The sequence below is a fragment of the Archocentrus centrarchus genome, chromosome 11 (assembly GCF_007364275.1).
Source record: "Archocentrus centrarchus isolate MPI-CPG fArcCen1 chromosome 11, fArcCen1, whole genome shotgun sequence".
In the NCBI taxonomy this organism is placed as follows: Eukaryota; Metazoa; Chordata; class Actinopteri; order Cichliformes; family Cichlidae; genus Archocentrus; species Archocentrus centrarchus.
The window spans coordinates 6,193,363-6,265,451 of NC_044356.1; the positions used below are offsets into that span (position 1 = coordinate 6,193,363).

Here is a 72,089-nt window from a genome sequence, read left to right on the forward strand (position 1 = left end):
GGTACCAGCAGTACCCCAGTCCAGCAGTTTAAATGAACACAGGTGAGTGAGTTTCTTTACAGGTACAGAGGACCGCTGTGACCAGAGGCCGGGGAGGGGGGTAAACAAACAGCAACAACTCGGACTGGTGTGACTGTATAAAACAGGAACTGTGAGGGGGGGTAGGAAACCATTTGATAGAGAGGGACAAACCTTCAGTATGAACTGAAACCAGGTCATGAGGAAAATGTTAACTGAGGTCACAGAGAAAAGTAGCAGAGGGCTATTTTTACAAAGGCTTCTACACAACTGCAAGTTTAGATGAGGTGCCCCCTGCTGGCCATTAGAGAGAATTCAGAATTCAGGTCTAAGGCTCTCATGCAGACGCTCCCTTTATCTTTGATACTGTCTGTGATTAGGAGACGTGGCTGTCCTGTAACAGCGTCATGTCCCTCCCCTCTCTATCCTCCTTTCCTCGGGATGTGGTGACAACACTGGAGAACTGGAATCCAACAGGAGTGGGTGAGAGTGGGTCAGGCAGGTGTTCCAGGAGGCTCCAGGTGAGCAGAGAAACCGAATACAATGATTTCAGCCTGAGCAGTGCTACCACAAGTTCAGTTCAATCCAATTCAGTTGGTTACACACACACAGACACACACACTCTGACTCAGTGATGGGGGAGGAGTGATCTCTTTCACTCTGCGGGGGGGTACCATCTGCTGCAGTGCTCTCAGCTCTTTTGGCTGATGATTTCATTATAACATGCATGTTCGGGGACACTGTGCTGCTGCAGAGCATATTTACGACAGACACCCCCCCACCCCCCAGTGATGAATAAGGATCTTCAGCAGGAACTCACGTCAAACCAAGATGTCTAATTTCTGTATGATGATGTTGAGACTCCACAAACAGGCAGATCAACAGCGCAGAGAGACCCCGCACCTGAACGCAGACACGGGAGCTGAGATAAATCAGCACCTTGGACAGCAGCAACAGAGAGGACAGGAAGCTGAGATCACTGAGACCACCGAGACACTGAGACCACAGACCAGCAGCTCCACAGCGAGAAGACTGAACACCTCACTAATTCACACCCAACACGCTTTTCTTGTTGAGTCAGTGGTATAAAAAACGGCTCAGTCAATCCACTTTTTGCATCCATTGTAAGATAAGATCAATTTTATTGATCCACCCCCCCATTAAAGCAACTACAATAAAAACTCAACAGAAATAAATAAAATAGAATAGCTCAGTAAATTAGACGATGAAAAAAACCCCACCTCAGTAAGGTAAATTATTTTAAAGGCCTGACAGAAATGAAATGCGATCGAGTGTGTCAGTAATAAATAAATAAAGAAATAAAACGAACAATTTTTATTCTGTAAAAGAGTGAATATAATACAACAATTTCCCCTTTGAAATAAAATAAAATAAAAACACGATAAAACTAAATAAATGAGACAACAAATCTGTTTAATCTAATGAACTGTGATAAAAATAAAAACGTGTAGCAGCGTGTGGGTGAGCTCCGGGCTGTATGTGTGACGGTCGCCTGAGGTTAAACTGCAGAGCGACTTCCTGTGGCTCCGAGCCAGAATCGACGCTTTTTACCGAAGCTTTCCGAGCAAAGCCGAACTCTCATGGTCCACAAACCCGACATCAACCGAAAGTGTTCAGCCCACTCCCGATTCGGCCCCACGGAAGTCTCTTGTTGTTGGGTTGGGGGTGACGGGGGTGGACCAGATTGATGAAATAAAGAGGAAAATATTCCTGCCGCTCCTGCGCCCCTCCCTGTCCGGGGATTTTCGGATCCGAGGCTTGACAAAGGTAATTACCCTCATCCTTTAATAATTTCATGTTATATATTGGTCTTTCCCCTCAGTCAGGGAGGCAGTGGGTTAAATTCTGCAGTTTTTCTTCGCTGTTTGGACTGTTTGGCTGTGGTGAGCGGTCCCACACCGGTGATGTAGGGCGTGGAAGCAGCAGCGGCGGCGGCGGTGATGGCATCCCCTTCCCGCTATAATAAAGCAATTAGAGCCACAGAAGGAGCAAACTTTCTGAATTTCCCGGGAAAATTGCTAATTTCGCAGCATTCCGGCAGAAATGGAAGCGCTGCGTTAGTTTGGAGGGGATGGGGGCGCACGGTGGCCTCCTCCCTCCGTCTCTAATTTTGGCTTCATTCTATAAATTCACTCACGTTTCAAAAGCAGATTATTTACACTGATGCTGACCATCGGATCACCCAGTGGTCTAACGCATACATGCTGTAGCACATGTTGTCATGCATGCTGCCCGGGCTGTGGTGCATTGTGCGCTGTGCTCGGGATATACCCTCTGAAATGGGGTGTTTTCTGGCAGAAACGGTTACGCAACGCTCTGTGGTCCACAGCGTCTCCCTGCAGGACTCAAGTATTGGTCACAGAGAAAAGTCATTTACATTTTATTGAATGAGTGCGGCTCAGGAGATGGATACTTTATGGTGACTACATAAACCACCGATTTATACTTCTGATTTCTGAAAAATATCCCTAATAAGCCTTTTGTTTAGTCTCAAAGTTACGCTAAAGTATTTGGTCAGTCTCTACTTTAAAATGATGGCTCACTGTCGTCCATCTGACACACTGTATATGAATTAATGAACCCGCAGAGACAGAAAGCATCTCCATTCATGTTTATTACCCCCATCTTTTATCTGGACACCTACACACTGGGACAGGCCCCATTCATGCCGGGTGAGGGTGTGACACACCCTTGGCTGCACCACCAGCTGCTCCTGGCACTATGGGCTGCATAAGGGGGAGTAAAGGGGGAATGGGTGGAGGTGCAGAGAGAGGAGCCACTCTTGGGTTTGAAGTTCCTCTGCTGAGAACATTCAGTCTGACTATTTAAATGCTAAAATGAGGAACTGGACTTTGGATTAGCACGTGGAACATCAGGACACTGTCAGGATTGTGAGGTAGTGCAGAACCAAGACCAGAACCAAACAGCACTCGGCTGTAGCAGATGGAAATCAGAAAATGCTATTAGAAAAAATACCACTTTAAAATTGGTTGATTAAAATGGGCCTCCTGCCCGCACGAACATGTAGGCAGTATAAAAGATGCATGTAGCCACCACGAAGCCTCAAGTTAAACATTTTCACTGCTGCTGTCTTTAAAGTGGAGTGAGGGGCTCTCTGACTGAGACACTGCAGACATGCTCGATATTCCCCCTTTCTCCCTCTGATAATAACAGAATAATTTATTTACAGATCATTTCAGTATGAACTGAAACCAGGTTATGAGGTCATGAGGAAAATGTTAACTGAGGTCGTAGAGAAAGGTAGCTTTTACACACTTCTACACAACTGCAAGTCTAGATGAGGTGCCCCCTGCTGGCCATTACAGAGAATTTAGGTCTAAGGCTCTCATGCAGAAGCTCCCATTATCTTTTATGCTGTCTGTGATTAATTTTTATTTATATACCACCAAATCACCAGTCACCTCAAATAGTCTCCTTTATATTGTAAAGACCCAACAATGAGCACTTGGTGACAGTGGGAAGGGAAAACTCCCTTTAACAGGAAGAAACCTCCAGCAGAACCAGGCTCAGGGAGGGGGGGTCATCTGCTGAGGGGAGAGAGACAGGACAAAAGACACACTGTGATGCTGTCTGTGTGTCTGTGATATTGTCTGGACTAATTTGGTGGCACTGGGTTCTGGTGCAGTGTGAGCTGGCTGGCAGGTGAAGGCGGGGCCTGGGCATAATTACATACCTGTATTTAAGCTGATGCATTGAGGACATTTCCACCTGTGGTTGCATTAGTGTGACATCATTTTGGAGGGTTGAGGTGCCCCCGGCCCCGCCCTCCCCTGCTGGTAATGAGAAGCTTAGAGTGATAACTCAGTGCAGGAAGAAGATATTTGACATTAGGGCACTCCCACCACAGTTTATGAGTCAGATGGAGCTTTAAAGGAATCAGAAGGATAATTAATGAGAGAACACAGAAGATAAAGAGGGAAAGTGTTTGAGGAGAAGATAAGATAGAGACACAGGAAACCAGAATCAGGGTGAAGCTGGAAGATGAGAGCACAGAGACTGAAACAGGAGGAGGATGAAGGCGTGATGCTGCTGCCCTCCTGTCTCGTGTGGGAGAGCAGCGATGAGGTGGAAAAGGCTTAAATCCGTCAGTCACGATTGATGTCAGACTCATGAGATCAGCCAGAGAGATGTACCCTCAGAGCTTCTCACCGCAGGGGGGGGGCTGCTGGATGTGTCTCACACACTTCAGTAAAGGCTGTGCCTCGTACAGTTTGATTGATCCTTTCAGTTATAATAGGAGACATGAGAGCTACGACCCCATTTAGAATCAGCCCTATAAATGTACCTGAGAGTCTCAGCCAGAGGACGATGATCTGTGTCCTCCCCTCTGATGCAGCCATACGATGTTCAGAAAAGCAGAAACTGGAAAATGCCTCCTCGTACCCGCATCAGGATTAAATCAGCCTCGGGTCTGAGTTTCATTTGGTTCACACTTCTCATGTTGGAACTGGCCTTTTTCTTCCTCGGCCTGTGCAGCATTCAGCTGTTACAGCCACTACTCCCTCTGCACTTCACTGAATACATATTTCATGTTTTTAAAGTGGATGTGTACGTTTATGTAGTCAGCTGCAGCCTGTCATTTCCTCGTCAGACGTGTACTTCCTCTCAATCAAACCTGTGATTTATGTCTTTGCTGCAGCCCAGCAGGAGCACTCACACATGCAGTAAACTAATGCTGCTGTAGAACATCACAGTGAGATGATTTAAAGGGGAGCGATTAGCAAATATACCATGACTACTGTGTTTCTGCAAAGGACTCAGAGCCTCGGGAAGAGATTCTCTTCCCACGTTAATGCTTAAATGTCTTCATGTGTGTTGACGTGCAGAAGGGCACTCTAATCCCTCAGCAGAAGGAGCTGGCACGAAGGCACTGGCACGTTATTGTTCTCTTTCAGTGAAGATGCATCCTGAACTGGATACAAACAGGAAAGTGAACACATCCTAATGAAACCTGCTTTAATTTAGTAACTTTTGCAGGCTGGACTCTGGAATCAGCAGGAAGAGCTGCTTTGATCTGAGCAGAGACGGAATTCTCAGCAGGAATTCCTCTGTTTGCTGTTCAGGTTCAGGAAGTTTCAAATTAAAAGCACTGAGCCCCTCCTATTTGTATGTTTTATTTTGCTGAACAGGACTTTGATGTTGGCTGTGTCAGCAATAATCCTGAGGATGGAAGCATGTGGATTGATGACTGGCAGCCTGATTGCAGGTGATCTGTACTTTGTACTGTAGGTGAATGCAGGACTTTGATTTTACACCCACAGCTTGTATACCAGTGTGTGTGACACAGACACACACAGCTATGATGCCTGTTATATTGGAAGCTAGCCTGAATAGTGCATGTGCAGCTGGTGCATCATAGTGTCTTCATAGATGAGTCCACACAGCAGGCATGTAATATGGTCTCCTCAGGTATTCAGCTTTAGAAGCCCCCACCTACCTGCTGTTCAAATCTTTTGTTTGCAAAGGGCAGCCAATCAGAAGAAAGCTGGTGTAAAAGAAGGTTGGCTGGTTTCAGACTGAGAAAATTGATATGAGGTGCTGGAAATGAGCACTAACGTTTCCTTTAATGCATCGGTCTGTCTCTGATATCTCACATTTATTCAATTACAACAGCAGAAGCTGCTCAGATGCTTGTTAGTGCTTGAACTACAAACTGAAACCAGAGAGCTTCCATTAATCCAGTGGTTCTCAAATCCAGGCCTCGAGGGCCAGTGTTCTGCAGGTTTTAGATGTGTCCCTGATCCAACACACCTGAATCAAATGGCTGAATTACCTCCTCAATATGCAGTCAAGGTTCTCCTGCTAATGACTTCTATATTTGACTCAGGTGTGTTGAAGTAGAGACACATCTAAAACCTGCAGGACACTGGGCCACGAGGCCTGGATTTGAGAACCACTGCACTAATCTCACCCTCTACATGTTCATGTGCAGAATCTGTTTATAGAGATTCAACAAAGACCTGCATATAAACTCAGTGCCCACTTCATTAGGCACACCTTGTTGGTGACTTTTACCTTCAGAGCTGCCTCCATAGATTCAATAATAATAATAATGCATTAGACTAGAATAAGGTGATTTTGGTCCATGTTGTTATGATAACACAGCTGCTGCAGACCTGCTGGCTGCACATCCATGAAGTGGACCTCCTGCTCCACCACATCCCAGAGGCCCTCTGTTGGACTGAGATCTGGTGACTGTGGAGGTCGTTTGACTGAACTGACTGTTAACCAGTCTGAGATGATCTGAGCTCTGAGCCATCAGAAGATGCTGCACTGCAGTCATAAAGGACGGACACGGCATCCACACAGCTGGGCTGTGAGCTTTAAATGATACTCAACTGGTACTAAAAGCTTAAATTATGTCAAACAAATATCCTCCACACCATCACATCATCATCACCATCAGGCTGAACTGTTGAACTGATAGATGGATCCACACTTTCATGCTGTTCACACCAGATTCTGACCCGATCCCACTGTTACACTTCTTCTTCGTTCTGATGCTCGGTTTGAACTTCAGCAGGTCGTCTGCATGCCTGAAATTTGTGCTAACGAGCAGCTGAACAGGTGTACCTAACAACGTGGCTGCTGAGTGTATATGTTAAACTTTCCGGTCCTCCTGTTTCATTATGTCTCCTAATATCTCTTCATGTAACAATCCCACCTGAGTAACGATGCTGCTGCTCAGCCTGCAGCAGGTCAGCCTCCTCGTGCCAGCTGGCTCTCATCCAGCTCATCATCCCAAAGCAGAGGCTCTGCTGTATTTAAACTTCTCCTACTTTGTCTTCCTTCACTCTTCATCGTTTTTTTTTCCCTCTCCTCTTTCTCTGTTGCAGTTTGTGGTCCTGTGTCGTGAATGGAAAGCTGATTATCTCCACGGGGGGGCATGAAGAGCTGCTGTTCAGCTCACAGCATCATGTCTTTGTCTTTATCTATGAAACGTGGCTTAATAATATATTTGTCTTTGCAGCAGCACTATAGATTTTCCTGCTGTGGAGCATTGGCAGCAGTCTCCTCTTAGTTAACGAGCTAATTCGCCCAAAGCTCTTTACGAGATTTTGGGTGAGGGTGGCTCTCCTCAGTTTGAGGAGAGAAATTGAAGATGGCGTGCTCCCACCTTCCCGAGGTGTTTTTAAATTAAACACGAGGCTAACAAATATATCTTGTCAAATAAAATTATGGCAGATGCTTCTTCTGAAAGTCTGTGGATTCAGGATCCTGCCATAAAAATCTTTTTAATTTGCTCTGTTTTTCTGTGGCTTTTTCTTTTGTGCAGAGATCAAGTGTTCGAGATGAAAGTAATCAGCACTGCAGTGCTGAGCGCCCTGTTCTTCACAGGTAAGCAGGAACATAATCAGTCACTGGGGAGGGACTTTAGATAGATGAATATTTGAAACAGTTTTAGCTCAGTGATTAGCGTGGATACAGCGAGAGCCTCAGCAAAGGAGCTAAAACACAGTTTCCACTTAATTCCTTTCATTTCTGCTGTGATGAAGAAGCTGGCTCTTTGTTTCTGCATGCGGTCTATTGTTAGCTGTCATTATGGGAGGATTTACATTTCAAATGTTTCTGTTTTTCTCTCATTTAAAAGTCTTTGTGTAAATCAGACCAAAAAAAGACGCACTTTAAAATAAATTAGTTTTTTTTCCCCACAGTTGTGTCAGCATCTGTGAAAGGTAAAAACTTGGATTTTAATGCATGACTGAGAATACTCAAATATTACATGCATGACAAAGATGCAGTAATCTGAATGTTTTATTAATATAATAAAAACATCTCGATTGCTGTGACCAGTAAAAAAGGAACAGAGGATCGCCTTCTTTGGCGAGGACATCCACATCGAGGTCCCACCTGGGAACAGCAGCGAGGTCATCTTCATACCTGCGACCAATCAGTCCTTTCCGGTGCCGCTGATGAAAGCGGGTCGAGTGGTGAACCACAACATCTCCTACTCCAACACCTCGGGGTACCTGGTGCTGGAGGACGTACAGGAGCAGAATGAGGGCACGTACATCATCAACAACACCAACAACCCCGACACAGTCAGGCACTTCATCCTCAGCGTCAGGGGTGAGCCCCTCTGCTCCTGTGGTGCTCTGAAGTTGTGTGTCTGAAGTTGTGTTTGTGTCATAAATGAGGGAAAACGCTGCACACAAGTTTCTGTGGATGAAAGTCAGATTCATCAGAACCGCGATGGAAGAATGAAAACCCTCCATCAGGCTTGTTTCTAATGCTGTGTGCCACAGAGAACACACACACACACACGAGTGCAGGGAGCCAATAAAGAACACACACAACTCTATATTAGAATATCAGACCCAGATTTGATGACTGGAAAATATTTTGAACCATCTTTTTTTTTTATGTGCCTAATTTCAGTGTGTAAATTAAAATAACAAGTATTATAAATACACTTTAAATACACTTTTGTACACTGAGCTGTAGGAGAGTAAACACGTGGAGTGTGTAGCAGGACTTTGGAAGCAAAGACAGGTTTGAATAACATGAAGTCCTCACCTTTGACCTTTCTCCTTCTGTGTTGATGGTCAGACTGCGCTTTGGAGCAAATGGTAAAATATGGAGAAACCTACACCATCCACCTGATGAGCATCAAAGGACCCATCAGCCTGGAGTTCAGGTACGGCCAGCAGAGTGAAAACAATGAAAACTGGAATCCTGTTTATCACAAAGAGCTAACCAAGCCCAGGGTCACAGGGTGGGAGGGCCAAGGTGCAGGCTGGACTTTGTAGGCAAAAGCAAAAGTCTAACATAAAGAACAGGAGGGTGTGACAAAGGGCTGTAAATGCAGAGGAAGGATCACACAGTGAGAAACAGGTGGGACAGTTAGAGCAAAGCAGTTTCCAACATGAATCCAAACACACAGACAGGAAACAGCAGGAAAACGAGAGGAGAGGTGACCAGGTGAACAGAATTACAAAATAAAACAGGAAGTGACCTGACGTAACAAACACACAAACATGCCAACACCGAGACTCGACAAAGGAGGGAGGAATACTGAGGGATATAACATGACCCCAACCAAGAACCCATAACAGCCATGACACCCCTACAGAAGTCAAAGGTCAGAAACCTCAGAGCACTGGGCACTAACACAGGACCATGTCAGACCTGACTTCCTGTTTCAGCTTTTTCTGCATCACATCTTTTGTGTCTTTAATAAACCATAAAATAAATGAATAAGCAGAATCATGAACAGACTGTGTAGCATCTGTTTTCTGGTGTTTTCACTGACTGCGAGCACAGTTTACTCTGCCTCTGCTGCTTTGTCATCTTTATTAGTCTAACTGATGGTTTTTCTCATTTTCAGGCCCTCTCCGCCTCAGGTTAATCAGTCAGAGATGCAGCACACGACCGATCCTCCGCCCGTGGTGCTGTACAACCAGCTGAAGGTGGTGGGAGAAGAATACGTGAATCGCCTCAGGGTGTTGGAGAAGCTGGTGGTGCTGCACTCGGTCAGGATGACGGATGAAGGCAGCTTCACCGTAAAGGACGGCGAGGGCAAAGTGAGGATCAGGAACTGTCTGAACGTCAGAGGTGAGCGAAGATCTGAGCGTGATGGACCTGCTTTGTTCCCTAAAATAACCTGATTCAGTACATTTCATGTGTTTTTATCGCCTGTTCACCTGCAGTGACTCTGAGCCCCCTACTGGGGTCTGCCCCACAGTTTGAGAACCACTGCTGTGAGTTAATGTGAGTGTTAAACTCCACAAGCTGCTGCTTCATAATGTGCCTAAAAAAAATCTAATTTAATCAAGAAAATAATGTGAGGTGGAATAAATACCTGAGTCTGAATACAGTGATGTAAAAAACTCCATCAAATATTTGAAATATTTTAATCAGCAGACAGAAAAGAGTCGGTGGTTTTATTGAAGCTGGAGTTAATAAATCTGAACTGCAGCAGAAATAAAGAGCAACAAATCCTCTGTTCATTGTTCATCCACAGCAGCAGCAGAGCAGTAGGTTAAATAGGTGTCAGGTTATTAATATAAGCTGATATAGTTTTAAATTAATTACTGTGCTGATTACTGATTACTGTGCTTTTGATGTTTCCCAAGATTTTCCCCAAATGCTCTTGTTTAGTGTCCTAAAACCTTTAACCTCAGAAAGGTCACAGGTCTTTATTAAAGTCAGGTTTGAGCCACCTACAGGGATCCAGGCTGTTTGGTTTACTTTAATGAGGGTCACGGAGCAGAAATATGACTGATAAATAAATATGACTGAAATTAAAACAACACGAGAGCCTCTGTGAGGCTCTGAGCTGAATACCAACATTTGCCTTCTTTCATGCAGTCAGTTTATATATTTATGTATATATATATGATCATTTTTACCAACTTTCTGTTTATATCAAATTATTTTGCTGTACTGTGGGTGTTGAGGACACCCGGGGTCCTTATATAGATTATATAATATTATATATTTCCAGATAATTACAAGTTAAATGTGTTAAAGTATAAAACATGTTTTATGCTGTAATGAGATCATTAGTTTTATATGATCTGCATTTAGATGAATGAGGATTCCAACAGGTTTAACTCAAAGGCACCTTTGAAATGTGTCTTCATGAGGACACTTTGTTACTTTATTACTTTGTTTCTTTGTTACTTTGTTGCTTTATTGTTTATGTCTCTGCCGCAGATCACCAGGACTTTAAGAAGCTCTCCCATGGAGAGAACCTCAGGATGAAACTCTACCTGCCCCACTCCAGCGTCAGCATCGTCTACAAGCCCAAATCAGACAATCAGGACCGAGTCATCGTGTACCAGGGGGCGCTGGTGACGCCGATGGACCCGCTGCTGGAGGGCCGGGTGAACGTGGAGGGCTCAGAGCTCATCATGAAGAAGGTCCAGGTGTCGGACTCGGGGGCCTTCAAAGTGACGGACCTGGCTGGGTTTCCTGTGGCTACTGTCTACATAGATGTAACACGTAAGAGGAGAAGCACACTTAAACATATTCTGCTGGGTTCTTGCATTGCTGTTGGCTGGCAAGCATAATTAACTAATTAGCATCTTTTTTTTAAATGGAGCAAATGTAAACAGACACAGAGAGCTGCTAGCATGATGTTTGCATGTCATCCAACATGAGCTGTAAGCACTGAAGCCAGAAACAATGAGAGAGCATCTACTCCTAACCCTGACCCTGACCCTGACCCTGACCCTACAGAGTTACAGCCGACTGATAAATGCTGCCTGAAATCATCCCTGTTTTTGCAGCAGATGGAGCCATAAATTACAAAGTGAAGCTCATGTTGTATTAATAAGACTTGAAGCCGTCATTTTAGACCAAAACCTCATGAGGAAAGTCTTTACTGAGGTCAGAGCTGAAGAGAACAGCAGGATAATCTCCTCATAGACTTTTATTCAGCATGACTGCCAGAGGAGTCGCCCCCTGCTGGTGACTAGAAAGAATGCAGTTTTTGCAGCAGTGCTGCAGTGATTTAACTGAAGCTCAGGCCCAGAGGCTGCTCAGCTTCGACAGTCTGAGCTGCTTCGTGAGTCTGCTGGTTTAATAGAGCAGCCTATGACAGTCATAAATGTAAATAAATAAGATGCTGAAGGATGAACTCTGCAGGCTGCTGACATTCATGCTCCTCTGTGCCCTACATGTATTTCTATTTTTATGTGAAGCATAAAACAAGGAGAATTGGAAGAACAGTAACCAATCAATAATAAATAAATTAGTGGCATTTTATTGTAACACACCCCATTTATTTAGCAATATTTATACCTTTAATAAATGAAGTGGATGAGAGGAGACTCTTAAATCTCTCTGAGGAGGCAGAGCTCGACGTTATTGTTACACTGCAGTCGTGTTTTTTTTTCATAATGTTTATTGATTTCTTATCAGTGCTCAGTTTTGTATGGATGATGATGCAGTACATGTGATAACAGACTTAAATGATGGAGAACGTGAGGTTTAAAGGAGGCAGAGATGAATGCTGGTATCTGGTCTGAAGCATCGCTCCTGTTGGCTCATTGTTCCCTCTCTCCCGCCTTCTTCTGTCCCTCTCAGCCTATAAGATGACTTCCCTGACTCTGGCCATCCTCTCCCTGCTGGGCCTGGTGGCCGTCATGCTGCTGGTGTGCCTGCTGTCTTGTCTCTACAGAGTCCACAAGAGGAACGAGAAGAACAAGAAGCTGATGCTCATCGCTCAGCAGGCTGGGAAGAGAGACGGCGAGGCTTTCAGACAGGTAACGCCCACCGCTCTCTCCTCATCACCGTGGCTATGAGTAAGGCTGTGATGGGACTGTAGGGAGAGGACCACTCTGCTCCTGCTGGGGCAGTGAAGGTGCTCAGCATCCTCCCCTCCAGGGCTCAACCCGTTAATGTGTTCACACCCATCAGCGAGGCTGAGGATGAATTTTTTTTCTTCACTCATCTCCATCAAACAAACATATTTGGTTTCAGTGTTTTCCACCATCTCACATCAGTCATGGTAAAATAAAGAAGCAGTAAGTGAAGCTCTATGATTAGTAACTAAAACCTCTGTAATAACATGTTATAATTTTCATTTAGAGTAAACTGCAAACACAGGTTAGAGTCCTAAAAGGATGCAAACACAGCTCCATGTATAAATGATATATTAATAACTGTGGGTACTATAAATAGCTGCAGCTTTTCTTGGTAACTGCTAACAAACCAACCTGTGCCGGGGTCCTCTGCTCTGAACGTCACAGCTGAGGCCCACAAACTCAGGTTTCCGCCACTAACAGCTGTTTTATCTGCTGATGATGAATTTATTTAAAGTCAGGAGTGAAACTGAGGTTTGTGCACGTGGAAACATTTCACGATGACTGAGAATGATAAAAGAGGACAATGCAAACACTCAGTGTTATAAATACGTTATAAATATATAAATGTGTTATAAATTATAAATACGTTATATTCTGCTGTGCACACGCACACAGTTTTATTTGTGTTTTATGCTCCTGGTATTTTTAATCTGCAGCATGTAGGAAACTCATGATTATTTAATTTGAATGAATTTAGGTAAACTGTGAGTCCCTGTTCCTGGATTAGAGCAGAAATCGTTGAGCAGCAGGTAAAACACTCGATCATTTATACTAATTTAATCCAATTAAGGAGCTTTTAGAGCGTCTGTGTTTGTTACTGTTTCTGCCTGTGAGCGATGCTGAGCCACAGAGACACGAACACGTGACTGTTTAAACTCCTCGTGTTCACCTGCTCGTTACCCATTCACTGATGGACCTGATGATTTAGAAGAGCTGACAGTTAACCCAGCAGGCGGTTTGTTAACCAGCTCAATTTATGGATTCCCATTAAAAGCCCATTACAAACAGACGGCTCTCCTATAGAAGCACCTAAACATCAGGATTGGTGGGCGGAGGTTTAATACGAGCAGCAGATTGATGGAGGGATGTGTTTACATCAATTTTATCATCATTTAATAGAAAAGTGCTGACACACTGAATACGTCAGAATAAATCAGCCTGTCTCATAAACAGAGTTTGAACTCAGACCTGAGATGAAGTCATTAAATAGCTGTTAACCCTCTGATGCCCAGCAGCCGCTCAATGATGCTGTGATTAAAAAGCTGCTGCAGCATTTCAGATGATCCCTCAGTGTGAAGCAGCTCTGCAGACCCAATCAGAGGACAGCGTTACAATAACAACATGTCACATTACTGACTCTGATTATTGGTGTCTCAGATACATTCACAGTTCATGCTTCAGGTTTCATTCTCATCCATAATATTTATGGAGCTGCTTCATGTTTCAGTGTTTTTCTAAATGTTTTATTCTAATTCTTCACACTTGGTGTGTTTGTGTTACCTGTGATTCAGTCAGGTGAGGGTTTCCACATGATGCTCTAATCTAATCTAATCTAATCTAATCTAATCTAATCTAATCTAATCTAATCTAATCTAATCTAATCTAATCTAATCTAATCATCAGATTAAAGGTTTTACTGACAGTGACAGTAAAAATACATAAAATATGACTTCATTTCCATCATCATTGTGCTGCCTGCACACAGGCTCATCTCCTCTACGTGTTTACAAACATTCAGACGGTTCAAATGATGTTTTTATGCTGCTTCATCAGTATTCAGTTGAAAGTATGAATGAGGAAAGAGGCAGGTGTGTGTGTGCGTGTGTGTGCGTGTGTGTGTGTGTGTGTGTGTGAGTGTGAGTCCTCGGCTGACGTGCGCTGCATTTCCTCCCTCTGACTTTAAGGAGCCTTGGGCGTCGCCTCGTCCCGGTGAGAGAATCGAGTCCTTCTTCCTGTCGGTGTCGCTCTCGTCTGCTGTTTCTGGGCCAAATGGGCTCTTTGATCAACTGAGACCAGACGACTGGTGACAGTTTCAGAAAGATGTGTTTGTATGTTTGAGATCCCATGAAGCCATTAAAGATATTGAGCACCGGCTCGCTCGATAAATCCTGAAGAAACTGCCATCAGTCCTGATGAAGCCGAGGTTGATCGAAGACCTAATTTGACTAAAGTTGATGAATGAGGAGATCTGGCTCCACGACTTGGAACAAACTGTGTCTGTGATCCTGCTCGCTCGTGTGACTGAGCTCTTTCTAATTCACATACAAGTTTATTATGTGCTCTGAGTAAATCCTGCTCACTGACCTGCTTTCAGGGTTCTTAAAGAGAAGCTTCAGTTTCTCTGTATTTACTGTTTTTGTGGGATTTACATAAAAAGCTGAACTTTACTGTTTAATGAAGGCACTTCAGATGTTTTAGCTTCTTCTGATTGGATGGCTCAGTTTCAGAATCATCATCCAGGACTTTAGACACAGCTGTGATCCAGGTCGAGCTGCAGACACCAGAAACAAACATTTTAACAAGTCGTTTAATCCACGATTAACCCCCACGCTCCTTAGATAATGTTCCTGAGATTAGAATAAAGGAAACAGCTTCATTTTAAAGTTCCTCTGCACTCAGGATGTGTTTTCAGTTTAAAGTGTTTAAGCAGGATTTCTGATGGAGCCAGTCCTGGTCCAGCAGATCACTTTCAATGTGATGAGGAAGTTTGAGGCCTAATTATTTTAAATAAACCTTCAGTGGTGCACAGGAACCACCCTGTAGAAAGTATTAAAATGTGGACGTGGAGAACATTTACATACCCTGGATGAATGCGAGGCCAATGAATGTTTTTCATGGGAAAAACTGGGATCATTATTTTAGGGAGCGTCTGCAAACGTGGAGGGATCTGTGATTGAATGACCTGTTGAGATGGTTTTAAGCTCCTCAGTATTGGTGCAGCTTCAGCGGGAACCCCCCCCCCCCGCTGATTAAACTGCAGTTACTCATAAACATGGAGGTTATGATAACTGCTCAGATTTCACTGCTAAAATAAACTCAGCTGCGCGCACACGTCCCTTCTTCTTCAGTGGTGTTTATAGTGTGGTGTGAATCCCAAGATAAATATGCAGTGTGGGTATATGTGCTGTGTGTGTGTGTGTGTGTATTCAGTGTTGTGATCTTGCTGATGCAGAGTAATAACTGTGACATGATGTGAGACAGCCTCCATTAATTTGCTGCTTTTACATTTACTCTTTAATGATGCAGTCATAATAAATGAGGCTGTCATTATTCTTCCACATTATTCACAACAAGGTTTTTATTTTCATAACAAACAGATGTTATAATTTGGCTTTAACTTTTGTTTTTCATTATAAAATATTAAATAGGCAGTAACACTTTTTCCTAATAAAACTCAGCATTATTTTTAATTGCTCGTCTCAGTCGGGGTCTCAGGGCGGCTCCAGCCGTCCCTACAGAGACGATACATATATGAAATATAAATTATATAAATACACGTTTATGAGTAAATGGAGGTGGAGGGACTGCAGGTGGATGAAACAGCAGGCAGTGATGCAGCAACAGCATGGTAAATGGACTTATTCTTATACTTTCCTGCTGAGCTCTCAGAGCGCTTATAGAACATGTGAGCATTTCCCCGTTCACTCCAGCACGTCCTTCTGCAGCTAAATGCTTTCTAACATTCATGTTCACACTGTGACGTTTGCATCAGAGGGAAACCTGGGGTTCTTCTTGGGGTTCCAAGGATACTTTGGCATGCAGACTGGAGCAGCCAGGAATCGAACCACCAACCTGCTGTACTCCTGAGCTACAGCCACCCCAACGTCAGAGGAGGTTTTGCAGCATTGATAGATGCCAAACTTTTGCCTGGTACTGTCCACGTCACATATACAGTAACAGTCAAAAGCCAAACGTTTTCCTCCTTTAAAGCAAAGACAGAAATGAGGGAGAGTCAGGTCAGGACTTTATTCCATACTTCACACAAACCGTCAGTTTAAGCCCGACTGTGATTCCCTGTCTTATTGTAGTCGTGTTCATTTTCATGAGCTCGGGCCTGGAGGCCAACACCTCCTCTGTGTTAACACAGGAATAATATTCTGAACCAGATGTTGCCTCAGACCTCTACTTTCCACTGCTTCACACGGTGCATTAAATTATCGTTTATTATCAGCACCTGCCTCATACTCCCAACATCAGCACAAATAATTCTTCCAGATTTCCCTCAAAACTTATTCCACATCAAATTATTTAAAGTCTTAATTTAGGTAAAAACCAGTAAAGTTATTCCTCACAAGCCCATCAAATATGAGGCAGGCTGTAATTCCCACCGTCCTGTCCAATCAGCTTCATTCTTCCAAAACAGGTGTTCCTCCTCAGAAACAGGAAACAGTTCAGGGGCCGCGGTCACAGCATGGAAATCATTTCTGATGTTACACATCAAAGGTGATACAGGTACAGGTGACACAGAGGGACATCACTTCCTAAAGTGTTAATTAGAAACCCATCAGCAACTGGGCCCAAACACAGAGTCAGTCAGTCAGACAGGAAGCACTGCTGAAAATACTGTACTAATACTATTGCAGTCCTTTCAAAATAAGAGCATTTTAAGGTACCCTTTGTACCAGAGCTGCTGATCATGGTTCCTGTTTTAATTTGACTCCAGTCACAGTTACATTATTAGAACTCACTGATGCTGAATATGAGTTCCTTTAAAAACAGGTTTGCTGCTGTGTTTTAGTTTCAGACTCGTGTTTGATTTCTTTGTTTCATGTTTTTGATTCTTGTGTTTTTGCTTTTTGTCTTTAACTCATTTGTTTAGTTCAGAGTTTTTTACTTTTAAAGTTTCAATGCTACCTTTCTTCAATGTTTATCTTGTTTCTGCCTGGCTAGTCGTCACGGTGTATTTATAGTCCTGCCCTGGTGGTCTCAGCCTCTCCCTGATCTTTGGGTTTCCCTCTTATTAAACGAGCTGCTGAATATAAATATCAGTTTCTTGTTATTTGTGCCTGCAGTCTCGTGTTCGGCTCTTCTCATATTTTGACATTTTTTGAAAATTAAAGTAAATTTGAAGTTTTTAATCAAATTATTTCAGAAATATTTTACCAACAAAACAAAAACAGATCAATGACTTGATTATTTGTAACAAATCAATAGAAATGAATTTTAGTGTTTGTGCTGTGTCATTTTTACTGATGATTGTGGGATAAACGTTAAAGCAGCAGCTTCCATCCTTCCTCCCTGTAAATGTCTCTGTGTGGTTGTTTTATTGTGGTGATGTGTGTGTTTGTACAGTAATATGCTGCATATGTGTGTAAAGCCTTTTATTTGTGTTTAAGGTGTTGTATGAGTGTTTTGTGTGTGTGTGTGTGTGTGTGTGTGTGTGTGTGTGTGTGTGTGTGTGTGTGTGTGTGTGTGTGTGTGTGTCGAGGTTGAGAGGGCAGCAGTGCCTCCATCACAGGTGTTTCAGGAGACAGACATGAAATTCAGGTCCATCACACCTGAGTCACCTGCACACCTGTGTGCTCGTTTCATCCTTCACTGTCTGCCGTCCTCCTGCTGTCCTTCTTCTTGCTAACATATCAGCTGCCTTTATTCCAAAAATTAAATTTGACCACCTTAAACAGTGTTATTGTGTTTGCAGCCTTTAAAGCTGTTTTTGGAAACTTTCACTTTCAGCTCCCTGAAGTCCCGCTCTGACCACCTGGACTCGTGCACCTGTGGTTTCACCTCCATGGTTAGAAACATCCTTCAGTGCGTTTTCAGAGTTCTCATGAATTCTCAGAGTCAGAGTGAACTGAGACTGAGGGAGGACTCTGCCACATCACATGCTGGCATCCAGCAGCGTTCCCATCCTCTCCCATTGGCAGAGATCGGGTGCAGGTTTTAAGGTGTTCCTGTGGGAGGTAAAAAATGAGCTGAAGATGTTGGCCCCACTCAGGGATACGACCTTCAAACCACCAAATTTTAATCAAGTATTTCTCTTCAGATTCATTATTTTAAAGGGACGGTTACAGAATCTGATGGTTGCAGCTTGCATTTGAATAATTAAGGATCTTTTGCATCTGCACAGCATCCTTAGCAGGATTCTTCTTTCCAACAGACCGACTGTAATGGACACATTTGGTATCTACTGTACATCCTTCAGTTGAGCTTTTCACCTTCTCTCTCCATTCACACCTCGACTCACCCCCATTCACCTTATTCTTGCTTTGCCTCTCCTTCAGCACATCCATCTGGCTCTTTCTTGTCCTTTTTCCCAGAGTGCACCTTGAGTCCATCTGCCTTTTATTGGCCCCCATGTTGTCCTCCCTGCAGCTGAAGGAACAGGCATTAATGAAATACTGTAACCCCATTGGCTGTTTCCTCTCAACCTCCATCCCTGCCATGAGGACAAGGAAATCTAACAATCCTCTTTAATATCTCTGTGCCCTTAAATGTAACCTGTGTGTGTGTGTGTGTGTGTGTGTGTGTGTGTGTGTGTGTGTGTGTGTGTGTGTGTGTGTGTGTGTGTGTGTGTGTGTGTGTGTGTGTGTGTGTGTGTGTGTGTGCGCGTGTGTGTGTGTGTGTATGTGTGTCGTCTCCAGCAGTGATGTGTATTTTTAATGACTGGCATTATGTAAAAGCTGCTGTGAGGCCACATTTTCAGGTCTGCTGCATGTTTGTGTGTTTTTCTGTGTGTGTGTGTCTGCAGGTGGTTCGTGAGGCTTACAGCAGGTTCACTGAGGAGTCCCTGACACAGTCCATGTGTGACAAACCCACAGAGAGGACCGAGGTCACCATCAAGGTCTGCACTGCAAATTAGAAGCTGTTTACATGCAACAAGAATTCAAAATAATGACCAAAGGAATGATTAAAAGCATGTCATTAAAACATCACAGGTTATTATCAAAATGCAGACTCGGCTCTGCAGTTGCAACATTCATACACAGTTTTAAATAATCATAATCATGTGTCAAAATAGTATCAAAGAATCTGAAATGACTTAAAATGATGAGTCCAGAGAGGTGATCCACGTCTGCAGCTCGCCTCAGCTTTGCATCAGTCTGACGTGACCAGCTGAGAACATCGTGGAGCTTCCAGCTGCTCAGGAGTCAGAGGTGATCTTCAGCTGCAGGCTGCAGATGGATGTGTGCAGCTTGCAGCTGTGCAGTGGTTATTGGTTGTAATTGCCTCAGAGGAACATGTGGAGCCTGCATCTTGAGACCGCTGCCATGAGAGTGCAATAAAATGATCCAGTTCATCTTTGTGCAGTAAACAAATTCCTGTCCTGACTCGGACTTTCAGTCACCAGGTAACGAGATGAGCGTTTGGCTTCAGCTCCAACTACTCGTCCATGCTGTTTATGAAAAACAAGTGCACCATCAGCAGGGATTAGGGTTCAAAGGTTACAGAATTATTGTGATAACAGCTGCAGAAACAATAATAAGAGCGTGGTCTGAGAGTGGAGCCTTCATCCTGATTATGAGAACAAGCTGAAGCTTAATAAAGTTTCCCGTCAAAGTAAATCAATTAAAAAAGATTAAGAAGGGGGCGTGGCCTAGGTCTCAACATGGAGTAGACGTGTTCTGAGGGAGCTCCGACTTAACTTCACATTATTTCACCCTAAATAATATTTAAACTTCTGCTTAACATATTTGTGGTGCACCATCACACTATGAACAAGATGACGAAACCCAAAAGCAACAAGAAAGACAAAAGCTCGGGGGATGAGACCCTGGACGACCGGACCAAACTAGCAAGCCTCGAGGTGGCTAATGCTAACACGAGCCCCGCGTGTTCTCCAGGTCCATCCACCACCAATGAGGACGTCCTAGCAGCCATAAGCAAGCTTAGCAGCACGGTCGACATGAGGTTTGTGGAGCTCAATGGATCAATTTCCAGTCTCAGAGCGGCGCTTTCTGATATTTGTGACCGCGTGACATCAACCGAGGCTGCAGTCGTGTCACAGGAAAGACGGATTTCGGAGCTGGAGAAGAGACACGATAGTCTAGCTACTCAATGCTCTCTGCAGCAAGCAAAGCTGGATGATCTGGAGGCGCGCTCTCGCTGGCAGAATATCCGTATCGTAGGCGTACAAGAGAAAGCCGAGAATGGCAGACCGACGGACTTTGTCTGTAAACTGCTGCCCGAACTGTTGGGAGAAGACAACTTTGATCGGCCAATTGAAGTGGATCGGGCACACCGGAGCCTGACGCAGGCAAAAGACGGGAAGGCGAGAGCCATCATTGTCAGGCTGCATTACTTTCAAGAGAAGGAGCGGGTGCTGCGGTTGGCGAGGGAGAAGAGTCCTCTGCAATACAACGGTCGCCCGGTGTTCATCTTTCCTGACCTCACCTCAGCTGTAATGAAAAAACGTCAGGCGTTCCAAGCTATTAGGGAGCAATGCAGGTCCAAGGGGTTTCGGTATGGATTTCGATACCCGGCGCAGTTCATGATTACTGTGAACAACAACACTGCTACGTTCGACACTCCAGTGGAAGCCGATAAATTCCTGAGCCGAGAGATCGAGGACTGGCAACCTGGGACTAAATGAAGCAGGTGGCCAGACTATTCTGTTGCTGCTATGTTTGAAATGTTGAGAAAGAGCAACTAAGATGCTGTTATTGGGTGAGAAATGTAATTTATCTATCTTGATACGTTAATTGTGCAAGGTTGAGTGGCTACCATGGTTGGTGAGATGGAGAGGCTTGCTTCTTGTCCTCCACCGGGAGGACGGCTAGCTCTAGTCTTAGGTTGGGGGTATGGAGACACCGCTCCTGGTTCTGTTCAGTTATGTTGGGTGGTGGGTAGGGTTAGTTACGTTACTGGGGGGGCTGTTTATTGCACATCGGCGTGTTCTGAATATCTTATTATCTTCACAGTCATGCAACAGTTAGTCACTAAAATGTATACAAATTAATGTCAACTGATCCAGATAAACATAGTAAGAGCGGGGTTAATTTGATTAGCTGGAATGTTCGGGGGATAAATAGCCCTCTAAAAAGAGGTAAAGTTTATGCACACCTGCGTTCACTGAAGGCTGATATTTGTTTTCTCCAGGAAACACATATTAAGAAAACAGCTGCTAAAGTTCTTAGTCCCTCATGGGCCTCCCATGTATTCCAGTCAAATTTCAGCACAAAAACTAGAGGGGTTGCGATTTTAATTAAAAAACACACACCTTTCATTCACAAGCAGACGATCTCGGATCAAAGGGGAAGATATGTGATTGTTAGTGGGCTACTGAATTCTATACCAGTGACACTTATAAATATATACGGGCCTAATTTTGATGATCCCATTTTTTTCCAAGACCTTTTTAATGTTGTGCCGGATTGGGTTGGTTCTAATATAATTATTGGTGGGGATTTAAACCTAATCCTGGACCCAGTTTTAGATAGACAACGCCCTCAGTCTAATTCATCTAAGAGCGGAGAGTCCCTCAAAAGTTTATTGCAATCCCACAATATGGTCGACATTTGGAGACTGTTATATCCTACCGGGAGAGATTATTCATACTTTTCAGCAGTACATAAGTCCTACTCTAGGATTGATTACTTCTTGTTGGACTCTAGAATGCTAGCATCAGTATCAAGCTGTAAATACCACAATATTCACATATCAGATCATGCTCCTGTGTCGCTGAACCTTAAATTAGATTTTAAAAAGGGGAGGTGGAATTGGCGCTTAAATAACACACTGTTAAAAGATAAGGAATTTTGCTCCTATATTTCAAACGAAATTAAATCATACCTGAGTTCTAATGACAGGGGGGATGTGGATGATTCAATGCTCTGGGAAGCAATGAAGGCGGTTATAAGGGATGTATAATTTCGTTCGAGGCAGCAAAAAATAAAGGGTCTAAGATAAGGTTGGATAAAATAGACGCCCTGTTGACCAACTTAGATAACTCATATAAATTAAAACAGTGTCCAGATACATTGAATAAAATAACAGCTCTACGATATGAATACAACTCCATTATGTCAAGAAACGTTTCTAAATTACTGGTACAAGTCAAACAAAGATACTTTGAGTTAGGTGATAAACCCCATAAGCTATTAGCCCGTCAGCTTAAACAAGCTCAGGCCTCTAGAGCCATACATCGTATTAAGCTTGAAGACGGGACTTTACTCACAGATCCGGATAAAATCAACGACTGCTTTGCTGACTTTTATACTAATGTTTATCAGTCACAGGGAAAATTAGACATTGAAAGTATGGAAAGATTTTTTGAAAAATTGAATTTGCCAAAATTACCATCAGATTCAGTTGAAGCGCTGGAAGCCAACATAACTTTGCAAGAAATTGAATCTGTTATCTCTACTCTCCCCAATAACAAAGCGCCTGGTCCTGACGGCTTCACTGTTGAGTTTTTCAAAGTATTCAGCCCCAAATTATCGCCTTTACTTTTGCGTATGTTAAACCACTCTAAGCAAGCTTCAAGATTGCCTCCAACATTATACAGGGCTAATATTTCGCTTATTCCTAAACCTGGCCGAGATCCAGAAATTGTTTCATCCTACCGCCCAATTTCGTTATTACCACTAGAAACCAAAATCCTTGGGAAAATTTTAGCCAATAGACTCAAAAAACACATAGGTTTAATCATCCATCCGGATCAGACTGGCTTTATGCCAGGTAGGCAAATGTTTTTCAATCTGCGTCGTCTTTTCAATATATTATATTCAAACCATTCAAATGAACCCATTGTTATTTCGCTAGATGCACAACGTGCATTTGATCAAGTAGAATGGCCCTATATGATGTATGCTCTCAAAAAATTTGGTTTTGGACCCTTGTTTACAGAATGGATTGATATAATCTATTCATACCTGACTGCTTCTGTCATTACTAATCAGAATATCTCCTGTCCCTTTGCTATTCATCGTGGTACACATCAAGGCTGCCCCCTCTCCCCATTTCTCTTTTCAGTTATTATTGAACCTCTGGCCGCCAGCATTAGGCAAAACCCCTTAATATCCCCCATTGAGATGTTTAATTGTAAACATCATATTTCACTGTATGCTGATGACATACTTCTATATATCTCTAACGCACAGAAATCGCTGTCTCCTCTTCTGACGATGATCAACAATTTCGGCAGTTTCTCTGGTTTTTCTATTAATTGGGACAAAAGTGAACTAATGCCGCTTACTACAGAGGCTGATTCAGAATATTTGAGGTCCACATCATTTAAGATAGCTCATGACTCCTTCACATACCTGGGCGTGTTGGTAACAAAAAATCCAGAACATCTTTTACGGCTGAACTGGCAGAGTAAAATTTTACAACTCAAGCAGAACATCGATTTCTGGAAAACTCTCCCACTATCAATGGCCGGTAGGATCAATGCCATTAGAATGGTGGTGTTACCACGATTTCTCCATTTATTTCAATCTATCCCATGTTTTATAGACGTATCCTACTTCAGACAATTAGATTCTATTATTATTCCCTTTATTTGGGGTTATAAAAAAGTCAGAATTTCCAAAAAACACTTATGTAAACCAGGAATGGAGGGTGGGTTCTCCTTACCAGATTTCAAGCAATACTACTGGGCTTGCCATTTATCCATCCTGGCGTGGTGGAGGAAGGGCCCGCCCTCATCCGATGTGTCCTGTCCTACCTGGTTATCATTAGAGTGTCTGCATTGTTGTAATTCGTCTTTAACTGCCCTCCTTAACAGTCCCATTAAAGTCAATAAAACACTCTATACCAATAGTTTTGTCATTAACAATACTATCAGAATCTGGAAACGGATACAAAATTTTATAAAAGCTCCGGAGGTTTACTTTGATACTCCTATTTGTGAAAATCACTCCTTTGCACCAGGTCTCAGTGACGCCGTTTTTCGGACATGGAGAATGAAGGGCATCGGTGTGATTGGCGACCTATACGTTGGTGGAACCTTTGCATCCTTTGCGCAGTTATGTTCTGAGTATAATCTTCCACCGTCAAGTTTTTTCCGTTATCTGCAGGTCCGGGACTATGTTAGGAAAAATGTATCGGATTTTGGAACTCTAACGAGACATGAAACCCTGGAGGAAATAAATAAATTTGATCCTGTCAATCGGGGGGCAGTGTCACACTTTTATAAGATCTTTAATAGTATACGTGTAGACACATCCAGGATAAAGAGGGCATGGGAGGATGAGTTAGGGCAACAACTATCTGATGAACTGTGGGAGGAGGGTTTGAAAAGTATACAGGACTGTTCAGTCAATGTTAGACACAATCTCATACAGTTCAAAACAATACATAGACTCCATTATTCAAGGGAGAAGCTGAGCACTTTCTTTACTAGCGTGTCTCCAATTTGTAATCGTTGTCGAGCTGCTATTGGTAACTTGACACACTCCTTCTGGTCATGTGCTCAGCTCCACTCATTTTGGGAGAAAATTTTTCTTTTTTTTTCGACAGCTTTTGGAAAGAAATGGGACCCAGAACCACTTATTGCCATCATTGGGGTCTCCAGTGCTATGCGACCAGCCACTAAAAATGAGAAAATGGCTGTTTTGTTTGGTACGGTGATTGCTAAAAGGTTGATTTTGAGATTTTGGAAAATAGACTTTGTGCCCACATTTGATCTGTGGTTGGGGGAACTAGCAAATACTCTGCATCTGGAAAGACTGAGATATTACAATGAAGGTAAAGTCAATATGTTTGAGAAAATATGGGACCCTGTACTAAAATTCCTTCAATGAAAAACTGTTAGTGACAGACCCGCCACTGCTTACTATCTTGTATATCAACTGGTGATGTATTGACCATGTTGCCTTGACTGTGTGAGAGTTTTATGATGTGCCGATTGTGTGGGTAAGGGATGGGCGGGAATTTGAACTGTTATGTTAATTTATGTATGTCAACTTGAAAATTTTAATTTAAAAAAAAAAAAAAAAAAAAGATTAAGAAGGATTTAAAGACAGTGACATCATAAAGTGTCACCTGAGCACCAGGTGTGATTAAAATGCAGCTCGCTGCAGTGGAACAAATTAAACATCAGCATAAAACTGCAGTTTTCTATATTTAGATTTACTTTTAACAGATCGACGTGTGTGACATCAGACATCAACACTGCTGTAAATCACAGCAGCAGCTCCAACAACAATGAATGTGTTCTCTAACAGAGGAAGCATATAATATAACCTGCATATTATAATCTATGCGTTCAGTACAGTCCTGGTTTCTTTATGCAGATATTTCCATTTTTATCACTTTGTTTGTGTCCGTGTAATAGAAGTAGAGCTGTAGGTGAATCTATAAATGCAGATGGAGAAATTCACATAAATTATTCACTTTATTTTTTCTCTGACCTAAATTTTAACCACTTGCTTTTCTTCTATTCTTCCTTCCTTCACCTTCCTCCTCCTCCTCCTCCTCTGTTTCTTACTCGCTTCAACTCTTTTAATTTCTTTTATTTATATTAAGAACCTTCTTCTTTCTTTTCATCTCAGCTCGCCGTCCCTGCATCGTGTTTTTCTGTTTACTCTACTTTCTCTTTCTTTACCTCCTCTTCTTTCATCTCGTGCTGGGTCCTACTTTCTCCTCTTTTCTCTCTTTATCTTTCCTTTCATCTTTGTGCCCTAACCCTTCTGAATCGTATATTTAGCGTGCCTTTCATCTCCTACTTTTTTTCAGGGCCTCGAAGTGTCCAAACCGGGCCGCTACCAGGCGCTCAACTCAGACAACTTTTTGGAGATGAGTGACTCCGGGGTTGAGTTTACGATCTCTGGCCTCCCACTGGACAGCGACACCGATGCTGCGATGACCTACGCCTCTCACAAGCCCCTGCTGAATGCCGCCTCCCCTCCAGCCATCTCTGAAGGAGTGCACTCCAACAGCTTGGAGGCCACCGTGGTCCCCGACGGTGACCTCAGCGCCAGCCAAACCCCCGACTCTGCCGCCAGCCCCGCCTCTAATCCTCACTCGCTCGTAGCTGCGACCCCTGATGGCAGCCTGCGTGGCGCTGCATCGCCGGGAACTGCCTCCAGAGGCACCGTCGAGTCAGACGCAGCCAAGACGGAGGGAGAGGCTGAGAGCAGAGAAGGTGAGCAGCAGGAGGAGCCGGCCCCGTGCACCTGAGAGGAAGAGCCAGGTTGTGTTTTTAAGCTCACCTGTCCTAACACATCCACAGACACCTGCAGGAACTTTTCATGTCACACCACCACCGAGTCCTTCATCACTGAATCATCACAGACAAATATTCCTGCTCCATATGTCAGAAAATAAAACTCACAATGCAAAATTAAAGCAATATGCACCCCCCCCCAACTGTATCAGATCTCAGCATCTGGAAAATGCATGCATTTAAATGAAACATTAAAGTAGCTCTGATAGTTCAGATCTGACATTAGAGTAGACTGCTGCATGCACAGGCTTAAAAAAGAAGTGACGAGGATGAAACATTCATCACTGTTATGAAAACGAATCAAAGGGGTCAAAAGATTTTAACACACACACACACACACACACACACACACACACACACACACACACACACACACACACACACACACACACACACACACACACACACACGCACACTCTGTTATTAACAGTACAAGCATGTCCTCCACCACAGAACTGCTGGTTTCAGCATTTAGAGCAGAGCGAGTTAGAGCAGACTGAGCCCCCCCCCCACTGCTGGATGGTTGTTTTCCTTTCTCTTATATTCGATGTGTCAAATCTGCCACATTTGAAGGAATCATAGAGAAACCTGCCTAAACGTCCACCTCGTCTCACTCACACTAATGATAAACAAAAGAAGCCCAAAGAGCAACAACGACCCACAGAAACTATCCTCATCAGTATCATCCACCCGTGGGAGGTGTCACACGCCCTGTCAGGGAAAATCAAACCCAGACTCTGCTGTGGTGCAACACGTCTGGGCTTTGGAACATCTCCGGAAATGTAATTGGATTCTCGGTCTCTGTGCAGACGGACCGATTCACGGACACCGTCGAGCGAGGAGCGCTGATAAAAGAGACGACAGAGATGGAACAGTGTTCTGTTCGCCCAGCAGATAAATGACTTGCATGATTTAAAGCCTCCTATTTTCATCTCAGCCCCAATCCATCTCACGGTGCTCCAATTATTGTAGCCCAGTTGTTGCCAAAATGAAGTGAGTGGAAAGGCAGAGTCTAGATCAGTCTGTGATAACGATGCAGCAAACAGAAGGAGGCTGAATGAGGCGTGTGTGTGTATGTGTGTGTGTGTGTGTGTGTGTGTCTTATTAGATGCTTTGTATGAGTCAGTTCAGCCCATTAAAAAGAGAACAAGAGGATCTGAGCTCACATTAAGGTTAAATCAGGAGTCTGCACACTTGTTACTGGTGCTTTATGAATCCCAACTCCACATAACTCATAACTCAGATAAGTGACCAATAATAATTCAGTGTCCTGACAGCAGCAGTGATGGTTGTATAAAGGCTTCATCTCTCAGATATGTTTCATCACTGAGGTCACAAAGGTCAGTTTGTGACCTTCTGCTCAGACCCCAAATCCTGCTGCACATTTGTTTATGAAGAGCTCTGGAGGATGTGGATGGACCGGAGATACAGTCAGAAATCTTTCAGTAATCACTGAATAATGAAAACATTCTGTGGAGAACACACGATGGATGAGGAGTGGAATAAGTGACAGACGATAAAACAGAGCGAATTACATGAAGCTCTCTCCATCCTAATAACCACTTCAGACTAATTGTTCCCGTCCCTGCTGTGACAGGAGCCTGTGGGCTAATCCAGGTCACAGGATTTACAGCACAGAACGAGGGCGGAGGCGTCTCAGAGAGCTGATGTAACTCCATCCCTGCATCTCCTCTGCAGCCTGTGTCCTGTCATGGTGCATGCTTTACCCTCTGAGTGGCTCCTGAACCGCCTTCGTCTTCATCGCCGAGGCCTGTGTCCCCGTCTCCATCACTGTTACTGTTGCCATGGAGAGCTGTTAGCGGTACGGCAATCTCACGCTGGGAAAGATTCACGCCCCGCACCTCTGAGGGGGCCTAACAGCAGTCAGACAGCTGCAGATACTCAATGCCTGGAAAAGTAAAGCACAAATTTTAACACGTGAGCTCTTATTAAACATGAAAAGGGTTCAAGCTGTAAGTGAAAGGGGGAAACAATAAGAAGCAGCTATTGTACATACATTAAAATGACCTTTTGTTAGCTCGTTCCTTTCTTATTCAGGAAATCTTAGTTTGAACTGAATCTTTTGGCATCGTGTGTTTACAATAACTCTCATATCCTACATTAATGTGATTGGATGATTGATTTTATACGGCTGTTCTAGGGAGGGGCTGCTGCTCCTGCAGGGACGTTTGTGCAAACTGAGGCACTTCCAGAACACTTGTAAATATGCTGGTTCAAGATCAGCTGTGCAAAGTGATGGTCAGTGGATTTCAAATGAATTCTAAAGCAATATTAATATTAATGCACGTTACTGTCACCCACAGGACAGAAAGAGGAGCTCGTCTTCACATACTCGTCCTTTTTCACTGTTGTAAATATGATATGTGATGTGCATGTGTGAAAAAACTAACAGATTTCTTACTGCAAGGCTTATGCAAGATTTTATACTATGAAAACACTGCATTTATCCTTTAACACACAGGAAGCAGAAAGAAGCCTTCAGGTGGGAAAACTCAGAGCTCCTGTTTGTGTTTGATTCGAGGTTATGAAGTCCTTTCATCAAAGTTCATGTCAGCAGAGATGCAGCAGCATATATAAGAGTGTCCTTCATTTAACCAGGTACTGCCTCCAGGAATGGGGCGGGAATGTTGGATTCAGATCAAACAAGTGCAGGCTAGTAGGATGTAGTTACAATAAATAGTTACTATGTAACACATCTGTTTCAAACATGCACACTTCTTTGGAGTGTTTGCTCCAAACTGTAACTCCAGGAACGTAGTTATCCGAGCTGAAATCATTCCCTCATCCCTGTGCAGGAAGTTCTGTGTGTGTAATTAACTCATTACAGCATTTTGGATTCATGCACAGGATCAAAATCATATTTTCTCAGTATAATAAATAGACATGTTTCCATCAATTAGCTTCAGCACAGTGTGTGATGCCTCTGCAGTGTTTGTACATGTTTACTGAGGCATTGTGGGAAAACCCGGAGCATCAGTGATACAACACATTTACATTGAGCTATAAAATCCTTGTATAGTGAATTAAGGCTGATTTATTTCCATGTTGTCTCATAAACCAGCAGGAGTGCTGAGTTTTTATCCTGAGCTACAGACGGTATGACTCAGCAAATAAGCACAAACACAGCTCTGAAGCAGACAGCCAATCAGAGTGCAGCAGAAATGTGTTCCTGTTTGAGCCGTGCTGCACCTCATCACCAAACTTCAGCCTCTTTCTTTTTGTGCAGGATGATCCTGCATGTGCAAAGCTGCCAGCTGCACTGAAATGATACATCCTGCATGTTGTTCTTGTCCTCCTGCCCGGCGTGGTGCAGTTTTAGAAAGGAAATAATATCCAAAAATATTGGTGTATGTGAAGAAAAAGAGCCCATTTAACCACAGCAGGGTCTATTCAGTCCTTTGGTATTACTCAGGACTAAAACTTACTGCTCAGTGTCAGCATCACTGAGAACAACTGAGATGCATTAACATTTACATACTGATGATATTTCAGGGAAGGCAGCGCTCTTACATACATCATAAAGCCTCTTTCTGAGGGCATTTCTGTGCTCGGAGGGTGAAAGGACACCGCCCTGATGGAGTAATAAACGTTTGGATTGAGGATATCACAGCTGACATGAGCTTTATGAAAGGATTTCACTTGCTGTCATTCATCCTCGGTCTGATGTTTCCTTTTTCGTTTCACATGTGAGCCGCTCTCCACAAAGCCTGTCAGCGCAGGAGTGTTGATCCATATGGACAGATTTAATAAAACGTTCTTATAGTTCTGCTTAATCTTCTAGTCTCTGTAATTCCAAAGAATACAATAAAAACATGAAGTGATGTCTGCAGGTTTTGCTCAAACCTCTGATCATAACAGGAATACTGAAACATCCGGACTCGGGTCCTCTGCACGTTCTGACATCAGTTCATCTTCATGCAAAGGCTTGTCTCTGAGTGCAGCATTAGGACAAACTGATCCCAGGTCAGCAGCACATCCACTCTGAGCTGCGTTGTCAAATATTCAGAAATGCTTTGCACGATTTTCTGCGTCAAACATCTGTCCTCTGCAGATGTTTCTCATGTAAGCAAAGATGAAAAATGTATGAAATAATTTTTATGGACTCGTCTTTACTTTGAAATAAGTTCTGAGAGGAGAGAAGTGGATTTTCTTAAAGACAATCGCCTCCTGTGAATGAACAGCTTTTGTTTCCCAACTTTTTGAAACTTGTCCCAGCTGTGCTTCCTGTTTCTCCGACTCTGATATTATCTCTGTCTCTGCTGTGTACCTAACAGCTGCAGCATGCTGACCAGTAGATGCTGATATCTAATAACGATGATGATAATAATTATGTGAGCTGCACTTTCCTGTACAGTGAGCGGCGGTCCGCTTTCCCATGATCCTCCTCTCCCTCGTCTCTCTGCAGGGATTCAGCAGAGTGGAGACCAGAGCTTTTTAAAAGTGTGCTTTTGTTCATCACAAACATTTATTTTCCTTCAGAAGATGAAGATATTTGTTATCACTCAGCATGAAATCAATGATAAATGTATCAAACATTAAAGCCTTTTGCCTTTATTTGATTTGCTCTTTGAGATTTTATTCAACATTTTTTATTCTACTGATGTTTTCCACCCAAATCAAGTGGCATGCATTAAAATGATCTATTGCATTAAAATGATATCCTGCCTTTGATGCTGGTATCCTTTAACTCACAGACTGCAGACAGTTGATGTGCACTTCAAATCTAAAATGCATGATTCTTAAACTTTGCACTGCAGATGTTCCTGTGAATATTACACTGACACATCCTGCTCAGTCTCTTTATGAAGTGTAAACACATCGTTTTATAATCATCTTGGTTTGAATTTGTTTGGATTTCAGGACATCAGGAAGCCCGTCTGCTTTATTTGAGCCGTCATCAGGAGTATTGTCACTGTCAGAGTTACTGGATCAGTTTTTATTAAACTGGTTTACTCAGGAGTGTTTGAGCAGGTTTATGTAACACGAGGGGATAATTTCACTTTCTCTTTCATTCTGATCGAGGCCGTGACCTTTGACCTCATTGAGCTTTACACAGCAAAGCTGGAAGGTTTATGGCCCGATATGAAAGTGAAGTGTCTTTATCAAAAACAGGTGCATCATGTTCCACTTTTCTAATGTCTGTGCTTAAACTTACATTTCAGCTGCCCACACTGACTGCCTGTGACCGTGAGGATAAATAAGTGTATGATAAACTTTATCCTACTGCAATAAAAAAAACCTTCTAGACTGAATTCAGACTGAACAGGCCTTAAAGATCACTCCATAATCTAAACTTTTAACTTTTATAAGTAGGAGATGGACAGCTGGGCATGAAGTCCATCACATACACTGAGTCTGTTACATGTTAGAGATCAGTGGAAAACCACAAACCTACACGTGGACACAATAAACAATATTTTATATCATTTAAAGAGCTTGTCTACATCTGGAAATATATTTTATTCTCCACACGTTTCTGTGTAGCAGACCGATGTCAGCTCCTCCCTATGGGAACACTGGTGCAGTTTACTGAAAACTGGAGTAATTACTGACTTTCACACTTCTAAAGATGGTGGGCTGAATTGGACCCTCTGGCGGGCTGTTGACAAGCTGGGTCTGATGTAAGTGCTTGCTGATCTTGCCCCTGAACGAGACCTGTTACAGCTTCATGTCTCACCTGCTCAGGTGGGACACGAAGCCCACCTGCTCAGGTGCAGCTGATCCAAGAACCAAAGGTTTTCCTGAGCATGAGCTGAGCAGCGTCCACCTCACTGACAGTATTTCCCCCCTGATATTTTTCAGTCCAGGGCCTGTTTGTAACTAAGGTGTCCTCTAAGAACAGGTGAGCTGCTTCAATGATCTCATTTTATTTCCTTAAAGTCTGAATAAATGTCTGAATTATGTTGGAGTTCATATTTCGGTGTTTTAAACTCTTCTCTAGCTGCTCTCCGTGCAGCACTGTGATCTGCCCGGCTCCGGCCCCCCTCCCGCAGCCGGGCCCGTCCTGCTCCCGCTGAAGGCGCCTTGGCACGCAGCCAATCGGGGCGGAGCCGGACGTGACGTCGCTTCTAGCGCAAGGAAGCTCCCGGAGTGGCGCGCCAAATTTCAAAGGACTTCCTCCTGGGAGGAAAGAAGGCGAGAAGCCCACCGGAGCCCGGCAGACAGCGGCGATAAAATAGGGCAGAAACGTGCGGCTGAGCGGCTGTTTGCGGGGGAATCCGCCGGCTGCGCTGCGCACTGTGTGAATCCGCCGGGATCTGTGGAGTAAAGGACGGAGCTCGCTGCGCAGCTTTGTTGTAAGTGGCAGCTTTGACTTCACTCCGTCCTACGAGGAACTAACGTCAGCTAGCTCCGTGCTGCCTCCGGTCGGCGAGCACGGCTCTTATAAGGCTCGTTTTAACGGCGCTCGCTCGGTGCTTCGTCACGTATGTAGATTACAGGAGGACGGGCGGTATTTGGCTGGAGAAAATAAGGTTTTCTGGGTGACCCTGTTTCGGTTTCCGTGCTCGGCTTTGTGTGCGGGTCCCGTGGTTGTCAGCGAGTCTGCAGCCTTGTTCTGCCGTTAAAGCAAGCGTGACCTCAGCTCCCTGATCCTAACACTAACCCTGCTCTGACCGGAGCTCTGATCAGATCAGCTGCTTTCTTGGCTGTTTTTCAGACACTGAGTGGAGGAATAAAGCAGAAGCACTTTCCGTGTGAGTGACTTTCTCCTGTTTTCTTTCAGGTCAGCCCCCAGCTGCTCCCCCTGTCAGGCTTCCCACCTGTGAGCCGGCTGATGTCAGTGATCCTGGGATTTTAATCTCCACCACAGGGATCAGGGCTCTGACGGCAGCTGTTCACACCTGAAAACATTAGAATTCACAGTCTCACCTGTTACAGCAGGTTTAATGTTTGTATCACAGTGACGCTCGGTCCACACCACAGCAGCTCTTTATTCTCACCGTCTCCAAGCCTCCCCTCCACTCCACGGGGGATTTATTCTGTTTAAACTGGGGCTCATAACAGAGTGCCGGAGCTCATTTCCACACTTCAACGGCTTATACGCTGCTCTGTGTGCTCATTACTGATTCATGTATGCACAGGAAGACCTCAGCTTTCCATACTAATGCACACACCTGTTGCTCAGAGCAGCTGCACCTGTCTGTAACCTTCACCTGCTGCTTTCTGCTGCATGTCAGGAATATTGATCTTCAGGTTTCTGTCAGAGCTCTTTGGTCAATCACGAATGGCTTCATTTTAACTCCTCTTCACTAACACAGATCTTTAAAAATGGATCATAGTCTGCTCTAACTCAGGGCCTGTCACAGATCAGAGGGGGCCTCTGGGTGGGGCAGGTGGGGGCCTCTGGGTGGTGGCAGACAGTCGCAGCCTTCAGTCATGCTGGCCGGGGTGCAGCCGTGCTTCCAGTTGCTCCGGATTGGGTCGTCGGCGGGCGACTCGGCGCGGGACCTGTACACCTTCAGGCCGGCGCAGAAGCACTCGGTGTTCAGACTGGGTCGAGCGGCAGAGCTGTGCGACGTGACGCTGGACTCGACGTCGGTGTCCCGCATCCACGCCGAGCTCCACGCTGAAAGGGAGATGGGTGGAGGAGACGGGACTCAGGAGGTGGAGGAGGAAGGATGGAGGGTCCACGTTAAGGACAGGAGCAGCCATGGTGAGACATGAGGGTAGAGACACACACAGACTCTCTCTCACTCACTCACACACACACACACACACACACCATCAGAGTCAACCTGAGCCTTTCACATGGTCACACCCTCCCTCAGTGTGGAGAGCATGAGGTAAAAACACCTGCTGATGGAAACATTAACACTTCTACTGAGAGAGGAAGAAATATTTTGTGCACCAAGGTTGTTAAAGTCAATTAAAAGTAAATGTGAAAACACTCTGAGCTGACTGAAATAAAGAGTGAGCGTCCTCACTCTGCAGTCTAAATGCAACTGAACTGAAAAGAAACCAACAAATACAAAAAGAAATCGTAATAAAAACCTAAAATTCCGTCATGCAAACAATGAAAAAAAACTCTGAAAGATTAAAACAAACTCAGCCGTTAGCCTCCCAAACTCACCTGCACAGGTAAACACTCACAGAGTGCTTCTCTGGAAGCTCAGCTTCAGAAGCTTCTCTGATCTCGTCTCAGCCCACACAGAAGTTTTAATTTAAGCTTTTTGCTGATCAGGAGCAGTGAAACTGTTCCCAGCTGTTCCTGACCTTTGACCCTGACCTTTTTCTCCTCTGGTCTGTAGTGTTATAGTGACCTCCCCCACTGAGGTCATGGTTTGTGTGTCATTATATTTGTAATCATGATAGATCAAAGTTAAAAGTGAATTCTGATCAAACTGTGGGGGTGCAGAGTGGGGTCATGTGACCAGTCCATCGAGAGCTTCGAGGTCAGCTGAATGATTTATTGGTCCAATAACTTAGAAACGATGATCTTACAGGTGTGTCTATTGTCATCATACTGAAAGTATCATATAAAGATTTAAAATATCATGTTGCATCTGACCTCTGACCTCTCCTTCAAGGTCAGTCAGTTGATCTGAAGGTCAAAGTGATAATGATGCCACAGAGCTGTTTAACACTAATTCTCACTGCTGTTGTTTGTACTGATAACATGATGTAAGCATATAGGGAATGATATATGGCGGTAATAAATATCAGGTTACTCTGACCTCTGACCTTTTCTTCAAGGTCAAATAAGGTCAAACTTTCCTAAAATGTCTTTTATCTTTAAAACTCTTAAAACCTCCTGCCTGTGTTTGTACAGCTGCATTTAGGAAATTCAGGATTCTAAATATCACATTATAGTTTGCATCCAAACATGATGTCACATTTCACCTCTGACCTCACTTTTACATTTCACATCTGCCTTTCTTTCAAGTTGACCCCAAAATGTGTTTTTATGTTTAAAGACGTGTCAGGAGAGAGAGACCGAGCTGGTGAGTTAGTGCTGCAGTATAATATTCGATAACAGCACACCTGTGAGCGTCACCTGTGAGCCTCACCTGCTCCTCCATGTTTGTGTATCAGACTTGTGTCCTGCTGCCTGAGCTGATTTTACTGCCTGACAAATTTCTTAACGTATGTTTAAAAGAACAAAGAGAACTAAATTAATATGAACTCTGATGCTGTTCCCTGTGCCGCCCACAGGGGGCGCCTCCCCGGTGCAGGTTGGTGCTCTGAGTGTTGTGGTGGGAGTTTCAGCAGCAAACCTGAGCTGGTTCCTCAAAAACACAAATGTTATTGTGAGCGGTTTCATGCAGGGACGGTTTCTCCCTCCCACAGCTGCTCGGAGCGTTTCCCCGTGACGAGCTGACGCAGCGTGACAGGATGTAAACACGGAGGTGCTGCCCCCCCAGCTCTGCTGCAGTAACAGTGCTGCTGCTGTTCCTGCATGAAACTGTTCACAACAAGCAGCACAGTCGTAGATTTGTGAGTAATCACACTTCCTATAAGACGAGTGCCATCCAGGCCATTATGTTCAAGAGAGAGCGTGCACCTCTGCAGCCAACAGGAGGGAAACATGTATATTTAAATTAGGCTGAACTTTAACCTTTAAAGCATATAGTGTACTGGAGAGCTTGGAGATGCTGGAGGGATGTTTCCATGATGATGCTGGCTGGGTGGTGGGTGGGTGTTCAGTGAAATATCACTGGCCACTTAACATATTTGCACTGATATATCTAATAATCAGCCAATCATGTGGCAGCAGTTCAGGTGGGCATGTAGATGAGGTCAAGATGACCTGCTGAGGTTTAAACTGAGCATCAGAAGGGGGGGGGGGTGGGTAACCCTGCATGGTGGTTGGTGCAGTTCTCGGGGAGTCAAAGCTTTGCTGAGGTCAGAGGAGCGTGGACTGAGCTGAGTGAAATAACCACTCATGTCCACAGTAAGACGAGCGTCTGAATGCAGACGGGCTGTAGCTGAAGACCGCAGCAGGAACTGAAGCTGCAGGTCAGACGGGCTCGTCCAGACTGAGAACCGAAGACTGGAGAAATGTTTCCTGGTCTGAGTCTGGATTTCTGCTGTGACGCTGGGTCAGAATTAGGTGTAAAGTCATGGATCCATCCTGCTGTAGTGGTGTGAAGGATCTTCTCTTAATGCACCAGCTGAACATCTTTCAACCATCACAGCCTAGCTGAGTGTTCATGTCCATCTCTTTATGACTGCAGTGAACCATCCTCTGATGGATGCTTCCAGCAGGATAACACATCATGTCTCGAAGCTCAGATCTCCTCAGACTGGTTTCTTGAACATGATGATGAGTCACTGCACTGAAGTATCCTCCACAGTCACCAGATCTCAGTCCAGTAAGCACCTCTGGGATGTGGATTCACTTCCTGGATGCAGCAGCCGGTGATGCTGTCACATCAACATGGACCAAAGTCTCTGAGGAAGGTTTGCAGCAGCTTATTAAAGCAGCTCTGAAGGGAGAAGGTGTACCTAATAAAGTGACCACTGTGTGTGTGTATGCGTTTCTTCACACCGATCAGTGAGGTCTGAACACGTGACTGCATTACATTTATTAAGAGGATCCCTGAGATCCAAAGATTACCTTCATATGCTGCTGCCACAAACACAAACCTCAGAGCAGCTGCACACTCACCGTGTAACACAAAGGTTGTGTTTAAGGACACACACAGAATGTGTGGTTGTTCAGTTTCAGATTGAAAATAAATGCTGTGTTTAATGAGTCAGTGATGGGTCAGTTTGTGAGCAAACATGTCTGATCAGAGCTGCAGGTCAGACCAAATGTAACTTTATCAAATTCTGGTTATTTCTCATTATTTTTTAGCCTGGTTAGCTTCATCAGTTATACAGAAATGAACAGATTTATTATGATGTCACTGTTTTTATGATGCAGCATAGATGATGGGTAAATTTATGTCAGCTCAGATTCATCGCCTTCACTGTAACTGGACCGTTTGCTTTAGCATGAACCTCATGAAGCTCCTTCAGAGCCTGCAGGGATGAACCCTGAGCTGCAGCCTCAGGTAGGACTCAGAGGATAAGCTGCTGGATGTTTGGTTAGAAACCTGCAGCTCTGCTGTGACTGAAGGAAACGACACAGCAGCTCTGAAAGCACCGAGGACGTCTGATCAGGTCTCCACAGCTGAGAGTAAAACACACCAATAAGGTTTCAGGAGAACTAATTAAAGCAAACGTACAAACGAAGGTCCAGATATGAACACCTGCAGGGACGTCACCTACAGTCAGCAGCTCAGGTTACCGACAGGTTACAGACGGGTTACTGACCGTCTTTAGTGCAGTCTGAAGTGGGGGGTGAAAGCTGGGTCTTCATTCAGTTGCTGTCCGACAGACTCAGAATCTAAACTGCGCCCTTCCTGCCTAATTTTTCAAGTAATTTCACAGTCTGTTTGCCACATTTTTCATTTTTGCTATTAAAGTTATGTTTCGTATTCGGCCTGCGTTTCTCACCGGGCGCTGTCACGGCCGTTTGATTGCCTCGTAGCCCCCCGGCTCCTCGGTTCTGGCTTCATTTCAGACTGTTTTACATTTCTCCTAAATTGTGGAACCTGTAAACACTGAATGACTTTATTTCAGAGCTCTGCCTGCATGATTTATCCTTTCTCCTGTCAGGTTCATATAGTAAAACGCTCTGTGAATATCTGGCTCTCGCTGAAGTCACCTCAGTTGTAAAACTCATCTGTGTGACTTCAGAGTTTCCCTCCCTTTTACAGGCCTCTGTGAAGCCTTCCGACCTCTGACCCTGAGGGCAGTGACGTTCCGAGCCGGCAGTTTGATTTAATGTTTTTTTTTTTTTTTTTTTTCCTTCCAGGCACGTGGGTCAACGAGGTCCGCCTCCAGCCCGGCGTGCAGTGGGAGCTCTCGGATGGAGACACGCTGATCTTTGGAGGCCAGTCTGCCCCAGGGAACCCTGAATTCTACTTCCTCTTCCAGAAGGTCAAAGTTCGCCCGCTGGACTTCGATGCCATCACACTTCCAAAGGTAACAACAGTCAGCAGAGAGTTAATAAACTGCCACACTCAGCATGAAGTCACGGTCACACTTAATGTTGGAGTGATGATACAGGAGGAAAAACTAAGAAACAGGAAAACTGGAGCGGAGGTCACAGAGTTAGGCAGTGGGGGTGCAGATGTTGTATGTCTGTTTCAGAGACAATTGTTGCCTTTGAAATGAGTCACATGCTTATTACACATGTGAGGTGTCACTACCACAGATGTACACACATGTGATCCGGCAGGTTTTCCCTCCATCCCAGATGCCTTTCCTGATGAACCCTCTCAGGGATCTGTGTCCTGGTGTGGAAGCATCAGGCTAATGTGTGAATCACTGCAGGAGGGTCGCTCACACAGTGGTGTTTAATGGAGAGGTCCCTAAAGGCTCTGCTTGGGGGGCTCTGCTCTGTAATATAAAGAATGAACTCTGATGGAGGTGGTATGGTGGTGCTGGGTTTGAATCCAGCGGCTGGAGGTCTGCATGTTCTCCCTGTGTTGGGTTCTCTCCACAGTCTGCAGACCTGCCAGGTTAATTGGTAGTCCTAAATTGGCTATAGGTGTGAATGGTGGTGCTGGTGGTGTACCCTTCTCTCACCCTGTGATGGCTGGGATCGGCTCCAGGCCTCCTGCAACCCTGAACTGGACGAGCTGCTACGAGACTGGATTCTGATGGCGGTCTGCGTCATGTTTGTGTGCAGATTGTCTGCAGGATGAATCTCTGCTGTCAGGGTTAGAAAGCTGAATTGTAGAAAGTGTTTTTCTGACTGAAGAAGTGAGTGAATATTGGTTTAAAGCATAAAAACTCTCACAGTGGAAGGAGACCCTCAGTGTGTGCTCGGTGTGTTCAGATCCTCCTGTAAGTTCCCTCTGATTGTTTTCTTCATGAATATATATGATATATAAAATATATGAAGCTTCATATGTTCTGTAAGATTTTTGTAACATTATTACCACCTGCAGCCTTCTTTCCTTTCAGCACAGACTAAAGATCCTGAGTCATGATTAAAAGAGTGGCTGCATAGAAACGATTAATATTCCTCAGCTGAAATAATCACATTCACTTCAGACGCTGTTATTATAGTTTGACTCAGACCCCACAGCTCTAAGAGCCAAATGTAAGACTGGTTCTTATACGACACGTTTGTGTTCACACTCTGATGAACACTCAGGGTTCAGGAAACTTTGGCACACCGACTGGAGCAGGCAGGAATTGAACCACCAACCTTCTGATGACCCACTCTCCCTCCTGAGCCACAGCCTCTCACTGACACTGGTTTCCTGCTGTTTGAATCATTTGTTACTGGTTCAGTGAACGAGTGTCACAGCCGAGTGAGTCGGTTTATTCATGGATCACATGTGACAGTAATGAAAACGCTGATGCTGACTGTTCACCTGCGTGCACTTGTTCATTAGGTGGTGCTGGGCAGTGTTTGTATTCATAACACAATGTGTGGTAAACAACAACAAGTGTTTTCTCTATGGAAACATGGGGGTATGCTCTCTCTAAATTCAATTAGAAGATTAAATCATACTTCTCTGCTTCAGTTAAAAAAGTGCTGATGTTTGAGGCGGATTTGAAATAGATTTATTATCTCTAAGGTGCCATGTGACTTCTCTGAAAAAATCCTTGAGCCAAACAAATTACAGCTGCACCTGTGGCTGCTGACCTTTGGCCTGCACTTCATAAAGTTTAAATGAAATCTTTCTACCTCGTTTCTCAGGCTGGAACCTTTTCCTCCGACTTGCAGAACAGGATTAGGACCAGCTTGGACCGTAAGGTAGCTGCCAACCTGGACCTTTCGAAGCTCTCCATCAACAGGGCCACGGTCATCCTCAACTCCATCGGCAGCCTCAGCAAGATGAAGGGCAGCGCCTGGACCTTTAAGAGGAGCCACAGCCACGAGGGCACCGTCTCTGACCCCGGCACCTCGACCTCACCTCCTCTCTCCGTGGGCTTTTCTGCTCTGCTCCCTCCCTCCACTCCTCCATCGTTCACCTCTACAGCTTCGCTGCCTCCGGCGAAGGCCCTCCCGCCGACCTCCAGGAGCAGGAGGAAGTCGGCTCACACGGTGCTGCTCGAGGACGACAGCTCAGATGAACCCAGAAGTCAAGGAGGTAACGCTCAGCGGCGTGCTGCGAAGTAACACGGCCGACTTTCTGGAGCTTTTTGACACCAAGAAGCTGCAGATTTGTGTTTGGCAGCTTTTAATAGAGGATTTATAAGCTTGAATATCAGGTTACGAAGGTCCACCTGCTTTCTTGAATAGAAAGTTTTCTATTCAAGGATTTTTCCTGCAATAAAAGAGGGAAATAGAACATCTTGGTGCTGTGGTTAGTTATGTGGGAGTCCAGTTAGAGTCTAAAGTTCATCTCCGCTCACATTACTGTACTCTCTTTCTGTTGATTATAGTTTTGGCCGGAGTCGTGGAGGACGGACAGAGAGCACGGGGGAGGAAGAGGCGGAGGCTCTACAAGTCTGAATCCGAAGGTTTCAGCTCGCCGCCCCCCCCTCAGCTGCAGCCCAAGACTCTCGGCGACATCGGGAGGCCACTGGAGGCCAAGCCCTTCCCCGTGGGCATCAGAACCATCGGCAGCTTCCACGGTGCCATGACGAACAGCAGACTCAACGAGCACCTCCTCCAGGCGGCGTTCACGAGCAAGCAAGACGCGGAGAAGATGAACCGGGTCAAGACGGTGGTGCATGGAAACCTGTCAGCCTTCCACCCGCAGAAACCTGCCCACGGCTCTCCGATGGCAGCGAGAGGCAGGCGGAGGACCAACAGCTCCCCGGTATTCTCCCCGCTGGTGGTGGGAGGGGAGAGCTACAGCCTGGCCTCCCCCTCAGTGAGGATCCGCACAGATGAGCGGGGCAGGGTGCAGTTCAACAGATTTCATCATCCTACAGGGTGAGTTTTTCTAAAAATCTTCAGCTGTGACACAAAGCACACATTTATATATGTGTGAGAAGTCGGCCCCCGTACCCACTTGGTGACCCCACACTGGAGTCTGTGGCTGCAGTGTGAGATTAATGAGGATGATCGTTAGCTGTGAATCAATCAGAGCCGCTCGAGTAAAGTAATGAGTGTATTAGAGGTTGTTTCATGATACAGGTGTTAAAGGCAGTGCTTTTATTTTGAAACCACGATGTCACCAATCCTTTCTTCCTGTTTTTCTTCTTCACCTTGAAGTAAGCGACGCGGCCGCCCCAGGAAACACCCTCTCCCCCCGCGACCTTCCCTGCCCTCTCCGTCCTCCTCGTCTTCATCCTCTACCTCCTCGGGCTCCTCCTCCTCCGGCTCCTCCTCGTCCTCCTCTGATGAGGATGAAGATGACGAGGAAGAGGAGGACGTGCCTTTGGGCGGGGTGGAGCCGTGCGCGGCGCCGCGGTGCCGGCTGCCCCAGCAGGACACGGTGCAGTGGATCCAGTGTGACGTGTGCGACGAGTGGTACCACATAGACTGTCTGCACGTTGACCGCAAGAAGCTGCTGATGGACCCGAACGCCGACTTCCACTGCGGCTGTCGCTGAGGGGGGGAGGGGGACCCCCCCAGATCAGAAGCCTTACTTTGAACTTTAGAGTTGACACGTTTCCCCTTCAGTGCTTCTTTCCTTCAGTCATAAAAGTGTTTGCAGACGGGCGCAGCTTCATCTCACGGCTGCTCAGCTGCTCTACACGCAGCGCTTTTCTCTCACTCTGCTCATAAACACAAGACAAGAATTAATTTTTGCATCCTGACTTTTACAGAGTGAGGATTTGTGACCGAACAGTAACGCAGCTCCTGAGCCTCAGAGAAGGAGCTGAACCTGTAACTCTGCAGAGGTGCAACCAGAGCACGCTGAGATGTTTGAGGACGTTCCCACCATGGCTGCTGTTGTCCCAGGACATTCAGGAAAACTGATGATGTGTTTCTGACCAGGCGGCCGTTTTTGGTGTGTTCAGACCTCTTTAAATTTGACAGCCATTAAGAAACCAGGGCAGTAATGAGACTTCATTAGCGGTGTCCGTGCAGCTTTCATCGGCTGCCATGTAGGAGCAGATGGAATCGTGACAGCAGACCTTAGAGGCGCTCCTGGATGCTAATCAAATGTTTGAGGCTGGTCTGCAGCTGCTTGGTGCTCATACCGGGTGAGAGGCCGTGATGATGCAACAGGAAGACTCATAAAATGATCTTGTCTCTGGTTGGTGGATTGGATCATTTTTAGGGTCGTTCCCACCTTCAGGAGACTCGTCACACTACTGAACTCTGGGGTCAGGGTGGGTGTTTGGTGCTGGTGCAGAGGGCGTGACCGAGCTGCTGTCATCACTGCGGTGCTGAAATCAACGTGTGGAACACCAAAATCTTCACAAGCACCTCGCTTTTATTTAACCCCACATTTGTACTTCCAGCTCATCTTTAGCTGCCTCTGCTCTTCAGATATTGTTGTAATCAGAAATCTTTGATTGTCCCACTTTGGCAGCGCTGAGCCTAAAGTGGGACGCGTGCAAAGTTTTGAGCAATAAGATCAAAAATGCATTTATATATATTTTTACATGAAAATGTTTATTGTTGATTATTGTTGATTATTGTTGAGGACTGTAACAGTTACCTTTGATTCACTGGTGCTCTGACACTGATAATCAGCCTCTGCTGCTTCACTGACTTCCTGCAGCTCTGCTGATGGACAGAAATCCAGCAGATCGTTCAGGCTAAAAATATGAATATATATGAAAATCTGAGGACTTGAATTCAGTGGATTTACTTTAAAGAATCTGAGCGTCTTAATGTCCATAAACTTGTTCAGTAGGTTTAATGTTGAGTTTTTAACGTTTGACACAGTAAAATGTTTGTGTGACCTTGGCTTTTTCCTCGGTGCTGCAGTAACCTTCACAGTGACCTCATGACCTCAGGCTGTATCACAGCTTTGCTCCTGTTCACTCATTACTCACATGTAAAACAGCTTTTCCCTCTGATCTGAGGTCAGTTGTGTTTCAGTGTGTTTTGTTTGCAGTTTTATTCTCCAGTAAAGATGGAAGTGTGTCCTCCTGCTGTGTGTGTGTTCATGCTGCTCCTCGCTGCGTCACTGCTGTTCGGAGTCGCGCTGCTCCGATAACACCTGCAGCCGCTTTGCTTTCATGTGGCTCACAGACGGTTACAGACGTCTGTGAGAGGTTCGTGTGACCCGCAGTCACAGCTGCTTCTAAAGCGAGTCGTTGATGAGGGTGTAAAAGTTTGTAACACAGACCAAACCTGCAGTACACGTGAAAACTGGGAAAAGGTGGTTTTCACAGTTTCTACAGTAGTGACAACAAACAAGCATCAACCTGACATTTTTAAAGTTGGCTCTAATCTGTGATCGATGTCATAAATGTAACTGTTGATACATTTGTGCTGGGAGATTCCCAGCTTTCCGGAGATTCCCAGTTTCAGAGATGTGATGGTCTTTGGTTCGTACTGCAGCACAAATTCAGTCTGAAGAACTTTGCATGAAATCATAAACAGTCACTAAAAAATAAACTAGCAGTTTTTCCCTCTAACCCAGTGGTTCTCAAATCCAGGCCTCGTGGCCCGGTGTCCTGCAGGTTTTAGATGTGCCTCTGCTTCAACACACCTGAGTCAAATATAGAAGTCATTAGCAGGACTCTGGAGAACTTGACTGCATACTGAGAAGGTAATTCAGCCATTTGATTCAGGTGTGTTGGATCAGGGACACATCAAAAACCTGCAGGACACCGGGCCACGAGGCCTGGATTTGAGAACCACTGCTCTAACCCAAAGATCGATTAAAGCTCCGCCTTTATTTACATCCTGTCGGGCCTGTGTGGGTGGATGCTCACCGGTTGGTGCGCAGGTACGTCTGCAGTTCTGGCAGAAAGAAAATCGTTTCCACATGAATCTGTTCGCAGCACAGTGTGGATTTACTTGAATAGATAATTTCTGGACTCTAATTTCTTGGTGCTTTTAGCATCATCAGGTGAGTCCCATCTGTTTGTCACTGCGTATCCGAGAGAAGGCTAACCTCTGATACTGCAGCTAAAAACAACCTTTATGAATAATGATGAGTGCTTTTACTGAGGCCTTGTTAGCCTGATCACATGTTCCTGATCTACAGCCGTGTGGAAGCAGGACGCTCCGGTTGAGTTTATGTGGAAAACTAAAAGATGAATCTTTGACTGATTCGGGAATCCTCTGGGATGAATTGTCTCCAGTAAAATGGAGAGAGGCTCGTTAGGAGCTGAGCTCTTTATGGATGGTGGGAGGGCCCGATGATATTTTGGCACAAATAAAAGTTCTTGAAATATTCAGTGTTTTAATGGGATCAAACTTCCCGCCTGTTTCTCGGACTCTGCGGTCAGGAAGCATCACAGCTGTGAGGGAGCCGCGTAATAATATGATAAACACATCTGAAACAGTTCTTCATATTTGTGGAGCTGCACTCATAAACACGCTCCTCGATGATGAGCTGAGGCTGGTGGCAGAGCTGCTGCTGTGGACGACTCCTCGTTTCCTCCATCTGCTGAACCTGCAGCTCCATCAGACTCAGCTCCGTCTGCAGCTCCATCAGCAGCGGCTGCAGATCGGCTTAATCAGACACACGGGTCTGTGGGAGGCATCAGAAGCTTTCAGCCGGTTTTACTTCATCACTTTAAAACATTTTGGTTTCTGCGCTTCAACACAATCAAAACCGTTTGTCATAATTCTGGTTACATCAAAGTTATCTGTGAGGAAATAAAGAAAATTCAGAGACTCGTGTTTGTCTGTTTTATCTCCACAGCTGCACTTTTTCTGTTCCAGAGAAATCTTTGTTTGGGGAAGAAAGCGGCTGTGCTCGGAAACACGTTTGCTTTATTAGAGAGTCTCATGCATCCAGCTCAGTCGTGACTGATGAAACATTGATATTAGAAATTTACATTTTGTTTTTCTGCCGGTCTTTTGTGCTGTTAGCGGGAAAAAAGGGAAAACGTCTGATCTCAAGCAGAGATGTGAAATATCTGCTTATTATTTCCACTGTTGTTTCCTCTGAAACAATAATAGAGGCGCATGATTCAGCACACAAAGGAAACGTCCTCATAATTGAAGCCATTATCTCATTTTTTTACTTTATTTATTTTTGCTTCATAATGATGCCGTCTTATCTGAGTTTCCATGCATGAGCTCATATTAGTGCTTACAGTGATTCATGTTTGGTGGCTCAGAGGAGCTCAACATGGAACAAACACACACATATGATACACAACACTAAGGAGGTTCACACCAACAGGAAGTAAACTACTCAGGCTTCCTCCCACTGCAGAGACATCCTGTTAAGATTGAGCTCCATTATACCCAAAATAAGCCCTCACTGTGATTGGATGGTGGAGCTGGTGTCCAACACACTGCTGATCCGTTGGGTTCAGATGTCATTGGACCGCTTTAACGTTGATGACGGCGCTCATTATCCTCAGTATTGTTTCAATAATGTCACATTTACTGGGCATGTAGAGAAAGAACAGGCCTGTGGGGCAGGAAGGACATTTATAGATCCAGCATGTAATCAAAGCAGAGGGTATGAGTTGTGTCTCCATATGAATCAGACACTAGACAAACAGCTGCACACCTGCTTACCTGCATGATTATTCAATCAGCCAATCACACAGCAGCAGTGCAGCAGATATAATCATGCATGCATAATTTATTGGTTTAGTTTATCCCTTCAGTCAGCTGGGAGCAGAGAGGCGAGGCTACAGCAGATACACTCCCACTAAAAACAGGAAATACAGCTCGGATGAATCTTTGATTTAACGGCATTAATCTCTGGACTCCACCTGTGTGGTGTCAACAGGCCTGATGGTGGTGCAGGGATGAGGGGAGGGTTTTCTTGGCAGGCTTTCTGCCTGTTGAGGCCAATAAATCATCATTTAAAAGCCGCGGCCAATTCTGAGGACGGCCGCTACCGGGTGCATCCCTTTATGGCTGCAGGCACATCTTCTGAAGGATGCTCCCTCCATAATGATGCTCCATGTCACAAAGCAATGTTCAATGGCCTCCTCCGTCTCCAGCTCAGAATCATCAGAATACTTCTGCAGAAATCACATCATTCTCGAGTGGGTCCTCATGAAGTGAATCTACAGAAGCCACAAAGAGGTGAAAGTCCTTTGACAGCAGTGCAGACTTTGATGTTCCTGCTAGAAGAGCTCAGCGAGTCTGAATCTGTTGGACTCTGACACATGGAAATGACTTCAGTTTACTGAATACACAACCACAAAGTTCAGCCTCACAACTCGCACAAAGATGGACTCAGCTCATAAACAAACACATCAATTAGTGCAGCTGAAAAACCTCACGGCACACACACACACACACACACACACACACACACAGTCGTGAGAAACTGCTCACAGTTCCAGTTTAGGATCATTTCCATTAGTAATGGTTGTAGAACGATGCTGAGCCTTCAACATAAACTCTTTGTTGTTTCTCAGAATCAGTCGACACATCAACAACCTTGATGCTCATGACTAAAATGAGCCGTCACGCTCGACTGGCTGCAGTTGTGTTATGACAGTCCAAACAACGAGAATATGAAGGATTAGTTATGTCCTGTTGTGCTGCACAGCTGCAGAATTGTCAACATTTATGAAGCTTGTTGTAATCTGTTCTCATTCCACTTGTTGACTCTTGACTCCTCGTTAACCTCGAGCATATCGAAACTAATTTTAGAAACACTTCAAGTTTCACTTTCTGTGTTTGTGTTCTTCTCCATCACCAGAGTTTCTGTGTGATTAGCAGAAAACCGCTCAGCTTTCCACTGATGTGACAGTTTGTTGTTTAGTAATGAGCCATCATAAAGGGCAACCTCAATTAATTTAACCCACTGTTTAAGAAAGGAGCAATTACCTGCTGATTCAAATATAACCCAGAATGATGAACCATCTATATCTGAGGCTAAGAATAAAAAATAATATCAATTTTTGATGACTGTAATGTAAAGGTGCAGCATGAGCAAACTCAGGTTATGGAATCACTGCATGCATCACGCAGCTTATTAGTGAGTCGCGGCTGCAGGAAACCCGTGATAGGGGAGGCCAGCGGGGAGATGTGGAGGCGATGGAGAGATGGTGGAGCTGAAATGCCCGCAGCCTCGACCTGCAGACATGCAGGGAGACAATTACATTTGTCTGAGCTGTTTCCATAGCAACATGCTTTCTCTCCTCTTATTTACTTGAACATCGAGGCGTTCCAAGAAACCGGCCGGCCCTCCATCCTGTAATAAGTGCCGACACCTTCTCTGCCCTGATGAAGCGGAGTGAGGCTGAGGTGGGGGCACACGTGTGCACGCGGCCTCCAACCAGCAGCAACCCAGGGTGCTCCCATCATGCTTCCCATCGGGAAAAGGAGAGTTCACACTGAGATGGAAGCAGGAAGTACAAATTCCTCACCCTCACATTTCCCTCAGCAGGGCGCTCCTCTGGGAAAACCTAGGATTCAGCTCCTGATGGAAAACTCCCATCAGATACATTATACACTGTAGTACTGTGCATATTTGTAGTACAGGTACATCATATACTGTGGAGTGTGCATACTTGTATCACAGGCATATCATGTACTGCAGTAGTGTGCATACTTGTCTCACAGGTACATCATGTACTGCAGTAGTGTGCATACTTGTAGTTCAGGTTGATTACATCTTTAATAAATGATTTTCAGCCTGTTTTTGTTCTCTGAGCATCACAAACTGCTGTTTTGACTTCTCTAAATGACACAAAGTATCCTCTGACACACGTGTGTTTGTGTGTGTGTGTGTGTGTGTGTGTGTGTCTCGGTGTGTCACTCCCAGATCGTTACAAATGGATGCCCATAAAAATCTGTTTACATTGAATTGTAAGTTATATTTTCCAAGGTGCAAATTTACATTTTTTCCTGTATGTTTGACATTTGCGAGTCTGTATCGGAGCCCAAACCAGCATTCTCAGACCTACCCAGTGACTGAGAGATGCTGATCATTGGCTCACCACCGTCTGCCTCTGCTTCCAAAGGCGACACGTGCAGCTCTTTGTAGTGATGTGCAGCGGTGGGTCTCGGCCTCAGCCATGCGTGGGGGCACAGATGGACCAGCATCATGTGACAGAATGACACTTCCTGGTGCCGTGGGCTGAGGATGTGCTGGATTTAATAGACTTTTAAGTTTGCAGCATTAATGTAAAAACTGACTTGTTACACACTGTCAAGTGGATTGGACACATCCATTTATTCTGACACTACAGATGCACTGAATTTTTAATGCCTGTCTGAGTGTGCCCGCTGTAGGGAGAGCATCACTGATGTACTGCTGAAGTTGTAAAATGCATTTAATCCTTTTTACTCAGAGATCTCCATAAAGAAAGCATCTGTGAGGAAATGCTGCTTCTTTCTAACTCCACACCTTCAGTTTCTTTACAAAACAAACTACTCTGATGACATCATCTTTATTATTTTTTCATACTATAGCCTCCAGCTGTTGTTTCGGTCTGAGTGGCAGAATAAAACTAGCTTCAGTGTGTAAAACCTGTGAGAAGCTCCAGGCGTTTGAATGTTTTAAAGTGCGCTTCATAAAAACAGCCAACAGACACCAAACCGGTTTTAGCTGCTGTTTCCTTGTGGAACAGCAGGGGGCAGTGCTGTCCCGGCGTGACGATGAACTCGGTGAAACAATGCGTGGAGCCACTCCCTGCACATTTCAGCCAGAATGGAAATCAGAGTTTTCATAATTCCTCTCCGAGAGTGCAGCTGATGGCAGTTTGAACGTTTGTGAGTGGAGTGAGCAGTGGGAGGCGTTGGTTGGAGGGAGGCGGGTGAAGGTTGCATCTAAACGGTTTTAATGGATCATGAGTTCAACTTCCTGCTATTGTGTCCTCATTCAGAGGATACTGTACAGACCGCTGCAGCTTCAGCATGTTGTTCATGTCTGAGCTGATCTGCATCCTGCTGCTTCTTCTTTTATGTTTGAGAAAGATGCGTCTCTGTTTGATGGTGTAAAACACGTTTGCATGCATCGTGTGTGTGTGTGCGTGTGCGTGCACGGCTGCATCATCTCTGTGTGAAATGTGTGAGTTTCCAATTTATGTCTATAGTATGCAGCCAGTTGAAAAGCAATGAGGCGTGTTTGTGTGCACACTGGTGCTGAATGTCAGTGCTGTGTGTGTGTGTGTGTGTGTGTGTGTGTGTGTGTGTGTGTGTGTGTGTGTGTGTGTGTGTGTGTGTGTGAGAGAGAGCCCTAACAGGATCTCAGGAGCAGCTGTCGATTTGTCCCAATAGCCTCTCACTTTCACATTTCTCTCTCTTCTCTTCTTTCATCTCTGAGTTTCTCTCTTCTTATTGTCTCTCTTTATCACCACTCTCCCTTTTTACTCCATTTTTTCCTCCGCACTTTCATCTCTTGCCGCCCTTTTCATGTTGTTGTTTCCTTTCACCTTCTCTCTCCATGTTTCCCTCTTCTTCCCTTTCATTTGTTCCTCTCCCGCTGATGTTTTCATTCTTCTCCTGCTTTCTCTTCCTTCTTCTCTTTTACCTCCTCATTTTCTCGTTTATCTCAGATCTCTCTCTCTCATTGTTTTCTCTCTCCTTTTGTCTCAGTCATCTGCTTTTCTGTCTTCCTTTTTTCTGCCTCCTCTCCTCTCCTCTCCTCTCCTCTCCATCCTAACATTTCGATATTATCTCTCTCTCTCTGCCTTTTGTTCACCTTTTCTCTTCCTTCATGCCAAATTCGATCGATGACATTCTTCTGTCTCTCGTTTTCTCCCCCCTCTCCTCCCCCTCCTCTCCATCTCTCACTCTTTCTCCCCTTCAGCTGACAGGAAATGAGATTCTAGCTTACTGCCTTATTTCCACCTGTCCCCAGTTTGACCTTTGCATGTGCCTTTCTCTGTTTCTAGCACACACACAGACACACACCTATCCACCCACTAACACACAGGCGTGCGCACACCTTCGTCAACTTTCCCCACACGTACGCCTCACTGACTGAAGACAGTGAAGACCCTCAGCCTGCGCGCACACATTCACAAAGCGACATTTTTCCACCCACAGTCCTGCACACACGTTCTGCTACATTGTATCACCTCACAAATCGCTCTCAATTGGCTCCAGCTATAAGAACACACAACCTCTCTAAACTGTTTAATAACGTCATTAATCATTTGGCTTTGACTCTGCGTTGGCACAGCCGGCTCCATAAGTGGTCTGAAAGTGGGTTACCATTTAAGGGGCCCCCGAGCTATGACAGGGTCTCCTAAAAGCACTGAATTAATTGGTCTTTCATCTTGTGCTACATGGTCTTATGTATCCATATATCCACAGACACACAGAGGAATGAGAGCTGATCACTGCAGATATCCCAGTCTTAACATCCGGGTATGAAAAGTGCAGCATGTGTTTTTAATAGTAGAAGAAGGTGAACAGAGAGATCCCCACTGATGAGTAATAAAGAATAAAATTCAGGAAATGATCAACTTTTAACCCATTAATGCAGCACCAATGAACTGAAGCTAATTGATGCATTTATTACTCCCAGGCTGGACTGTTGTAATTCATTATTATCAGGCTATAGAAATACAACTGAAATACACGAGGACACAGTTTTACCACTCGAGTCACCAGGATCACTAATTTAATCAGTTCCATTTCATGCCATGAAGGCACTTTATATCAATCTTTATATTATTTATATAATATGATAACATCATTATCATTGCTAAAATAATAAAGGACCATCAGAGTATAACACAGCTCATTTTAAACTTCAGGGATCTCACTCTGTTCAGGATCTGTTTCACCTGCACACATTTCAGGTAACACCACAGGTAGCCTGAAACAGTACCTGCAGCCCATTTAGGCAGCACAGGTGTTCCAGCTCCTCCAGGAAGTCACATCTGTACGAGCTGTTAAAGAAAAGTTTGCTGTGTCTCCCGGCGCAGTCTCAGCAGTGTGGAGGAGATACCTGAAGGTGGGCTGCTACATGAGGAGAGCTGGATGGGGAGAACCCAGCAGCTGGACTAACATCTGCAGGTTGGTGTGAGGAGGAGCAGCAGGAGGACGGAGTCAGCTCCAGGGTTTGTGATCTGACTGTCAGAAACAAACTGGCAGGACAGTCTGACAGCCTTCAGTGGGAGATGTGCTGACAGCACCTATGAAGGTGAGATGGATTATGCTTCCATCACACAGACTGACATCCCTGAAGTTTAACTGGCTTTGTGTTGTACTGTGATGATGGAGTGGTCACATGATTCTCGTAGCTAGACTCCAAGCATGACATCTCCATGAAGTTCAGATCCAGCATCACCCTGATGCAAAAAGCAGCCTCCAAGCACACGCTGAATATGATGAATATAATGAATGTATGCTGTGCAGTAAAGAAGCACTCTGACCTTTTCACAGCAGAGAGGAAGGAGTCAGCTCCTCAGAGCTCGGCTGCATCTTTGCACTAAAGAGAGAACGACGCTCTTTTCAGGATGCAGATGTTCATGTTTTGGACAGAGAACAGAAGAGAAAGGAAGCCACCTGTGTCCACTGTACAACAACTACCGGCCACTTAGTCTTCAGATCCCGTCCCAGGTGCTTCAGACCTCAGGACATGTGACCAAAACAACTCACATGATGGTCGGGAGGGGCAACACCTCACAGCCACATCAATCAGCTTTCAGACCTGAAGGAGCCTTCTGGATGAAACATCTGAAGAAGTCCAACTGCCTTCGGCTCACGTTAGACTGCCATGACCTGGATGACTAAGAACCCACGCAGACATATTTTTACCACCTCCTCCCACACAGCAGCAAGTGTGCAAACATGGCTAATTCCTGTTAATAACTGAGAAATAATCCCAGTGTTGAATCCTCAACTGTAAAAATTTAACTGCCACAAAACTTTATTTCAAAGAAAGTTTTGAAAAAGAGTCAAAACAGTCATACAGCTGTTCACATGTTCAATACCCGAAAGTAACATCCCTCCATCTGCTAATTACAGGGGGGGGGGGGGGGGGGGGGGGGGGCTGGAGCCTATCCCAGCTGTCATAGGGCAAGAGGCAGGTACACCTGCACAGGTCGCCAGCCTGCAGGGCTAACACAGAGAGACAGACAGCCATTCACACCTATGGACAATTTAGAGGCAGGTAACTGTAACTTCATGTCTTTGGACTGTGGGAGAAAACCCACACAGACACAAGAGAACATGCAAACTCCACAGAGAGGCCCGGGCCACAGTGGAATCAAACCCAGACCTTCTAGATGTTATTGTAGCTGTGAGGCAGCAGTGCTAACCACCACACCACCGTGCTGCTAACAAGGTAGCAAAATATCTGGGCAAAGAGCAAATTTATATTTGATATTATTATTGAAATTCCACCCATCCATCCACCTGTCCGTCCGTCCATTTTCTTCTGCTTTTCCAATTCGGGGTTGGGGGTGTTGGGGGGGGATTTTCATTGAACTTGGTAAGAATAATTCAATTCAATTCAATTCAATTCAATTCAATTTTATTTATATAGCGCCAAATCACAACAAACTGTCGCCTCAAGGCGCTTTGTATTGTGGGTAAAGACCCTACAATAATACAGAGAAAACCCAACAGTCAAAACGACCCCCTATGAGCAGCACTTGGCGACAGTGGAAAGGAAAAACTCCCTTTTAACAGGAAGAAACCTCCAGCAGAACCAGGCTCAGGGAGGGGCAGTCATCTGCCGCGACTGGTTGGGCTGAGGGGAGAGAAAGACATGCTGTGGAAGAGAGCCAGAGATTAATATCAATTAATGATTAAATGCAGAGTGGAGTATAAACAAAGTAAATAAGGTGAATGAGAAACAGTGCATTATGTGAACCCCTCAGCAGCCTAGGCCTATAGCAGCATAACTAAGGGATGGTTCAGGGTCACCTGATCCAGCCCTAACTATAAGCTTTATCATAAAGGAAAGTTTTAATCCTAATCTTAAAAATAGAGAGGGTGTCTGTCTCCCGAATCCAAGCTGGAAGCTGGTTCCACAGAAGAGGCGCCTGAAAGCTGAAGGCTCTGCCTCCCATTCTACTCTTAAGTATCCTAGGAACCACAAGTAAGCCAGCAGTCTGAGAGCGAAGTGCTCTGTTGGGGTGATATGGTACTATGAGGTCTTTGAGATAAGATGGTGCCTGATTATTCAAGACCTTGTATGTGAGGAGAAGAATTTAAATTCTATTCTAGATTTAACGGGGAGCCAATGAAGAGAAGCCAATATGGGAGAAATATGCTCTCTCTTTCTAGTCCCTGTCAGTACTCTAGCTGCAGCATTTTGGATCAGCTGAAGGCTTTTCAGAAAGCTTTTAGGACAGCCTGATAATAATGAATTACAATAATCCAGCCTAGAAGTAATAAATGCATGAATGAGCTTTTCAGCATCACTCTGAGAAAGGATGTTTCTAATTTTAGAAATATTGCGCAAATGCAAAAAAGCGGTCCTACATATTTGTTTAATATGTGCATTGAAGGACATATCCTGGTCAAAAATGACTCCAAGATTTCTCACAGTGTTACTGGAGGCCAAAGTAATGCCATCCAGAGTAAGTATCTGGTTTGACACCATGTTTCTAAGATTTGTGGGGCCGAGAACAAGAATTTCAGTTTTATCTGAATTTAGAAGCAGGAAATTAGAGGTCATCCAGGCCTTAATGTCTTTAAGACATTCCTGCAGTTTAATTAATTGATGTGTGTCATCTGGCTTCATTGATAGGTAAAGCTGAGTATCATCTGCATAACAATGAAAATTGATGCAGTGCTTTCTAATAATACTGCCTAAGGGAAGCATGTATATTGTAAATAAAATTGGTCCTAGCACAGAACCCTGTGGAACTCCATAATTAACCTTAGTGTGTGAAGAAGACTCCCCATTTACATGAACAAATTGGAGTCTATGAGATAAATATGATTCAAACCACTGCAGTGCAGTACCTTTAATACCTATAGCAAGCTCTAATCTCTGTAATAAAATGTTATGGTCAACAGTATCAAAAGCTGCACTGAGGTCCAACAGGACAAGAACAGAGATGAGTCCACTGTCAGAGGCTCTAAGAAGATCATTTGTAACCTTCACTAATGCTGTTTCTGTACTGTGATGAATTCTGAAACCTGACTGAAACTCTTCAAATAAACCGTTCCTCTGCAGATGATCAGTTAGCTGTTTTACAACTACTCTTTCAAGAATCTTTGAGAGAAAAGGAAGGTTGGAGATTGGCCTATAATTAGCTAAGACAGCTGGGTCAAGTGATGGCTTTTTAAGCAGAGGTTTAATTACAGCCACCTTGAAGGTCTGTGGTACATAGCCAACTAATAAAGACTGATTGATCATTTTAAGATTGAAGCATCAATAATTGGAAAGACTTCTTTGAACAGTCTAGTAGGAATAGGATGTAACAAACATGTTGCTGGTTTGGAGGAAGTAACTATTGAAGTTAACTCTGAAAGATCAACTGGAGCAAAAGAGTCTAAACAAATACCAGCAGTGCTGAAAGCAGCCGAACATGAAGAATAATCTTTGAGATGGTTATGAATAATTTTTTCTCGAATGTCTAAAATTTTATTTGTAAAGAAATCCATGAAGTCACTACTAGTTAACGTGAAAGGAATACTCGGCTCTACAGAGCTCTGACTCTTTGTCAGCCTGGCTAGAGTGCTGAAAAGAAACCTGGGGTTGTTCTTATTTTCTTCAATTAATGATGAATAGTAAGATGTCCTAGCTTTACGGAGGGCTTTTTTATAGAGCAACAAACTCTTTTTCCAGGCTAAATGAGCATCTTCTAATTTAGTGAGACGCCATTCCCTCTCCAGCTTTCGGGTTATCTGCTTTAAGCTGTGCGTTTGTGAATTATACCAAGGAGTCAGGCACTTCTGATTTGAAGCTTTCCTTTTCAGAGGAGCCACAGTATCCAAAGTTATACGCAGTGAGGATGTAAAACTATTGACGAGATAATCGACCTCACTGGGAGCAGAGTTTAGGTAGCTGCTCTGCACTGTGTTGGCACTGAAGAGCATAACAATGAAGGAATTAGATCCTTAAACTTAGTTACAGCACTTTCAGAAAGACTTCTACTGTAATAAAACTTATTCCCCACTGCTGTGTAATCCATTAAAGTAAATGTAAATGTTACTAAGAAATGATCAGACAGGAGGGGGCTTTCTGGGAATACTGTTAAGTCTTCAGTTTCTATGCCATATGTTAGGACAAGATCCAGAGTATGATTAAAGTGGTGGGTGGGCTCCTTTACATTTTGAGAGAAGCCAATTGAATCTAACAATAGATAAATGCAGTGTTGAGGCTGTCATTCTCAGCATCTACGTGGATGTAGATGCTGAGAATGACATGGATGAATGTCATTCTCAGCATCTAATAATTATTGATATTGATAAATTGCTATTTGTCAGTTGATATTGTGGTATCAGTTTAATCCTGCAGGTTTGGATGACGCCCACTTTGCTGAAATGTTGGTATATTTGACACGTTTTGAATAATTTGGAGAAATGAGGATGTGCCTCTCATCTTTGAATATTTGCCATCAGGACTAAATGACTTTGTTCTAGCAGAACGAACTGGGCCTGTGGATCCTTTTAAAACATTAGCTCAGAGCTTTCTGAGAACCTCTGGATTCAAAATAAGCTTCAGTTTAATAAAACGTGCTTTGTTTTATGATGTTTAGAAATCCAGTGACTGTATTTTTTTATCCTTTCAGCCCTTAAAAAAATCACATTAGTCATTGGTGGTTTTGTCACATGGTCTGACATCTTCAGCGGTGAATTTTGTGTTTCCACCTACCAGGAAAAAATCTGTGGGGGCTTTTTCTCAGCATACTAAATATAGTCGTTACTCATTAATTGGTGACAGGAAAATGGGTCACATATCACATTTCCTACCAATTAAATTTGTACAGTCCAACAGTTTTAATCTGTTGTAAATGTGCTGTTTTTAACAGTCACTTTATTTGTTTGGTTTCAGAGAACAGAGAGAAGAACGCTCAGATAACTGCTGCATGAACGTCATTACGGTCCACGCTAAACTGTCCCAGAGCATTCAGTGTGTGTGTGTGTGTGTGTGTGTGTGTGTGTGTGTGTGTATGTGTGTGTGTGTGGAGCTGCTCTGCTTCTCAGATTCAGGATGCACACCTGACACTCATCAAATAATCAGCCGGCTCTCTCACAGAGTATTTTCTGTCAGCAGGAGTGATGGAGGAGTGATGGAGGAGCGATGGAGGAGCGATGGAGGAGTTCAGGCTCCATGTTCAGCTCTGCTGCTTCGTAGCTCTTTGTCTTCCATGCGCTCTGCATCTCCACACGTACCAGCCTACAGCTCTTTGTTTAGCCTTGACCCTCCCACTCTCAGTTTCTGCTCCTCCAAAGAACCTTAAACTTCCTCCCTGGGATCCAGACTGAGATTCAATGAAACGTCCTTGAATTAAGCCCCGCCCTGTTGTGGGCAAGTTCAACAAACCCAGGATAGCTTTACATTATCTGGCTTCACTTACCCTGACATGGAGAACGAGAGGTGCTGTGAAGGTGGTTCACTTCTTATTGATTACTTTGGTAAGTTATGCTGTGAACTGAGCCTGCACCAAAGCTATTTAGGTATGAAATCAGTGCCTACTGACCAACTTCTCCTGAAAATTGCCTCAGCATTCCTGGAAGATCTCTCAGACCTCGGTGTGCCGACAGCAGGAGGGTCTAAAGTCTTTGTGTTTCCCTGATGATCAGTTAGAAACAGAAACTCAGATTTTTTTCCCCTGTTGGCTGCAAACATACAATCCTGATACAGAGTGCCTATTTGCTGACCTTTTTATATATTTTAATATTTATTCTTCAGTTACTCTCAGACCTTTAAACAGCACCGAGGCTGCAGCTCAGAGAATAAAAACTAAAACTGTCTTTTAAAGATTAATTTAATAAAATAATCACAATCCTACAGATCCTCCTATGTTATAATGATTTTGATATGTTTCTTAGTGTACACAGTTTTTATTACTTCAAATAAACTACATGTTATTAATTTAGTGGCTCTTTTCCAGTCTCAGTGACCAAAGTGATTAAAGTGCTCACAAATTCATTCAGCGCTGACGATGCTAAAAACTATCCAGTGATTTTTTTTATCTCACATCACTGATTTATGTGGAGCAGCTGTGTTACTGTCATTCTGTATTTTGTGTGTAACCGCTTCATATTTCTCTAAAATGATAGTTTATAAATCAGACGTACAGCCGGGACACTCCTCAGTGTGAGCGGTCACATGGTGTCATCACCACCTCTGTGAACACACTCATACCTGGACCAGGAAAAACTGAGCTACCTTAGTGAGCTGGTGACGCTTCATGTGAGCTCATCCTCACTGTCAGGGGTGGGGTGGGGTGGGTGTGTGTGTGTGTGTGTGTGTGGGGGGGGGGGGGGGGGGGGGGGCAGAAAGATAAGCTGTTTATGCTGAACTTGCTTCGTACTGCAGGCCTAAGTGGTCACATGAAGGTGGTCATCATCTCATTAAAGTTAACCCAGGATTTATCAGTTTACATGAAAGGGATCATCATCGGTCCAATCACAGTCAGGGGTCAGTGTGCTGAGGCAGAGCAGCTGCTCTCACACAGGAAGATAAAAGTCTGACTTTAGAAAATATGAAGAGGTTAAACACAAAACACACAAACAGCAGCTGCTGCAGGCAGGGCAGCTGGATGAGTGTGTGTGTGTGTGTGTGTGTGTGTGTGTGTGTGTGTGTGTGTGTGTGTGTGTGTGTGTGTGTGTGTGTGTGTGTGTGTGTGTGTGTGTGTGTGTTTGTTCAGCTAAGACTGGAAAACACCACCTGCATTAAAACCTTTCAGCCCATCTGAAGCCAGAAACACAGAAACCCTGAAGGTATCAGCACACTCATTAATATCACATCAACACAGAGGATCATAATTGTTATTATATGAATGAATGTTTGGTTCAGTTGTAGCTCAGGTGCAGTTTCAGTGACAGTGAAGACCTGAGATGTGACTCTGGACCTGCTGAGGTCGGAGGGACCTTACAGGAATGCTGGATCCTGTTTTTAGGAGAACTTGGCCAGCAGCTGATGATTCCATAACTTGTGCTCTCTAATCTACGGTTAACCCTGAAGTCACCTGGATAAACCCAAATCCTGCTTCACAGGCTTCAGCTCTTCTGATTTGCTGAGACTCTGTGGATGCTCGGTGTGGAATCATTAGTGAAAACTTCACTCAGACTCAGTATGCAGATCATTTAATGTTTCTCAAACACTCCAAACACACTCACTGAAACACACATTTGTTCACACGAGGCTGAATTTAAACATGATTACTGCTCACACTTGTTGTTACAGATGTGATGAAGCTCCTGCTGGCTGAGGTGAGATAACGGCTGAAAGCAGCAGTGGAGCCAATATGAGACACAACAGCTGTAAATTCAGTGGAAATCTGAGCATTTTACTGTGTTTGTTTATGGAGCAACAACATGAGTTCTGGGTCTCTCAGGCTGATTCACTCATGAAGGTTTCCTCACACTTCAGGTTGGCTTGATTCATATGTAGGAGAAGCTCAGAGACTCAGAGACATGCAGCACATATCAAACACATTTGCTACATTTTGTCCTGTTTGTGTTTCCTGTGTTTCTGAGGAAAGCACAGAGCGAAGAGTTCGTTCAGACTCTGTAATTTTACTGCGGCGGTGCAGCTGCCAAAAAAGCAGTTTGGTCCTGGGAGGAGACACAGATCCCTGTGGGTCGGATCAGGGAAGTACGAGGAGGAAAACATCCAACATGGAGCGAGCTGCTGTGGTGACTCGTTCAGCCACTTTAGTTTCATGGCATTGTTTTCAGTTTTTGTAGCATTGTGTAACAGATGCTCTGTGTGTGTCTGTGTGTGACCTGAAACTGTAGTGTAGTTTGTGGGCACAGATCATCATGTTTCGATGCCTTTGCAAAGTTTTCCAGAGAAGTTCACAGACTGCAGTTTGAAAACTGGATTTTTGTGTTGATAGAAAAAGTTGTAACTGACACAAACACAGGCTCCTCCTGATCGCCGGGCAGGAGAAACCTTCTGACATGTTGAGGAAACTTCCACAGCTCTGGAAGGAAACCTCTGAATTAATACTTTAACACTTCTAACATTTCCAAAAAGATCCCCACAGAACTTTTAATAAATAGTTTTTGTAAAGACAAATAGTTTATGGTAAATAAAACTCCAGCTTTATTAACTGCTCATGTTGGCATAAAGTTTTAATCTTCACATAAATGAAAGTCTGAGCAGGAAAATCACACATCACATGTGTTTAGAGCAGTGGTTCTCAAATCCAGGCCTCGTGGCCCGGTGTCCTGCAGGTTTTAGATGTGCCTCTGCTTCAACAGACCTGAGTCAAATAAAGAAGTCATTAGCAGGACTCTGGAGAACTTGACTGCATACTGAGAAGGTAATTCAGCCATTTGATTCAGGTGTGTTGGATCAGGGACACATCAAAAACCTGCAGGACACCGGGCCACGAGGCCTGGATTTGAGAACCACTGGTTTAGAGGAATGTGTTACCACTGGATTTATTTACATAACGAGGAAGCCTTTAATGAACAATAATACATCTGCAACATGAAATCCAGCAAAGATAATTAACCCTGTTTATGTTAACGATGGAAAAAGAACAGAAAGAGGTGACGACACGTTTGACCCCCGCTGCAGGTCTCTGAGCTGCTGATGCTTAAGCACAAACATGCAGGATATCAACCCGCTCAGTGACTGAGAGTCATCAATGAATCAATTATGTTTCCTTACATTTAGCAATATTAAAGAAGTCATTTGTAGGCGTCAGTGTTTATGAAATTAATAACTGCACAGACTCTAAATGACTCCAGCTGTGAGACGAGTTCATGAAACATCCGTGCTGTCTGGAAGTGATTAACCAACCAGAATCATTTAGAGTCTCAAGGGCCGTAATTTACACCTTTAATTGGTGTCTGGGTTTGAATCCTGACATTCTAATTTCATTATATATGTGTGTGTGGTTTTATACTAACATTAATTATTAAGATGTTGAAAATTAAACTGGTTTATGGATCACACCCTTCACTACTGCTGCCTCTCTCTCATAGAGGAGCTCACACAAGTGTGTGTGTGTGTGTGTGTGTGTGTGTGTAGCTGCCCATCCTCTTTTCTCCTCTCTGCTCCATAACCCCGCCTCTTCAGCTCCATCCTGCCACAGACTGCTGACTCAGCGTCTCAGCCTCACTCAGGTTGTTCTCACTCAGGTCGTTCTCACTCAGGTCGTTCTCACTAGCTGGTTAACTCGTGGCTGATCCTCGTCCTCCTTTGCTGGCAGTTTTCCTCCAGTCTGATTCCAGCTTTTGTACCTCTTCTGCTCCAGACTCTCTGGATTCTCCTCATCTATTGTCTCCTCTGCTCACTCCTCGGCTCGGCTCGTCTCAGCTCCTCCGTCTTGACATCGGCCACAAATTGCCGGCTCCTCGCCTCCTTACCTCAGCTCACCCCAGGACTTTGGAGACTCCATAATTCATCCTTCCAAATCCATTACTAGTTTGCTAATAAATTATTCTCTGCCTCTCTTTCCTGCCTCAGATTCTATGACCCACATCTGGGTTTGACTGACAGCTGTGGTCAGCTCCTGGATCTGACTCCATCCCGTCCCTCCAATTTAAATGTTCAGGCTCCAAATCTGATAAAGCCACAGTTTAATACCGCACCAAGTTTCAGCTGGAAGGAGCCTCTGAGGGATAACACACAGTCTGTTGAGTGCAGTAAAACACTGGGGAAAACCCTGTGTTGCAAAAGATGTAATTAATTCCCAATTACTGGCAGTGCAAACCACAACTGTTTCCAGTAAACACAGCAGTGCTGTTTGTTTGAGCCGTGATAGCTACAATGGAACAAACATGAGTTTATGCATCCATGAGCCACAAGAACAATCAGAGAAGAACGGAGTTCAGCTTCCATTTGTTTAAACTGGAGGATGGAGCTTGTTTCTCTCTGTGACAGTGAGTGTGAATGATAACCAGTTACTGTTAAACAGCCTTTAATATTTGCAGCTTCAGAATTTCATTTTGGGGTCTGTGAATACAGGTTTACATGCTTTACTTTACATACCCCACCCAGCCCCACCACCCCACCACCCCACCATGTGCAGGAGGGTTTGCAGCATTTAGAGAAGAACAACCAGAGTCTGCAACACTTTCTTTCCCCACACCACAAACACCAGACTACACCTGGACTGACCCCCCCTGCATCTATCTGTGGTCCAGGCTGGACTGAACCCTGGGCTGCTGCTAGCACTGTGCACATGTAAGTGGGGACCCTGGGGGCTAAAAAAAATTAAGCTAAAGCCAAAGTGGGAAAAACGGCACTTCCTCAAACTGCCACAAAATAAACTAGATGTAAAATTATTTTTATGTGTTTACCTTCAAATACAGATATAAATTTATGCATTTTTAGGGATTTGATTTTGATCCATTTGAGTGACAGATGGTTGGTCACCCACACAGGTATCCTGCTGGCTGTCTGTCACCTGAGCTAACTGAGGTTCACTGAGGTCTAATTCAGATAACTGAAGAATTTATGAGACTAAAATGATTGGATCTCAGTGATGCACGACTTTCTATTGTTGCATTATTCAGAGCACACCATTTAAAAAACTTATTTTCAGTTTGACCTATGAAATGATTTTCATTATAGTGACCTGCTCTTTGTTGTACAGTAATCCCAGAGCTGAACAGCAGCTGCAGTGTTACAGGTGGGGGAGCATCTCTGTGCTGCTTTACAAATGCACACTGATGCAGGCAGAGAGGACCACACCATCAGAGCATCACGACCACATCATGGAGGCTGATTATGGAGGATTATGAAGGTGCTGGATCTCCTGACTCTCTGCAGTTTGCTGACAAGATGATGCAGTCAGGTCATTGGACAAAGCGTTATCCTGAGCCCCCCCCCTCAGGCAGTCTCTAACACTCTGATTCAGCTCCGCTGCCACAAGGAGGGATAAATAATTCATACCACATGCTATTACCCTCTATAATATGATATATCAGAGACATCTGCCAGATAACAATATTATTGTAATTATTTCCTCATCGTTTCAACTGCTGCAACAAAATAATTTCCCAAATATGAGTTAGATAAAGTTTTTCTCATTCATTCTCATCAGTGAGTATTCACATGAAGGGAAACTTAAAATTAGGGTGCAGATACATAACATAAACAAACAGTTTGAAAAATGATTTCTGACAGATTCAATTTACAGTTTTTCTCAGTAATTTGATGTTTTCATCCCAATCACCTCAAACTGTTATATGTATGACAGCTGGGATCAGCTGATCAGCTGACTGTGGAGGCTGTTGGAGAACAGCTGCTTTACACCACTGCATCCGAGGCTTTGCATCGAGCTTGGTGATGTAAGTGTGTGGGTGTGGTTGTCCTGAGGACCTGGTGGTGCTGGCTGGTGTCCTTCCTGGGTATCGGGCCTGTTTGCCATCCCTGTGGGCTCCTCTTTCTGTCTGGCCTCTGTTGGGTCTGGCGAGGGCACTGATGGCACACAGGTGCTCACAGCTTCTTGGCCTTTGCAGTAAGCTGGGGTCTCTGGGTTCATGTGGGTTCTCATCTCTCTGTGTTTCAGTGTTCGGTGATTCTGGTGTCTGTGATGAGAGTGGGCGTGTCCTCGAAACATTAATCAACACGCTGCCTGCTTTTGTTTCTTTATCCTGCTTTAAGCAGTTACTTGCTGGGTTTAATTGAGATGCATTTAGAAGAGTTTGGATATGGAGTAAGATCACACATATGTCTTCACACACACGTGCACACACACACACACACACACACACACACAGAAACAGAGCGGTGCTGATGATGTATCAGAAGAACAGCAGGTTTCAACAGATTCTCAGGTATCATTCTGCTTTTCTCAATTTCAGCAATTTTGTAAAGTTTCAAACAAATCCTTCATATTTCATGACTGTGTTAGGCCCATGTTTTTGCAGCAGGAAGGTTTAAGTAACAAAGTAACAAATGAGTTGATGTGTAAGTCTTAAAAGGGTGATGAAACAGAGGTTTTCATTCATTGATCACAGAGATGAAGTGCGTGTTTTGACACATGAAAAAGGTTTTTATTGTTTTAGTATCTTCTGCACAGGTGAGTCTGTGTTATGAAAAATGCCGTAAGTGTTGAGAACTGTATTAAGACTGGTGAGAATGATATTTCTGATGTGAGAAGTGCACCAAAGCATTCGAGAGAAACTGAAAGAAAAGCAATAAATCACCGAGGCAGCCGCATTCTCACTGGAATCATATGATATTCATTTTATTTGGGAGGAAATGTTGGAGAATCCTCACGGCCGGATTTCAGTGTGTGACCTTTACTCAGCGTCCCTCTTATCATTCCCCTCACTTCCTGACATTTCATTACTCTCACTATCAAACAGATGCAAAATACCTACAAAATGAGTCCAAAAAGTGTGTCAATATGGAAGAGACGACTTTTTACATCAGTATGCTGATCCTGAGGGAGGCTCCAGCAGAAGCAGATTCTCCAGAGATTGAGCGGTTCAGCTCGGTACATCCCGAGAGTCTCTCGCTGCAGGCTCGGATTTTTAACACGACTTCCCTGAGAGGCAGGAACGCCGCCTTCCACTGCAGAGGGACAGCAGCAAATTAGGAAGACAAAGAAACCCAAGGCTAAACGTGCTAACGAGAATTAATCATTTAAAGGGCAGTGCCTTCCTCTCATGTTCAACCCACAGGTTACTTTGTAATGAAATATTATTTTATAAAGATAGATAGATAGATGGATGGATAGGTTCTGAGAGAGAGATGAAATAGATGGAGACAGAGAAAAAGTGTTGTACCATTATGGATCAATCCCAGTCTGTGTCCAGTGTTCCCGCTCTGGTTGGTTAACAGTGTCTGAGTGGGGCCTGTTAACGTGCAGCCTGATGGCTGTGGGGACACACGAGTCTCTGTGGCAATTATCTGTCAGTCTGTAGTCGAATGAGTTCCTGCAGAATGTTTGCAGTAAAGAGGTTTGGAGCTGCAAACTCAGGAATAACTCATCTCAGGGAGAGACAATATGCATTTAGTATGCACAGAGCCACCCACAATGCACCTCCAAATTGTACTCTTTAGGAGGAGTTAGATAGAGATTGTTTCTACACAATCTCCTCGTAGCAGCGTCAGCTCACAGCACATTAAATGTTTTGTGCCAAGGCAGACATCAGATATTTAGCATAAAAAGTGATGAGCATCAGGAAACTCACTTTTTATAGAAATCTGGATGATTTTGCTCATTTTGTCACATTGCATCAAAAAGACATAAATTATTCTAAAGCTTTAATCCAGCGAGGACTGGGTGGCTTAGTGGTGAAGCCGCCGACCACATACACATGCCGCGTTGCGGTGCGCGGGTTCGCGTCCCGGCCCGGTGCCGATTTGCCCGCGTATCTTTCCCCTATTTCCTGTTTCTCTCCACTGTCACAAAAAGCTGCTGTGGCCAAAAATGAAAAATAAAATAAATAAATAATCCAGAGAGGTCTATGTAACCATCGATGGAGGACGCTCACCCTGACTCTACAACACTATGTGACTCTTGGCTTAATAAATAATAAATTATGCCAAAAACAGCAGAAACAAAATCATAAAAATTTGAAAAATTTGACATAAAACACAAAATTAATATAGTTGCAAGATGTGTCACAAAAACATAATTCAGCAACACGTCGTCTAAAGATCAGAAAAAGATCAAAACTCTAAAAGGATGGAGGTTAATGTAAGACTTAAATTTCACTTCATAGAAATTAATTACTGAGCAGTGTTTACTAATGAAAATAATCTCAAAGATAAAAATACTTCATTATATATAATAATAACTTTAACTACTTTAACTACAGGTGTCCATCTTTAATACAGTCCAGTCTAAGTTTAGGAAAGACTAAACTTGCTGTATTGTGATGTTAACTCTGTAAGTTACTCTATTTAAACTTTTCTGTGTACAGTCCTGAATGAATGTTCAGGTTTTTGTATCAACACAGTTATTGAGTTATTGAAACATGAAGTCAGTTTGGTCTTTGAGCCCAGCACTCTCTGACCTGATGATTCAAACATGGCAGATTTTTGTTACCTCATCACAAAGTCCGGCTTGTTGTTACTATGTTTCCAGTTGTTATGATAAGGTGTGATGTCTGGTTGTCGGCTCCAACTGTGTATCCTTCATTATGCAGCTCATATATGATGTGAACCAACAACATCTCCAGAAATTCTGACAAAAACAAACAAACAAACAAACCCCCAAAGAAAGCAGAGTGTGGCACGCTGCCATTCTGGAATAATGTATGCAGCTCAGCATCGTATTTGCACATCATCTGCTGATGTCTCGGGCTACACTTGAAATAAGCCCCACTCAGTGTGAACCACCTGAGGATGCTCACTAAATGTAAATGCCCCTCTGCCTTTGTTTCCACAGTGAATATATTATCAGCTGTGATACCTGTCCAAGTCCTCCAGGTGAGTGGTAGTTTCCACAGTAAGACCTTCAGAGGCAGACGTGAGCATGTTTGCTGCACAAAGAAGAGCAGCTCAGATTAGCAGCTGTTTAAAATCCTGGACAGGATCCCAGTTTCCTCCTTACACGTGAACATTTCTGCTCAGAGCACCAAGCCTGCTGAGGTCAGTCTCACAGTCCTCGTGAGTCATTCGATAAACATCTGCAGTCTTCCAAGATAAAGTCGGATGATAGCATCTTTTGTTGTCATATTCCCGGGAAAAAAAAAAATCGGTTCTGGAGATATATAACAATAAACGCCACTCAAATGGACTTTTTCTGTCATGGTAGAATATACCTGAAACATCGCTGCACCCCCGGGGATCATGTGTGACAGATAAAAGCCAGGTGAACACAGCAGCAGGTATGGCTATTCCTAAATAAACAAAGCAGGCAGGAGCGTGATCCGGTCCTTCCCGGTTAGCCTGCTGTCCCTCCTCCTGCAGCATCACATTAAATCAGAAGAGGGAAGCAATTTTATGCCAACAAACAATGGAGTGAGCCGGCACTTGGAGCCCACTCAGGCAGACTAAACGGGCCTTCCAACAGTACTTGTTGTTTTCCTCAGATTCAGCCTGTTTGCAGCGATTCATGAGGGACGTTTAACTTCTCCCTGACGCTGTCTCTGCATGTGGAAAACAAAGCTGTGCTGCTCCCAAAAAGCCTTTGTGTGACTGCAGTGAGGCATCAATTACTGTCAGGCCTGTTCAATGGCAGGTGAGCAGCAGTGCCTGATTGATATGACTATTATGATTGTATTGCATGGCTGGCCTGCCTTTTAATGCAATGATAGCTCCATAATATTCTTGTGGACGACGTCAAACAGAGACAAAGAAAGACGGAAGATGGGAGAACAGAGAGCTGACGGGTTAATTGAATGGATTAAAATTCCCATTTACTCAGAGGAAGTTTGGGGACAGCTTGCCATCGGATTGTAAAGAGTGGGAGAAGAGGAGAATCGTAAGAGAGAAAAAGATGGAGACAGAAATGTGGAGAGATTAAAAACTGAGACACAAAAACCTTTCAGACACACTGCAGTGTGTTAATTCACTCTAACACCACAGTGGGATCGGTTAAACATGTGATCAGGTGGTTCTCTGCCTTCTTTATGATTCCTCTTTTCTACATCAGATCTGACAGTTTATGAAATGTTGATTTCAAACTCTCTCCCTTTGGGGGGAAAAACAAACCATGCATCATCAGATCATCTCTCATGTAGAAATAATTCAGTTTTCAGGAGCTAAATAAATATATAATGTCCTGAAATGATATCATCCAGAACACAAAGTGGGTGCGACGTTCCCCACGAAGGTAAAAAATATCCTGATATTAAACGTCGTCCTCTGCAGCGAGCGCAGGCTCCTCTCATTTCTCTGTCTGACTGACAGCTTTGCTCTAAATCTGATGTTTTACTCTCAGTCTCACATCTCTGTGTTAGAGTTCCTCTGAATCCCGTCCCTGCAAACGTAGCTCACACTGGAAGCAGTTCCAGGAAAACTGAAGGTTAAAATAACACTTTCAGTCTAAAAGCTTTGAAACACAGAGTTAATAATAATGCTTCATTTAACAATCCCACTCATGTTCAGATTCACATATTATTGAGTCATAATTATTGGTACATTAATTTAGTGCATCACCTTCATGTAGTCATGCAGATAAACGTAATTATTGTCCACACTGTGAGTTTGTTTGATCTGTAATAAACATCATCATCCTGCTGGGAGTCTGAGACTGTGATCATAAAGACAGCAGACAGCAGGTAGGCTGTGATGTTTAAATGATGCTTAATTAGAACTAAAGGAAGTGAGCCATCGACACATCCCCATCAGCAGCAGCCTGAGCTGCAGGGCTCAGTTCTGTCACATCGTTTATACCAAATTCTGACCCAACATCTGAAGATTGGAGCAGAAATTGAGACGTCAGACCAGCAGCATTGTTCCAGTCTTCTGCTCTCCAGTATCAGTGAGTCCGTGTGACCTTTGACCTCAGTTTCCTGTTCTCAGCTCACAGGAGAAGCAGCCAGTGTGGTCTTCTGCTGCTGCTGCGGCCCATCTGCTTCAAGGTTTGATGTGCTGTGTGTTCAGAGATGCTCTTCTGCATTCTTTGGTTGTAACGAGGTGCTGTGTGGCAGCCAGGCCATTCTCCTCTGACCTTTGACATCAACGAGGCATTTTTGCCCAGAGAACCGCCGCTCACTGCATGTTTTCAGCCCTCTCTGTAAAGCATAAAGATGGATGTGTGGAAAATCCCAGCAGTTTCTGAAACATCAGCCCAACCATGCCGCTCTTCTTCTTCGCTCTGCACTGATGAGTGGATGAACAGGTGTACTTAATAAATTGTCTGGTAAGTGTATTTTTAATATTAATCCAAGCCTACAAAATGTAACAAAGGCTATAACATTTGTGGTGGAGTAAAAGTACAATATTGTCTCCAACGAGTGCAGCAGCAGCAGAAATTTACATCATGCAGTACTTTGAGTAAATGTACACATCCAGTCCTGGTCATACTTCAGGGGTAGCACTGCCACTCGGTGCCACTCCTGTACACCTGCCCCTGCTCACCTTTACAGCTTTATGCCCTCCCACACGGGAGCTCTGCCATCTTTAAAAACAGGAAGTGTTAGAGTTTGTAACATAGACACTCTGACACTCTCTAAGTAAAAGATGGACCTAGCCAAAATGACATCACCCACTGGTCAGTGAAATAGAACCTCGAGCTGCGAGACACTGCATGTTCATCCTGTAACAATGTGTCGGTAATAAGATCATTCCACCTTAAATCACAGCCTGCTTTGGCCTTCTTTAAAGAGAACCACGACTTTGAGCTCATTCAGTTAGACATGAAACTAGAGACTGAGACGTGAACCTATCAGAAAACTGTTTACTGGGATGACATAAAGGAGCAGAGGGGCTGTTTCCCCACAAACATTTATACAACTGAACTTCTTTTTGAAACCAGAGGGGGGCGCCCTTCTGGCCATTACAAAGATTGTAAGATTAATGTATTAACTTTTCCAGCCCAACCTTTGATAAACAGTCTGTGGTTCTTACTGTTTATACACATCACCATTAAATACTGCAGGACTCACAGTCTGGAGTTTGTGTATAATAAAATGTTATTGTGACAAGAGCCTTTGAAACATCCTCATTTATTTCAGTTCATCTGACATCAATATTCATATTTCATAATATTGATTTGAGCTTTGATCAGGCAGACTGCATGAAACTGAAGGAAACTGAGTTCCAGCTATTTGAAGTGAGCAGCTGAGACAGACTTGAGCTCAGACTTGATTTAGAAACCCAGAGCAATAAGACAGAAGAAAATATGATGGAGGAAAAACTGCACACACGTATGCATTCCTGAAATACACAAAACTCCAACTGTACAGGGCTAACGGGAATGCCTCGGGTCACTCTGGTTTTGTCTCCCTACGTTAGACGGTGGTTAACTGAGGTGGGGGTTTGGAGGGGCATTAAAGTTTTATGATAGCTTCTGGTAAGGCAGAATCACCGTGCGCTAATAGATCACTGAATGACTCTGCTGCTGAATATGGCCGCATGTGTCAGATTAAGTGGCTCTGTAATTGGAAAAGACAGTTTAATGGCTTTGTCTCAGCCATTCCGGGGTCAGCCGGTGAGGGGGTTAGTTTGGGTTCTCCGCAGGTTTGGAGATTAAAACAGCGGCGGAGCTGAAATGACATGACCCACTGTGACATGGCAGGTGAACCGGGTTGATGCACAAATTCAATTTCAGAGCCATAAACTACAAAGATTGTGCTGTTATTGTTTTTGTCCTGTTTTGAAGGCTTTCTATTTCCTTCTCGCCCACCTCGCTGTGATGAAACATTTCTGCTGCTCACCCACACAACTGTAAAAGCTTGATCGCACACACCTACACAAATTAAAAACACACTTTCCCTGCACACACAGTCTCAGCTTTACGGGCTAAACCGGATCTCCTGAACATGCATCTTAACCCTTTATTCCATAAACACCTCTTTTTTCTTACAGACTCATCCACATAGCTTGACATCCTCACATCTCTGATGATGCACACACACTCAGCCATCACTCACTCAGCAGGTGTGTGGCAATCTTCTGCAGGCTTCAGCCCACAGGTGGTAAACCAAACAATCAGCAGCTCCCACCATGATATCAGAGCAAGCTGTCCTCACGCAGCTCAATTGACTTTGCTCTGACAGTTTTTACTTTTTCCTTTAGTGACAACTTGAAAACAGAATAATGACAATAGCATCAGCGGTCAGATTGATCTGGTGTTTGGAGACAGTACTTATCTCTGAAAATGTGACTGACAGCTTCATATTTTCACTAGACTTATAAAAAAACGTTATTATATTATTCTGTTTCTCCCATGTCCATGTGGTACCTGTGCTATGCTTCATGCTGTCATTGCCCAAAACTGTGACATGAGACTGTCCTATTACTGTATGTCACATGTTCCCTGGACACTGTTGGGTGTAATCACATTACATTTTTCTGTAAAGCAATGAGATCTGCAGGTGGAGAATATGTTTTTATTAGTGTTGTTTGTTTTTACTGCTGTGAGCTTCTCATGTGGGGCTCACAGATCAGCTGCTCCTTGTCCTTCACCTGTTTCCTTCAGTGGTCCCTCCCATGGAATCACTTTAGAAAACTCTTCTTTGGCTTCCTGCCTACATGCTGTAAATTAAACTTAGAGTGTGTAAAATGTCAGTGATAGATGGCAGCAGACTGCCATTAACTCAGTTCTGTTTTCTTATAATTCCCAATTCAAGCATAATCCTAGCTACGGTGGCCACTGTAGGACAAACAACTCTGTCTGCCCTTCAGCTGTAGTTAATGTAGGCCTTCAGTCCTGCTGTTTACCTCAGCTGGTGTCCACATCTCTTTACTCTGAAGTCTGTAAACCTTTGTGAAAGTCAATGAGTCAGTGAAGCTAAGTTCTGTCTGATGACAGCAACTTTTCTGTTGGTAAGCGTTGCTGTTTTTGATGCTGTTAGCCTCTGTTAGCTGCTTTTAGCCTCTGTTAGCTGTTGTTAGCTGCAGTTTTTGATGCTGTTAGCCTCTGTTAGCTTTAATGCTGTTAGCCTCTGTTAGCTGCAGTTAGCCTCTGTTAGCTGCTCTTAGCTGCTGTTTTTGATGTTGTTAGCCTCTGTTAGCTGCTGTTTTTGATGCTGTTATCCTCTGTTAGCTGCTGTTTTTGATGCTATTAGCCTCTGTTAGCTGCTCTTAGCTGCTTTTTTTGATGTTGATAGCCTCTGTTAGTTGCTGTTTTTGATGCTGTTAGCCTCTGTTAGCTGCTGTTAGCCTCTGTTAGCTGCTCTTAGCTGTTGTTTTTGATGTTGTTAGCCTCTGTTAGCTGCTGTTAGTGAATTTTTTTTGCGGTGAATCAAACACAGTTGGACTGGGACACTTAGTGAATAAGCTCTCATACGATGTGAGAATGTAATTAAACTGTGATCTTTAGGCTACTTGAGCCCAACATTAGCCAGTCTAATGTTAGCTTATAACCAGCTGTTTTTGTTTAGCCTGCTCATTGGCATCTGACTGGAGAGAAAGGGTTGATCTGCCTAATGCCTTCATATGTTTATCTGAAGGTGCAGACACATGTTTAAATTTACCTCCACGGGATGTGAACACTGGGGTATATCAGTACCCAGATAGTATGCAGACTGCAGGAAGTAAGCGTGAACATAAGGATTTGGAATGAGTCTGATTCACTAACCCAGCAGTAAGAACATGTCATGAATCTGACTTTGATTTGTGTTCAAACTAATTTTTTGTTTTGGGTAAGAATGTTTCCATTCACATATCAGTGAATGAGGCCCGCTGTCTGCTAAAGCAGTTCAGGAGTGTCAAAGCTCGCAAAGCTCCCTGGAGCTCGCAAAGCTCCAGGTCCAGATGGTGTCTCACCTGCCACACTGAGACACTGTGCTAACGAGCTTGCCCCATTGTTCACGAACATCTTCAACTCCTCACTGGAGGCTTGCCACGTGCCTGTCTGCTTTAAAACCGCTACCATTGTTCCTGTCCCCAAGAAGCCAAGGATCACTGGACTAAATGACTACAGACCTGTGGCACTGACTTCTGTGGTCA

The 72,089-nt window shown here is 44.2% G+C and overlaps 2 protein-coding genes across 2 annotated transcripts; both read left to right on the forward strand.

Moving 5' to 3' along the window:
- Window positions 1-1,665: 1,665 nt before the first annotated feature.
- Window positions 1,666-26,862, forward strand: LOC115787588 (uncharacterized). Its single transcript, XM_030740336.1, has 10 exons — window positions 1,666-1,806; window positions 7,337-7,398; window positions 7,716-7,736; window positions 7,855-8,130; window positions 8,611-8,698; window positions 9,389-9,615; window positions 10,720-11,007; window positions 12,094-12,272; window positions 19,066-19,158; window positions 25,995-26,862. Exons 2-10 carry the CDS (start codon window positions 7,353-7,355, stop codon window positions 26,436-26,438), a joined length of 1,662 nt encoding a protein of 553 aa, XP_030596196.1. The 5' UTR covers window positions 1,666-1,806; window positions 7,337-7,352; the 3' UTR covers window positions 26,439-26,862.
- A 5,766-nt stretch (window positions 26,863-32,628) lies between these two features.
- On the forward strand, window positions 32,629-42,547 carry tcf19l (transcription factor 19 (SC1), like). Its single transcript, XM_030741433.1, has 6 exons — window positions 32,629-32,801; window positions 33,230-34,159; window positions 38,309-38,478; window positions 40,211-40,604; window positions 40,900-41,395; window positions 41,678-42,547. Exons 2-6 carry the CDS (start codon window positions 33,883-33,885, stop codon window positions 42,015-42,017), a joined length of 1,677 nt encoding a protein of 558 aa, XP_030597293.1. The 5' UTR covers window positions 32,629-32,801; window positions 33,230-33,882; the 3' UTR covers window positions 42,018-42,547.
- Window positions 42,548-72,089: the final 29,542 nt, after the last annotated feature.

What these genes read in the sequence shown, in the direction of transcription:
- LOC115787588 (XM_030740336.1), top strand. Translation starts at nt 7,353, where the DNA reads ATGAAAGTAATCAGCACTGCAGTGCTGAGCGCCCTGTTCTTCACAG. An exon ending in GAGCGCCCTGTTCTTCACAG is followed by an intron (nt 7,399 to 7,715) that starts GTAAGCAGGAAC and finishes TTTTCCCCACAG; the next exon opens with TTGTGTCAGCATCTGTGAAA. An exon ending in CCCATCAGCCTGGAGTTCAG is followed by an intron (nt 8,699 to 9,388) that starts GTACGGCCAGCA and finishes TCTCATTTTCAG; the next exon opens with GCCCTCTCCGCCTCAGGTTA.
- tcf19l (XM_030741433.1), top strand. Translation starts at nt 33,883, where the DNA reads ATGCTGGCCGGGGTGCAGCCGTGCTTCCAGTTGCTCCGGATTGGGTCG. An exon ending in TAAGGACAGGAGCAGCCATG is followed by an intron (nt 34,160 to 38,308) that starts GTGAGACATGAG and finishes TTTTCCTTCCAG; the next exon opens with GCACGTGGGTCAACGAGGTC. An exon ending in AGATTTCATCATCCTACAGG is followed by an intron (nt 41,396 to 41,677) that starts GTGAGTTTTTCT and finishes TTCACCTTGAAG; the next exon opens with TAAGCGACGCGGCCGCCCCA.